The sequence below is a fragment of the Hydra vulgaris genome, chromosome 01, assembly GCF_038396675.1.
Source record: "Hydra vulgaris chromosome 01, alternate assembly HydraT2T_AEP".
Classification (NCBI taxonomy): Eukaryota; Metazoa; Cnidaria; class Hydrozoa; order Anthoathecata; family Hydridae; genus Hydra; species Hydra vulgaris.
The window spans coordinates 66,716,061-66,788,149 of NC_088920.1; the positions used below are offsets into that span (position 1 = coordinate 66,716,061).

Consider the following 72,089-nt stretch of genomic DNA (forward strand, 5'->3'; position numbering starts at 1 on the left):
TTAATAAAAGTTTACTTTCATAACTTATGCTATAAAACCTTGACCAATAAAGTTTAGACTTTTTACTTATAACACTCTTGAAAATTAAGAAATTTTGCAGGTGGTTTGCTTGAGTACGCAACATATACACGTCTTCTCTGTAAACTGTTGACGTTTTGTTTATTTGTGTTGAGACATGTACAACAGCATTTAAATTCATTTGGTGCAAAGTTAGTTTTAAATCCTCAAATGTGATTTTAAGCTAATATATCTCCCAAATAAATAACCAATTTTAAAAATAATTTTACACAACCAATAGTTGAATTAAAAGTAACACCATTATTCGAGAGATTACAGGAAGAAATAAAATCGTCTAAGTACTGAAAATAAGCCCCTTTTTTATTAGACTTGGATATTTTTACAGGCGCAACAGCAAGTGGAAGAACTGATAATAATGTAGAGGGCATATATGATTGCAAAAAATTTGATTTGAACAAAGAAAATGTTTAGTTTATGAACTTTTTTTGTGTTTCCCAATTGGGTTAGCTAATTCTAAATTATCACAATATAAGCTGAGAGAAAATTAGAATGGCTTTTGGGGTAGAGAAATCTGTACAAAAATCTGATTAGGCAACTTTCCTACTTAAAAGCTGTACAAGCTCGTCAATTTGCAAAAGGAAATTAAAAATGTCAATTAATAAAAAATCTTTTCCACCAGCAAATAAAACTTTATTTATTTTCAAAATATTAAACAAATAATTTAAAATTTTTTCTCTTTAATATTTATCACTAAAGTTATCCACTTGTGAAAAATGCTTGTTAAAAGTATGAAAAACATCTTCTTTTACTGACTTCTGATTATCAAGTAACATATTTACTGAAATACTAAATATTATATTGACAGTTGGTGAAGACACTCTCCACATAGATTAATTGCTAATGTTGTCTTGTTGTCAATCCTTAGCTTCTGAAAAGGTACAACTGCATTTTCATTTTATTTGCAAATGTGCCTTAACATTCCCTTTTGATGATTTAAAAGAGCCACTACAAACAATTTTTCAAAGTAAACTCATACCTAAATCTCTATCCATATGTGCATTATTTACTGACTTAAAAGATAAAACCACAGCAACATACCTATACTCCAATTTAGAGAGAGAGTGGCGTCTGAACAGGAGCTTGAATATCCGTACTTTATGGATGAAAAAAAAAGAAGATTATGGTGAAGAATTATTTGTGCAAGGAGCATCCCTTGAATTTTCTTGGCTATCAACTAGAATTGAATTTAACATTTCCATAAATGTAGTTTCGTGTGCTTTGCTTTGCACTTTACTTTAGAATGGAAAAAAAAAATAAAAGTAAAAAAATTGAAAAACAAACGAAGAAAACACCGTTTATGGAATGATGAATTGACGATATCAGCAATTAAATCTGTTAAAAATGGAGTTTCACAGCAAGCAGCATGTAAAGGTTTTGACATTTTAAAATGTTTGTTACAAGTTTGACTTTCTGGAGTAACGGAAATGGGAGCCAAACCTTGACATCCAACTATTTTAGACAAAGAGCAAGAAAAGAAATTGATTTTGCATATAATTGTGCAGCTTTAGGAATCAGATTGCAATTTCTAAAATAAGTTTAAAATTTTGATTTAAAACATAAAAAGCATTCAAGAATTGAACTCCTGCCGAAAAATGGTGGTTTGGGATCTGCAAAAGGCACAAAGATTTAACTTGACGTCAACCAGAGGGTACAGCAGCTATAAGACATCAGTGTATAAATGTTTGTAAAGTGTCTAAATATTTTTCCATTCTTTAAAATGTATAATGGAAAACAACCTACTTCAAAAACCGCAAACCATATCGATGAGACTGGGATGCAGTTTCATTATCGTTCTGGAAAAATAGTTGCTATAAAAAGAGTTAAGTATCGACAATGTCGTCAATCATGTAACTGGGAATTAATCAGAGTAATAGCTTGTGTCAATGCAATGGTTAACTCTTTTCCACCATATTTCATATTTAAAGGAAAAGCTACTAAGTCTCTCTCGAGTTTTTAATTTAAAAATGTCCAATAAGACAGTAAATGGAGTGTTTTAGATAGTGGTTGAACAAAGCAAGGCATTGCATTTCTATTTTTTACAAAAACATTTCTTTCCGGAAAATTTTGATTCTTATAAATCTATATGAATTTGCTTACTCTTACAAAATAAAAAAGCTCTTGTTCTTTAAGTAAAGTTTATTTTTTGGTTTTTACAGAAATTTCATTCCTTTTGAGCCAGTTGCCCCATATGGGGCAAACGAGCACTGTAATTCTTATATAAATATTGGCTTTTTTTAAATGTGTACAAACTTGTTTACTCTGACAATATGAAAAAACGCTTTTTTTTTAATTAAAGTTAATTTTTATTATTTTACAGAACCTTTATTGTTCCCGGCGCAATCACCTCAATTCGGGGAATTCGACCTGAACTTTTTACATATTTTTTTAGGCGTTAATGGGCCCATAAATAGGCGTTATTGAGCCCAACATAAGTTGTCATAACTCGGAGCTCGGGAACAAGTTATCTAAATTTAAAAAACGAACTCAATCTGAAAACCTCTTTATTATCCGTGTACTCTGGTATTAATTATAATCAGAGATAATGATAATAGTAAAATCGTGTGAAGTGCTTAGTATGATACATAGCCTTTTGAGCAACTGAATCTGTCACTTACGATCAATAGAAGAATCACAGAAAGTAATGACACACTCATGTAGTTTGATAGTCAGGTCCGATGTACTGATAATGCGCAAGAAGGCGCTTTCTTTTGGCTCACTGTTATAAAAAATAAAACAAACCATTTGTGCGTAAACCAAATTTGATTTTCTCATATTACGAGACATTGATTGTCTGAATGAACTATGCTCGACGTTAAGTGCTTTGGCTTCATTCAATGACGGTTCACCCTCTGCAACTAGTTATGCCCAACGGAGACGTTTAGCTGCTCGATTGAGTTCAGTGAAGTTGTAAAACTTCTTAACATAAGATTTATGCCACCTGGCCTTGTTTGAAACCAAAGTGCTTTTATAGCCACTGCCATTATCTAATTTCTGTATAGGCACTTCTCACGATTTTTCTATTATCTTTATCTCTCACTATAATTAATACCAAAGCACGCGGATAATAAAGGCGTTTTCAGAATGAGTATGGATTTTAAATTTGGATAATTGATTCCTATGTTATGACAATTTATGTTGGGCTCAATAATGCCTATTTTGGGTCAAGATTTGTTAAGGATTTAAGTTAAGGATTTAACTTTAGGATTTCTGGCACCAAATTTTGATAATAAATTTATTTTTCAAATGCCATCACTGAGAAGGAGTTTTATTGAAGTTCTTATGCTAAATAATTTTTATTGTTTTCTTTTTTACAAAAAGATTAAAGCATTCACTTCAACAAATTGTTATTTTCATATTAGAGGTCCCGAAATAAAGATCCCACTGCTCGTTTGCCCCATTTGGGGCAATTGGATCAAAAGCTATAAGAGCTTTCTTAAAACCGTAAAAATTAGCTTAAGATAAAGAGATAGTTTCAAACTGTCACAACAAACAAATTCATTTACATTTATAAATATCAAGAAAATACGTAAATATCTTAGGGCTTATTTCCCCTACTTAGGATAATTGGGCCAAGAACAATCAATGCTCTTTAAAAACAATAAAAATTAATTTTAGTTAAGAATCATTTTTTGTAAGAATCAGGCAGTCAATGGAAGTGACCTCCTCCAAATTGCTTGAATTTTTTATATATTGATCAGAATATAGAAAAAACCTGTTGGGGAAAAAAAAAATTTTCAAAAATGTTTCGTTCACTCGGAATCTGGGCTTAAATTTTTGAGATTTTTTTAAAAATTTTTAGAAATTTAGTTTTTGCCACCTTTGAACCCATTTTTTTGGCAAGGCAAAAAGTTGCACATAGCTTTTGTAGTTAATATCAGACGTAACCCAAAAGCTCTCTCCAAAAAATATAAAAAAGTTGCGTGACACTGTGCGGTTGGCTAATTATCATAGTTCAAAAGTACAAAATCAATCACTTTTGTCAATTTTTAATCGGAGTTAATTCTAGCGGCGAAGTGTTGCACACAATTTTTCTTTTAGGATTTGAAATTATTAAAGGTATTGAGTCTAAAAATGCAAAGAAAGTTATGTGATACCTAAGGCCTATTAATATATTAAGGCTTGAAATTGGAAAAAAATGTTTTAGTATACTTACAAAATGAACCATTACGGCAAAGGCGCTTAGTTTTGTAAAAATGTAAGCATATCCAACTGTCAATACAAAAAGGTCCTAACATAATAATAAAAAAAATTCGTGTGATCTTTAGATATTAAGTTAAAAATAAAGGTACAAATTGTTAAAAATGATTAAGTACGAAGAGATATTTTTTTGGACACACAGATGAGGTTTTCGCTCACAATAAAATTTCTATCATCCAAAATTAGCATTTAGCATTACACAAAACATTGCACGTAATGTTAAGAAAAAATTTAAGCGTTTCTGACTATGATATAGAAATCATAACAATTGAAATAAATAATAATAAAAAACAATACATGATCAGAAGTGAATTATTTAAATTTACGTCATAACCAAATAACTTGTGGTGATCGAATGGAAGAAGAATCGCTGATATCACGATTGTGGAGAAACAAGTTAGTGGGCGGTTGTTTACTTTACCATAAAAATGTCTTAACTTTATTTTAACGATCTTTAAAATTTGCATAAATAGAGTAGATATTTTATCATTGCTATTGAGAAATAGGTACTGCATAAATAGAACTTGTTTTTAGTTGAGTATGAAACAAAACAAATATTTTTATGAAAACTGTTGTTGCTTTTCAAAAGGAAATTGCGGATCATTCAAAAAACATAAAATTATAAACAAAATGTTCTACATTCATCAGCTGGGAGATGTTGATGTTAAGAAACACCTCATCAACTTAAAGGTAATTATGTATTTTAAATTTACGCAGACTGTAATATAATTTTTATAATTACATACTTTATAACTTCTCTGCAATAAGATTTTGAGACAAAGTTCTTTAAACAAAAAAAAATAGCTCTTTTAATTAATTCCTCACTCTTTTAATAAATAATCACTAAATTAATCACACTCTTGCAATATTGTATTTTAATAATAACAACAATGTATTTCAAACTTGTAAACATTTTTCGTGAAGAGTCAGATTATAAACAATGCTTTAAATGACACACTTAATAATTGTTTAAAAAATTGTTTTTAGGTCATGCGATTAAACGATAATAATATTTGGGAAGAAAATGGACTTATTGCAAATAGACTTAAAAGAAATCTTGAAAAGGATGAACAAATATGTGCTTTTCACCGGTACACGTTTGGTATTGCATGGAGTCCTCCAAAAACATGCTTTCATCCTCACCATCTAAATATAAAAGGAAAAAAATCTCCCGCTTTAAGGGCGTCACCAATACATGTCGTCATATCAATGTCAAAGCGATACAATGAAGTATTTTCAGTTGGTGCAATGCTGTGTTTTACCCATTTAAAGCAAGAAACTGCTTTATCTAGAGTCAACGAAAACACCAATTTATGTACAGAAACACAAACACAACAAGAACAAACATATATGACACCTGCTACTCCAGATGAAGAATTTGATCCCGGTGAAATTAATGTTTCACAGGAGATTTTGGACGAATCTCTAAGAAGCCGTGAGAGTGTAACTGAGGTTCTTAATGCAAGTCCAATAAAATTTAGATTAAAAAGGAAGTTCGAATATCTGGAAGATACTACTGAAGATAAGTTAAAACGCAAGTATGTTCGCCTAGAAAACTTATTAAAGAAAAAATTTGCGGAAGCTGTTGCTCCTGGACAAGAGGAAATACTTATAGATTTTCTAAACAGTAAAAATGTTGATGAAATAAATAGCCCTCTCCCAATTGAAATTATTCGTGCTCAGAAAGTATATAAGCAAAGTGATTCCATGGGAAAGTTAGTTATCCTCTCATTATTAGACCATACCAAGTATACCAAAAAGTTTAAAATGAACACATTTGAGTGTACCAAACATCGTATAGAAACAGCAAGAAAATGGCATGCATCTCATAAAGGGTTGGCATTTCCAGAGAAGAAAGTATTCGTCAGATCTAGTCTTGATCAAACAAAGTGTGAACATTTCTTAGACTTTATATTTACAAGCGGTATTTTGCATGATGTTGCTTATGGAATAACCAAATTAAAATACGACAGCGGTGAAGAACAAAAGATAGTGCATGCAATACTGACGACAAAATATAGCCACGCTATCATGTTCTATCGAAAAATTTGTAGTGAAAACAATTATATACCATTATCTGATTCAAGTTTGTGGAAAGTATTGCATGCAATAAAACCTTCAAGTCGAAAAAGCTTAGCTGGATTAGATGATGTTACTGCTTCAGGCATGAATGGTTTTCAAACATTACAAAAATTGGCACAAAGATTTAGTTCTAAATCTCTCGAAGCTGCCCTTGAAAAAGGAAAAAGGTATTTGAAAACAAGTTATCAAACCAATTGTAGTGTCAATGACTCAAACATTTCTTCTCATAGCTCAAAACATGCCTTATCAGATCCATCTGAAAAAAATCTTCAATCCAACACAGAGATATCAGAAGTGGTATGTGCCGATTGCTATGATTTGTGCAAAGCTATCGAGATGATCAAAGAACTAACAATTCAAAATTCTGACGATGCTGATTCTATTTATGATTTGGAAATTGCTGTAAAGGATGTATTCAACTACATAAAACACCTGATGAGAGATTCTCAACAGAAAAAGGCAAAAATCGAAGCTTTTAAGCAATTAAACGATGAAACTGCTTTCTGGCTTAAAGATTTTTGTCAAAAAATTCTTCCGGTTCGATACAGAGAGGGCCAAAGAGAGTATTTTGGCAAGAAAGGAATGAGTTTACATGTGGATATATTCTTCATAAAAATAGCAGGAAAGTTATTCAAACGTGTTTACTTTACTTCAATGTATAGGTGTGATCAGGGAATAGGTGATGTTGTTTCGTTAGCCACTGCAGTTTTAGACCAATTCAGAATTGATCAACCGCATATCAAGAAAATGTTTACCAAATCTGATAATGCCGGCTGCTATCAGGGAAATCTTTCAGCTGAAGCAATCTACAATGTATGCAAAGAGAGAGATATAAAGTTGCTGAGATATGATTATAATGAACCCTGTTGTGGAAAAGATCAATGTGACAGGGAGAGTGCAGTTGTAAAGACAATTTTAAGGAGTTACGTTGACTCTGGTAATAATCTTTTGACTGCTGAAGATATACACAAGGCTATGCATTATAGTTTTGGCGCTAAAGATGCAAAAGTAGCAGTTGCTCAAATTAGCAATGATAAAACTGTAGTTACTGGACCAAAGATTAAGAACATTAGCAACTATCACTCATTTGAGTTTGGTGAGAAAAGTATGAAGATGTGGCGTTATTTCAATATCGGTGAGGGAATTGAACAAGAGTATGGAAATCTTAAAATTCAACCCTCGATTAAGTTGTTGTTGCCATATAGCAAAACAGATAATTCAATTAAGCGTAACAAGTCACTTAAGGAAAAACAGAAAAGAAGTGACAGGCAATTATATTCATTAAGATTTTGCACTGAAATGAATTGTACTTTATCATTTGAAAGCGATGCTGAGTTAGAGGAACACATGCTATCCGGTCTTCATACAGTTCCGAAATCATTAACATCATTGGATAAAGTTCGCAACTCGTTTGTTCATAAGATGAAAATTACTTCACAACTAAATATGCCAATTTCTTCATCCTCTAACAGTGCTTCCGTAAAAGACAAACCACATTGCATGAACATTTTTCTATTGCAAGGTTGGGCATTACCAGTTCGAAGTTCTTTTAGATTTTCAAATCAGCAGAAAGAACTGTTGTATAAATACTTTATTCGTGGAGAAGAATCAGGTAATAAAATGAGCCCTGAGCAGGTTCACATGCAGCTGAGGAGAGAACTTCCGCCTGATCAATATGTAACTAGCCAACAGATAAGATCTTTATTTTCAAGGTAGGCATTGTTGCTATCAAAACTTTTGCAAATTAGATTATGTTTCTGACTGTTAAATAGTTCTTTTACAAATATGAAATTAAAATTTAGGTGAAAGTTATAATTTTGTGTGTTTGTTTACATATGTTTAAAAATATGTACAATTGATATTGTTATAGATTTAGTAACCTGAAAAGAAAAGGTAAGCTGGTAGAACCGACAACAGAAAATAATGAAAATAGTCAGGTTAACGATAACAAAGAAGTTTATGGCGAAAATGATGACTTTAATCTGGCAGGAGACAATGAAGATGATAATAAATATGAGGAAGACATCGCCAATCTTGCAAAAGAAATTTGTCTTGTATGGAAAGTGAATGATTGGGTTGCTGTTGCATATGAAAAACAATGGAATATTGGATATATTGTGGAGGTAATATTATTCAAAGTATATATTAGTTTCAAGTTTTTATTTTGTTTTACAAAACAGTGCTCTAAAATAAAAGGAATATAAATAAAATGTAAAAATAATTTCAGAATGACATTATATAAGACTTTACAAGTTTTATTGAATGTAAGCAAAATTAAACAAATCATAAACTCTTTATTATATTATTTTAAATGTTGCGCTAATACTTTTAGGTATCTATAACTGGGATCAGAGTTAATTGTATGATTAACGGGCAAGAGAAGAATACTTTTCGCTGGCCAGTTACTACCGAGGAGATAAATAACCAAACTGATAAAATTATCTGTTTAGTAAATGCTCCTTTTCTAATCAGTGGTTGTGGCGATTATTCATTATCCGAAGAAGACTATAATACAGTCATATCATTATTCTTAGAGAAACTTACTGCAGCAGAGTAGAAATTATGTGTGATGTGGTGGATAATGTGTGTAAATGACTCTATTAATAAATGAAAAACTAATTTTTAAATGGAAAAACATTTAAATGTTTGATTTATGTTTTATTTAATTAGCAATATAGTTATCTTGATGTTAGATTTTTGTTCAGTTTTTAATTCATGTTATATCATGCGTGTGACAAAATCACACGAATTTTTTTTATTATTATGTTAGGACCTTTTTGTATTGACAGTTGGATATGCTTACATTTTTACAAAACTAAGCGCCTTTGCCGTAATGGTTCATTTTGTAAGTATACTAAAACATTTTTTTCCAATTTCAAGCCTTAATATATTAATAGGCCTTAGGTATCACATAACTTTCTTTGCATTTTTAGACTCAATACCTTTAATAATTTCAAATCCTAAAAGAAAAATTGTGTGCAACACTTCGCCGCTAGAATTAACTCCGATTAAAAATTGACAAAAGTGATTGATTTTGTACTTTTGAACTATGATAATTAGCCAACCGCACAGTGTCACGCAACTTTTTTATATTTTTTGGAGAGAGCTTTTGGGTTACGTCTGATATTAACTACAAAAGCTATGTGCAACTTTTCGCCTTGCCAAAAAAATGGGTTCAAAGGTGGCAAAAACTAAATTTCTAAAAATTTTTAAAAAAATCTCAAAAATTTAAGCCCAGATTCCGAGTGAACGAAACATTTTTGAAAATTTTTTTTTTCCCCAACAGGTTTTTTCTATATTCTGATCAATATATAAAAAATTCAAGCAATTTGGAGGAGGTCACTTCCACAGTTTCAGGAATTTGCCTGATTCTTAGAAAAAACGGCTCTTAAAAAAAAAAGAGCTTTTTCATATTGTCAGAGTAAACAAGTTCATACACATTTATAAAAACCCAATATTTACATAGGAATTCCAGAGCTCGTTTGCCCCATTTGGGGCAACTGGGTCAAAGGGAATGAAATTTCTGTAAAAACCAAAAAAATAAAATTTACTTAATAAACGAAAGCTTTTTTATATTGTAAGAGTAAACAAATTCATATAGATTTATAAGAATCAAAACTTTCCGGAAAGAAATATTTTTGTAAACAATAGAAATGCAATGCCTTACTTTGTCCAACCACTGTCTAAAACACTCCATTTACTTTCTTATTGGGCATTTTTAAATTAAAAACTCGAGAGAGACTTAGTAGCTTTTCCTTTAAATATGAAATATGGTGGAAAAGAGTTAACCATCGCATTGACACAAGCTATTACTCTGATTAATTCCCAGTTACATGATTGACGACATTGTCGATACTTAACTCTTTTTATAGCAACTATTTTTCCAGAACGATAATGAAACTGCATCCCAGTCTCATCGATATGGTTTGCGGTTTTTGAAGTAGGTTGTTTTCCATTATACATTTTAAAGAATGGAAAAATATTTAGACACTTTACAAACATTTATACACTGATGTCTTATAGCTGCTGTACCCTCTGGTTGACGTCAAGTTAAATATACAGTATCGGACAAAACGAGTGCAACCAAATAATGCTAATTTAGTTTCTTTATATAAAAGTGCTGCATTTTTTCAATTTAGAGAAATAACTATGTAACTGTTTAGAGACAAAGTTCTTCAAGTTTTATTAATCATAAAGTTCATTATTTGTACACGAAAATTAATAAATTAATCAAAAGTATTTAAAAAAAGTTGATTTCCTTCTGGACAAAACAAGTGCAACTCGACAAAATATTGATCAAGCTGTATTTCGCATCAATATTTCGTGGCGAATCCTTTGTTGTCGATCACAGCCTTGCATCTTCGAGGCATAGATTCGATCAGGTGATCAATGAAACTTTGTGGAATCGCTGCCCAGGCCTTTTGGATTTGTTCAAACAGTTGATCCTTATTACGAACACCTTCACAATTAATTCTGCGGTTGACGATCTCCCACAGGTTCTCGATAGGGTTGAGATCCGGAGATTGAGGCGGTTAATCCATCACCGATAGGTGGTTGTTTTAAAACCACTGCTTGACTACTTTTGCAGTGTGTTTCGGATTGTTGTCTTGCTGAAAAACCCATTTTATTGGCATATTCCATTCAGCATGAGGTCACATAACATCTTTCAGGATATTTTATGCATGAAACGGTCCATTATTCTATCGTTTCTTTCTTATTTCCAATCCAAGATTGTTGGGAGCCATTTTTGCACTTGAAGTCATAAAAATAATAAAAATAAATAATCACGCTTCTCAATGCTTACCTTGTTACATTTACCTTGTGATGATACAATAAAGCTATGTGTAACACAACGTCTTGATTGGATGTGGACTGCATTGATGTAATGAAACACTTGTTGTATTTCACTTCTTGTATTGATTTTCTTCGATAAAACACTTTGATAAAACTCACTTTGATAAACTGTCTTAATAATACTGACTGATTGACTTCCATATACTGACTGAATTACATGTCGATTTACGTCTCTTATATAGTAAAATGAACCTGTGTGAACCTGTTCTGGAAGATTCCAGATGCTTCTTTTCGGTGCTTCTGGAAGCTTCTGATTGCGTCTGGATGCTTCTGAATGTTTCTGGATATTTCTGGATGCTACTGGATGCTTCCAGATGCTTCTTCTGGAAACTTCTGGAAACTTCCTTTAATTATTAAAAAACTTCCGTGACGTTGACACGGACCAGACTTAAGAAAATGAAACAAACCAAAAAAGTTGCACTTGTTTTGTTTGCTGCAAAATAGCACTTGTCAACGAAATTCTGCCTGTGTGCTGTCACCTGTCAGCTGATTGCTCATGTCATGGCATGCTATGACTCCAGACTCCTGAACTGTTTGCTGTGGTAGTATAGTTCGTCTCGTTTTTAAGACATGTAAAATTAGAAACACTTTTTAGCATTGTTCGATGTTGGTTGCAAATGTTTTGTCCAGTACTGTATATATATATAAACACATAAATGACTAAGAATATAAGTTTACTCTTGAAAGCAAAATCATTGTTGACACAAAGTAATCTTTTTTTTATATATTTCGTCATCTTCATAATAAATTATTTAAAATTTTTTGTAGTTAAGATGTGACGTGAGCAGGTGGGAGAGTAAAGTCTTATCATCCTGCCCCATTGCAGGGTTGCCAGGCTTTTTTTCGGGCGCAAGCCTAAAATTAAACAAAAATAAACCAGAAATAAACTAGACCAAAAAAAAGAAAACCATAATTTTTTGTTTTAAAGCTTTGTTTAAAAATTATTTTTGAAGAAAAGCTTTTTTAATCAAAAATTCATTCTTGTATATTAAAATTTAATTTGTAAGAGAGGGAGAGAGGAGAGAAAGAACGAGTTTGTGAATATTTAATGGGGTGCCAGTCCAGCTTTCAAAGCGGCGAGGGGAAATTAGTTTACTCCCAAACACCTATACTAAATCTGACTCTATCAACATTTAAAATGCATTTATTTTTTTTCGCTTGCCAATGGATATAGATTTCTTTTCCAACGTTTGAGATAATTGACTCAATTATTTTAAAGTCCTGGTAAAGAACTTTTGCCATATTAAATATGATTTGATCCAAATGACAACATGCAAGACTTCGTTTGATATTTTCTTAATCTGATTTTTATGCAAATGACCTGTGAGAAGACTCAACAAAATAGTTAGAAACGGAACACATAGACAGCCATGGCAGTAGGCATCTATGTTGCAGAAGTCTAGATCTCCGGAAACATTTAAATGGTCTCACACAGCAGTTTAGAATTCAGTTGTGTTTTTAAAAATTCATTTTTCTTAAAAGTTTTTAGACTCGCTCTAATGATTCAATGTCAATCAATTTATGATTAACGAAGATTTCTATAATGATTTTCAATTTCTTCACTTTTTGCATCCATAATATTTTAAATGTAAGAATTTTCTAATATTTTTGGCAATCAAGGAATAAATGCAGCATTTTAATGACATTACAAGTAAAAGTTTTTAGTGTTTTAAGATTTTAATATAAGCATTTCTTTCATTTATTTTAACTTTATTGCTCTTCGATAAAATGAAAAAAAAATTTTTTTTGGGTAAATTGGCACCTGTAGCAGGTGCCCAAAACACCAAAATATTGAAAGACCCTGGCCAATGTATCAAAGATGTACATAATTTTGACACAATCTTTTTTTATACTTGTTCTTGAAAGGTTTTTCTGTGATATGAACGGAACAGATTTTTCACAATATTTTTTAATAGGCTAATTATTGGGCCAAAGTGGGAGTAAAAAATTTGACCAAATTTTGTGACTTTGTCGACCTTTTAAAGGACTGGTTTCAACTTTTAAAAAAATCTGTCACGCTTAAATCACAAAAGACAACAAAATGAATTCGTGCTAAAAATTTCAGAAAAACAGTTTTTAAAAATGCTTACATAAAAAATTTCAAAGTAGTGTAGATAAATATCTAAATCATCATATAATAAAAAAAGTTAATTTATACTATGCATTAGTTTTAGATTAGGTTTCCCTCTCCTTCAAGGAATTTGTCATACCCATTCCTCATTTTTCCACAAGTTAATTGTTTGCGTTTTTTTGCGAGTTTTGTATTTTTTTATATATGGCAAATTATAATCGTTTTTGAATAATTTTTCGACTTTAAAAAAAAAATTTATTTTTAGAATTAATAAATGTGAAACCTTTCCAGGTCTCACATTCATTAATTCTAAAACTAAAACACTGGCTTGTCTAACATTGTATGATATATAAAATGATTTATAAAAGCGGAGATAACTCTACTTTATCAATCTATAGGCCTATCTCCATAACGTTAGTTAACAAAATTTTGAATGGGTTTGACAAAAATTAATATACACTTGGAGTATTTATCGATTTGTCAAAGGGGTTCGATACAGTGGATCACGAGATCCTTCTATACAAACTAATATACTTATTAATCATGGTATAAACAATTAAAATAAAAAAATGTGGTTTAGTTGTTATCTAAACAATCAGCTAAGCGATTGGTTGAAGGCCAACAAGCTTTCCTTGAACATTGAAAAAAGTAAATACATTCTTGTCACAAAACCATCAAAGTCAGACACATTACCATTAAAACTTCCTGATATTTTAGTTGACAAAACAAAGTTAAAAAAAGCTTTTTCTGTGAAATATCTAGGAGTCATTCTAGATGAACATATTAGCTGGAAAGAGCATATCAAGTTATTGGAAAATAAAATATCTAAAAGCATTGGGATTATGCATAAAACTAAGTATACTTTAAATATAGTATGTCTAAAAAGTTTATACTTAGCATTTGTTTATTGCTACATTAGCTACTGCAATGTTGCCTGGGCAAATACTTACCAATCAAAACTAGCCTCAGTCTATAAAAAATAAAAGCAAACATATATATGCCGCATATTCACAAATGGATACGTTATTGCTAAAAAAATAATGAAAGAACTAAGATTTCTTAATAATTATGAACAAAACCTTCAGTTTATGTTTAAATTAACAAATAATTTGGCCCCAAAAATATTCCATAGTTACTTCCAACTTATTGATCATAAATACAAAACAAAACATTCTAAGCAGAACTAATATATTTTAAAAATATCTTTGAGACAATCCAAATTCTCAATATCAAGAAGAGGACCACAATTGTGGAACTCATTTCTCACAAATGGGATTAAAATGGTAAACTCTTTCAACATTTTAAATGCGTTGTTAAACAACAGTTACTTGACTTCAACATTACATTTATTTATAAAAATGCATTTAATTGTATTTATTTTTATAAAGATACATATACTTGGCTATTTTAATTATACGAGTTCTTCTATTTATATATATATATATATTTAAATATCTTACAGTTTGTGATTATCTTATATTTATTGATATTGATCGTAAAATAAAATTGAAATTATCGGGGAAAGATTATAAGATCATCGTCTTCTGCGTGCTCCCAGGGTCACACCATAGGCGGGGCCGGCCGGGCCGAGGCCTGAGGCGCCAAAATTGGGAGGACGCAAATTTTAATAAATTAAAAAACAATAATCAGTTTATAAAACAAATTTTCACGGCGTCGCTGCAGTTGATAAGAAAATTAATTAAAATTCCGCCTCTTGACACAAACTCCTAAATATTTAAGTTCATTTACTGAACAAAAGAGCGCCCTTTAACACTAACATACCTTAAATAACTTTTGAACATTATGATTCCATTATGAATCGAACCAAAAAATATCTGGTGCTGAATTTAAGAAGAAAAGAAAACAGCGCCAAGAAAGTGACGAGAAACAAACTACAACTACAAACTACAAAACTGTTTCAACTACAAACTACAAACTACAAAACTGTTTTACGAGAAACAAACTACAACTACAAACTACAAACTACAAAACTGTTTCAAAAAGTGGTTGGTAACAAAATCAATGGAAAAACAAATTTTTTCAGAGTATATTTGTATTGAAGTTAATGACAATTCAACAGTTCCTATATTTGACTTAAGGTCAGATTATCATATGGAATTAATTAAAGAGGAGATTTTCATCAGCCAAAGTCAAGAGGAATTTTGCACAACTGATTCATAACCAACAAGGGTAGATGGAAATGCCCAGTTTTCAGGCCCAGCTAAAATGGACAAGGATGAACTTCATTCAGAAATCTCAGAAATTCCAGTGGCCTCGGAAGAAAATTTTCAACACAGGGATCCAGCAACATGGCCTAAAATAACGGACAAAAGAAGATGCTTTTTGATTGAGCATGGGTCAGAGCGAGACAGAAAAGAACTTTTCCCAAACACGCTTTGTGATTTTGACAACAGAATGCAACACTTCAGCTCAGAATGATATAAAAAAAATTCATCCCAATGGTGAAAAATTTGTTCGCACTTGGCTGCAGTACAGCAACAAAAAAGGTTCTTTATTTTGTTTTTGCTGTTTAACTACAACTACAAAAACCAACAGTTTCTCAGAAAATTCCAAAGGGTTTTGTGACTAGAAAAAACTAAACCCAAGAATTCCTGAGCATGAAAACAACAATGAACACCAAAGATGCTATTCTGATTGGAAAACTTTTGAAAAAAATCTCAAGGAAGGAAAGACCCTGGATTCTGATCTGCAGAGAGTTATCAGTGGAGAAATGAAAAAGTGGAGAGACATTTTGAAATTGATTGTTGATGCAATTTTGTTCTGTGCCAAGAACAATCTTGCCCTTAAGGGGAACAACAGAAGACATCGGTCATCAAAACAGTGGCATTTTTCTGAGCTTAATTGAGTTGATTAGCTATTATTATCCTTAGGTGGTTGAACACATTGCGTCCGTTAAAGCAAAAAAAACCACAATATTCTACTTTTCTCCTCGAATTCAAAATGAGCTAATTGAGTTACTTGGGCAGAAAGTCAGGAACGAAATTTTGTCAAACATTAAATAAGCTAAATAATACTCTGTTCTGTTTAACTGCACTCCAGATGCCTCCCACAAAGAGCAGATGACTCCCACAAAAACAAAGATGACTCAGATCATCAGGTATGTCCACATCAGTGATGAAACCTGCACAATTAAGGAAAGCTTTGTGGACTTGAATCTCACCAAAAAACCGGATAAGGCCTTGCAACAGGGATAACTAAAAAATTGGAGAAGGATGGTCTAATTTTTTTCGATTGCCGGGGCCAAGACTATGACAATGGAACTAATATGTCTAGAAAATACAATTGCGTCAAAGCTCACACCCATTCTCTTAATGAGTCAGCAAGATTTGTTCTATGCGCAGCTCACACTTTAAACTTTGTTGGTGTTCATGCTGTTGAGGTTTCCCCACTCATAATTACGTTTTTTGGAAAGGTTCAAGCTATCTTTAACTTTTTTTCAAGCTCCATTAAAGGGAAACAGTGACACAAGATGGTCTGCCAAAAAAGAAGCAAACACACCATTGCACAGACAAATCAAAGACGTTCTTCAAGTTTTGGAATGCATTATCCACAATCCCATGACAAATGCTGTCACAGTGCAAAATAACTTCTCATTTAAATTGATTTCAGTTTTTTGTGTTTGTTTGATTTCTGGTGTCAAATTCTTTCTCTAATTGACCGGGAAAACAAACTGCTTCAGTCAAAAGCCATTTCAATTGACACTGCCGCAAAAATGAAAGGATTGAAGGCTTTCATTCAGAATCTTCGAGATATTGGGGTGGACAAAATTATCAAAGATGCCACAGAAAAAGCTAACCAGAGCGGAATTGATGGTGGCTTTCCAATCAAGAGGAAGCGCAAAGTGAAGCAGATGGCACTTTATGAAGCTGAAGATGACTCTCACCTCCTCACAGTAGAAATAGAATTCGGATCTCAGTGCAACCTTGTATTTGACAGTATTATTACACAAATTGAGTGGCGGTTTGAGGCTATGTCTGCTGTATCCTCTGATTTTGACTTCCTCAGTAGGCATTCACTGTCCAAAAGTTCAGTGGATGAACTCAAGAAAAAAGCTGCAAATTTATCTTAAATTTACAAGGCAGATTTAGATTCTTCCGATTTCCAGTCAGAAATGGCTAGCTTTAAATATCAAGCTGCCGCAATGATGGACAACTTTGAAAAATCTAGCCCGATCGACAGTTTTGCAGCTCACAGTTGCTACGTGTGAGAAAAGTTTCAGTAAACTTAAGCTCATAAAAAACTATATGTGGTCAACAATGGGCCAAGAACGTTTGTCTAGTTTGGCTATAATTTCAATTGAAAATGAAGTGGCAAACGACATTGATTTTGATGATGTCATTAATGAATTTGCCTCAAGCTAGCCAAAAAAGTGACATTGAACTAAAGTTTTTGCAACCTTAATGACAAAATTTACTTATAACTTGATGTCATAAATTTTGTGATCAATAAACTATTTTTTACGTTTATTTTTCTTCTTTTTTTTTTTTTTTGGAGGGGGCGCAATTTTCTTTTCTTGCCCGAAGCGCATAATTGGCTCGGTACGGCCCTGCGTGCTCCAGTCAATTAGTTACGTTAACTATTTTGTAAAAAATTTTAAATTGACGAAAAAGATTATATATCTATTTATTTAAAAACGAATAACTGCCTTAAAAGTGCCTAATTGAAGTTGCGTAATTTTGAAATAAAGCCTTTTGGTATACACATTGTCATGTTAAAAGATTCATTGTCATTTTGGGTAAGGCCATGAAGACATTTACTTTAAAAAATGTCACTACTTAATTCACCATAAAATGGCTTGTTATGTAAATTCTTCGCACAAACCTAAGAATTAAAACTTTTTTCCAAAATTTTTATATTTTTGAGAGGTTTTCCACCTTAAATAGAAAGCGTTAGATTTTAATTTTTTTTGTTTGTTTTCGAATCCAATACAACTTAAAAAAAAAAATATAAAAAATTTAAAGGTAAGCACGGTCGTTTATATTATTAGGAAAAAGCGCTATGTTTAGGCACGCATGCGCCAGTTAATAGAAAAAAAATTTTGAGCTTTTAAAATGGTTGCGGTTCTTAGCTACGAACTATATTTTAGATAGCAACCATTGCTTTCTATGTTATTTGTAGAACTGATTGATTTTACCATACTTTTGACCTAATTCAATAAATTTATATCTTAATTGTATCATAAAACCAATAAAAAATGGAAAAGAAAGTCTTATTTTTACTTAAATTTATATTTTCATTCAGGCTTAATTGTTGCTAATTAGTGATTTTGTTTATTTATTTGAAATCCAATTTCTCAACTTCTGACTGTAGGATTTCCGTAATTTTTTTTTTTAATTTTAGATATATCTTTTCTGTAACTATGATATTTTTCTGGTTGTTGCTTCAACTTTTTTTAGGTGTAAATTCTAGATACTCATCTAATAACATTTTAACAGAGTTAACTACTCAGAACTCTCTCAAAACGTCATGCACTCGAGTGCATGACGTTTTGAGAGAGTTGGGTGCTTTTTAGACTAAGAAGCACCAAACTCTCTCAAAATGTCATTATGTCAGAATCAAGAATTTATACTAAGAATCTTAGTTTAGTTTTTCTATATTTAGATGTTATTAAAATATAACTAAACAAAAAAATATCGCAAACGAACTAGGCACTTATATATGTACGTAAATGATGTGCATGTATAATATACGAATGATGTATCATTTATATGTAATGTATATGCATAAAGCATTATATGCATATTGTATGTATTAATATATGTGTGTGTTGGTGTTTGTGTGTGTGTGTGTGTGTTATGCATGTGATGTACCATATTTTATTTATTATATAAACTATAATTTAATTCAAGATTTAGTTCAAATGTAGTTTAATTTTATAAAATAAATACAATACATAATATTGTTTACAATAGTTCTCTTAAAAATTTTAAACATACTCTTAAAGTTTAGCCCACATTAAATTTGTTTATATAATAATTATTAATTAGTTTTCTCTCATTGATTCATTACTGTTTTATCTTTAGATGGAACTGCACTACGAAAATTTAAATTACTTGTGCAGGACTTGTGCAAAATGGATTGGAAAAAGACAATATAGTTTGACTAATAATCTTAAAACTATAATAGAGCAAGTGTTTCTTGTTAAATTTGAAGAAATAGAGAACATTTATCCAAAAAATATTTGCCACAAGTGTTATTGCACTATTAATAATGCAAACAAAAGAAGAACAACAACTTCTTTATCTCTGTATACTAACTGGCAACCACATAGCATAAACTGTGCCACATGTCAGATGGCTGAAAATGTGCGGCATGGTACAGTTTTCACACGTTCACTTTGAAAAAAATCTAAACTCATAAAAAAAATATATATATCTTGTAAATACAAAAAATGTTGGACAATTGCAATGTTTAACTCAATAAAAGAAAATATATTACCTATACATAATTTAAACATAGGTATTGATATATCAGAACTACAAAATGAATTGAATCCTTTTTTAGAGCTCTGTTTATGTTGTAAATGTAATAAAATACCACAAATGCCTGTTACATTGAAAAGCTGTGAACATTTATTTTGTTTTTTATGTCTTGTGGAAGAAATGAAAAATAAATATATTGATGAGACTTTCTGCCCAAAGTGCAATAAAAAAATTTATATTGATGATATGGTGACCAGTAAAAAAACTAATTCTCTTCTTCAGATGTTAACTCTTGTATGTAATTTATGCAAGCAAAAATTTAATGCATTAAAAGAGTATGAAATATTCAAAACTCATAAAAGCTTATGTCATAACGAATTACTGTTATCAACATCATTACTGACTTCATCAAGTAATTCAAAAAAAAGTATAAATGATATCTTTGAAATAAATAAAGACAGTGATATTCCCCAAGAGCTAGAAGAAGCAGCCCTTCATATTATTAAGCAAAAAATGGCAAAAAGTGGACAAAAAACAATTGAATTTAAAAGTGGAGGACCTCGAGTAAGTCTTTATAAAGATGTCTTTATAAAGATAAACATTTGAAAATTTATTTTTTATAAATAAATATTTTCGTGTTTTATTTCTACTTTTCAGCCAATGGTTTTTACTCATGCACCAAAAGCTTATGTCAATAGTGCTCAGGCAGCACAATCAACATTAAGATTGCGTAATACAAATAATGCAAAGCATTTTGAGACTTTAGCAGGCAATTTAAACGATGCAGTTGCAAATCAAACAAGTAAATTGCTAAATTCATTATCACAAGACACAAGGCACTCCATACTAGATAATGCAGGACTAAACCACTCTGAAATAAGTGCAAGTGTGATGGTTGCAATGAAAACTGATATGGGAGTACCATGGGAAAAACTTAAAATTATGTCTAGGTAAATATATATATTTTTTCCTTGAACAACTTGTTTCACCATCAGAAGGTTCATCAGGAAAGTAGCTTTCTGATGAACTTACTGATGGTGCAACAAGTTGTTGAAAAAAAAAAAATCAAACTTTTTTTACACTGTGTTTCATCTATTAAGACAATAGATGAAACACAGTGTAATAAGACTTATCTATTAAGACACATCAGAATTCATTTCTGATGTGTCTTAATAGATAAGTCTAATTGATGATACACAGTGTGAAAAAAGTTTGAAAAGTGATTTTCTACTAATTTATATATATATATATATATATATATATACATATATATATATATATATATATATATATATATATATATATATATATATATATATATATATATATTGTTTTTACAGGTGGCTTAAGACTTAATATATGCATCAAATGCGTCACAAAGAGTAGTTGCTGATAATTGGTCAGGCAATGAAGTTGTTGTTGAAAATGCTCCTTTCTTTTTTGAAAAAGATGAGAAAGATAAGTTAGAAATTAAGGAAGTTCCTTGGGGTTATATTTCTGATTTACCCAAACATATATTTAGACATCTAGAAGAGTTAGAGAAGTAAGATATTTTAGAATTACAGAAAGATAATAAATAATCATATTATATATATATATATATATATTATATATATATTATGTATATTATATATATATATATATATATATATATATATATATATATATATATATATATATATATATATATATATATATATATATATATATATATATATATATATATATATATATATAACTTATAGTTTTTCAGTATTACTTAACTTTTCAGTCCATTATAATTTTTTTTTCTAGTTGCAATGATCTTGTGAATCATAATTTTATTCAAAATAAAGAAATTCACATCAAAATTGGAGGAGATTATGGTGGTGGAAGTTTCAAGATGAGCTACCAGATAGTTAATACCATAAATCCAAATAGTTCTGAAAATACTATTGTTTTTAACATATTTGAATCAAAAGACCTCAGAGCTAATATTAAAGTAGCCATGGCAAGATTTGAAAAACAAATAGAAGCGCTACAAATAATGAAATATAAGTATGTTAATAAATTATGTATATATATATATATATATATATACATATATATATATATATATATATATATATATATATATATATATATATATATATATATATATATATATATATATATATGTATATATATATATATATATATATACTGTAAATTTTACATGTTATATATATATATATATATATATATATATATATATATATATATATATATTTAATGTTTGTGTACATACTTATAGGGATAATAGTATCAGAGTATTTATTTTTGGAGATTATGAATTCCTTTGTTCACTGTATGGAATTTCCGGAGCCTCAGGTGAGCAGTTTCATTACTTTTATCTTAATTTTTTTAATTATGTATTTCAGGACAGGGTTTCAAGACAAAATAAACTTAAGTTGGGTAGGTCTTTAGAATTGCCCAGGAGGCTGATAATGTCTGACCACTAAATCCTGCTTTGTTCATTCACCTCACCAAAATAGGATAAGTATTTAATAGTTGGTAGTTTTTTAGGTAAACATTGTTGTTTATTCTGTTACGCAACCACAAATGAAATGAAGGTTTGCAAAAAAGAAAGAACAGGCATAGAATCTCGTACCTTGGAAAATCTGCAAGCTGATTTTGAAAGATTTATGAAAGATGGTGGCATTAAGAAAAAGGCCAAGTTTTATAATAATGTTATAGCAGAGCCTATCCTGAGAATACCTTTAAACCAGGTTAGTTTTTGTTTTACATTTTGTTAATATTTAATCCATAGTTATTTCCCATAGAATCACATTGACTATATTTAAATAATATATTTATTTTGTTCTCTGCATAATTAGGTGTCTTTACCAAGTCTGCATATTGCTCTTGGTGTTTATCTCAAGTTTTTTAACATGTTTGAGGAAGAAGCCCATGAAGTGGACATTATGATGGCAGCATCATTAAAAAATAAAAATTGTCTTTTATCTCAACCGTATCAAGACTATATTTTAAAACAACAAAAAATTTTGAATCTAAAAAGGTGCATTGATAAACTAGATGACCAAATCCAGCTGGTTAATGATACTGTAGCTATAGCCATATTGAATAATGAAGATTGTGTAGAAAATATTCAGTCACTTTACATCCCTCAACTCAATTTGCTAAACGAAACAAAAATGGAAAAAGTAAAAATTGTTATAAAATTTAATAAATATAACTTTGTGAAAATAAGATTGTTTTATGTTATTTTTGACATGCGGATAAAAAACATGTTTTTTTAGGTTAGAGAGTGTAATGGTTTGGAAAACGAACTGATTTTTAAGAAAAGTGAGGGACCATGCATTCAACAGATTGAGTTGATTTTGCAAAAACTCAAGGTACAGCGACAAGCATATCATGGGAAAAGTTTTATAGGAAACCATGTACATAAAATGCTAAAAGTAAATATGTGCTATATGTTTTACATATAATATTTTATATTTTTATATATAATATATATTTAATAATTATTATAATAATAATGATGATGACGGTGATAGTGCTGATGATAAAATAATAGTGATAATTATAAGCTGAAAGTACCAAGTAATGTATCATTTGTGTATTTTCAGAAAAAATCTATATTAGAGCTTTGTAATTCTGTTCCGCTTCTTGTTTATAACAATGGATTGTCTGGAACAACTGTTCATGAAAAATCAGTTGAAATCAGTAGCAAGTATAAACAACTTTTCAATAAGCTTTCCAATTGTTATAGCATACTTTCTTCAAAAAGTACTATGACAATAATTGAATTAACACAACTAGGTATGTTTTATGTAATAGTTTTGTAAATAAAATAGTTACTATTAAATAATTATTTTGTATTTGTTTAACATTGTAGTGCCTCTTTACTGCTTGTTTTATTGTATTGCATTAAATTTTTCTCACATAAACGTAAAAATCTAATTATGTAATAATTAATAGCTATATTTTAAATTTTATGGTATAGTTGACAACTATAAACTAAATTGCAAAAACCTAAACAATAAATTATATAATAAGAATAAAGACATAATATAATGTAATTTTTTTTCTTCTGCTTAACCATTTGATAACTGTGTTTTTGTATACAGAAACATATGTTGATGATTTAATGCAATTTTATCATGCCAAATGGCCTCAGGGTTCAGTGCCACCTAAGTTGCACATGATGGAAGATCATGCGATACCATTCTTACAAAAATGGGGTGCTGGCTTTGAATTCTATGGTGAACAAGGAGGTGAATCAATTCATCATGAGTTCAACAAATTAAAGATTATATATCAATCTATTCCTTCACCAACAATGCGATTAAAAAGCATCCTTAAATCGCACCATCTAAAAACTAATCCTAAAAATAGAGCGCTGAGACCTAAAATTTAAAAAAAAAAAAGGAAATGATATCTGTGTTACATTTTAAAAATTATATGCCAATAAAAAAAAAGTCAAAAAAGAAAATGTAAATAATTTAAAATTGATATTTATTTTTGACTTTATATAAAAAATAAAGTTTTATTTATTTCAGAAAACTTTTTTATTTGAATTATTTTTATGTATATATAGCAAATATAAAAAGTTGAAAAAAGAAAATATAAATAATTTAAAAGAGGTATTTATTTATAACTTTATATAAAGAAAGAATTTTTTACATTGCAGAAAGCTATATTTTTAAGAAATGACACCTGTCATTTCTTATGGGTATTATTCTTGTTTTTATCAACATAAAAAAAAAAATTATATTTTGTTAAAATAGTTACTAATAAGAGGATATAAAGTAATAGGATTAAATGTAAATATGCTACAAATAATTTAAGCAAGGTAGTTATGTTAGTTTTTAAATAAATGTAACAAATTTATAATCATTCAAAATTTCTTAAACTAAAAAGTTGAGTAATATGAGAATATTATGTATCCAAAATAGTAAAAATTTTCAAATAATTATATCCATTGTGTATATTGCTAATAAACACCATAAAAGTATAAGGTAATTCAAAGAACTTACCGATAACAAAAAATTAACTGTATTTTTATCCTCAATTGTCAAATCCAATTGATTGTAATCCAAGAAAGTTAAATACCATATTCTTTATTTTTCATATTTCAAAGAATTTTTTCAAATTTGTGTCAATGAATCAAAAATCAATCAACATCTCAATTGATTTTGTATCTATCAACACAACAAAATGTACATACAACAAACCATGTTACTTCCATCTAAAAGAGAAGAAAAACACACATATATATAAATATATAAATTAGTAAAAACTCTTATTAAATTTTTTTCTTCACAGAAGAAAAAAATTACATAAGCATTTTTGCTAATTTATTATTGCTCTGTTCTTTAATAACATTGAGCACTCTATTTGTAGAATACACTAACATAATTTATATATAAAAATATATATATATATATATTTATGTATATATATATATATATATATATATATATATATATATATATATATATATATATATATATATATATATATATATATATATTTATATGTGTGTGTATATTTATATGTGTGTGTGTATATATATATATATATATATATATATATATATATATATATATATATATATATATATATAATATTATTATTATTATTATTATTATTATTATTATTATTATTGTTATTATTATTATTATTTAGATGGAGATAATTATGGAATAACTCATTAGTCAGATAACAAAGTATACAATATTAATTTTAAGATAAGAAAGAAAAATTAAAAGTAATAATAAAAAATGAAACTTTATTATATTAGGACATAGTCTTATCAGTAAAAGCATACTTTTAAGCCAAAAAAAGCTGAAGCAATAACCAAAAAAATATCATTAATATGGAACATATTTATCTGAAGTTTAAAAAAAAAAAATTTGAATTCCTACAGTCAGATTTTTAAAAAATCGAATTTAAATAAATAAACAAATCTACGTTTTACTCTAAAAAGTATCTAACTAGAGATGAAGTTTAAGCGCGCTAAGACCATTTTATTACTATTTTATTGATGTAATTATGAAATTATATGTATTAATATACTGATATAAGTTAAAAACAAGAGTACAGCATTATATTTCAAAGAAAATGTTAACAAATTAACGGTTGTCATATAAAATATTTTATGTCGTTAAGAGCCGCAGCCATTTTAAAAGTTCAAGAATTTTTTAAAAATTTTAACGCATGCGTGCCAAAACATAGCGCTTGTAAACGACCGTGTAAGTAATGGTGTAAAGGGTAATGTCGCTTTTTAACAATAGGAAAAGTTTAAAAATAAAAGAGAATAAAAAATTAAAAGTAAGATAGTATTTGACGTCATAATCAAGCAACTCTTTAATAAGATAAAGAGTTACTTGATTTAAAAATTTGAATTGAAATCGTAGCTTTATTACTTGGGAGAAAATTAGTAGCAAATTACTTGGGAGAAATGAGTTCCACAAATGTGACCCTCGGTATGTTATAGAAAATTCGGATTGTTTTAACAAAGTTTTTGGTACCTGATAATTAAGCAACGAATGCTTTGTTTGATATTTATAATCTTTAATAAAGAAAAGGTCTTTATTAAAAAATATTAGTCAGCATATGATGTTAATCTAAACATGAATAAAAGAATATTATAAATATTTAATTAGCAAACATTCAGCACTCCAAGTTTTCTTAGCAGTGGATTAACACGGTGTATTTATTAGCACATAGGGTCATTTCGGATAAAGCGAGCCAATAAAACTAAAATCAGTGTGTATTAATAACTATGTGAGATATCTTAATACTTCTTGTACTAGAAAACTCTATAACAGATACCTAAACTATGATATAATGTAAAGTGAGCCACACTAATATAAAGTAAGCCAAGTAAACTATATATGATACATAGGAAAGGCTCGCTTTATATTAACAAATTTATAAAGTGAGCCACCATTATTGGTAAAGTGAGCCAATAGCTTATTTGATTATTCTAAAGTGAGCCATTTAGCTTTTATTTCAGACAAAAATTTACAAAATTGGAAGTATTATTACAAATAATATTTACTATATTAATATTAACTTTATTACTTACGATATAGTAAACTGGTATTAAAAGTTTGCAAACATTAACCTCAAATGCATACAATGCAAAAAATTTAAAGAACAAAAGCAATATAAAAATGTCAGCGACTAGTCTAATAAAAATAATACTGCTAAAGCTGCAGATAAATGATGCAGTACAAAATGCAAAATATCAAGTCTTAACTAGAGTTAATTTACTTAGTTGTTGTTTGAACACAATCAGCACATAGTTGTCCACGCACGGTTATTTCGATACAGCTCTCATGTAACCAATCACGGCACGCGTCACACTCAATCCATTCATCATCAATGAGAGGATCAGTTGCTTCACCATATGCAAACCCACAATATTTGCAAATGTCCTCTTCTTTTTGTTTCTTTTCTTTTTTGGATTCTTTCTTTTTCTTTATAACCTTCTGTTTAACAGTTTTCTTCTGTTTCTTTTCTTTGCTGGTCTCTTTCTCTTTAGCTGCTTTTTTTGTTATTGGTTTGGTTCTTTCTTGAATAAATGCTACATTTTCTTCTGATGTCAATTCATAAGATGGTGGTTTCTTACGTGGCCGACTGCTTTGTGGTCAATCTCTATGCGGCACTGGCATCAAGTTTTCGAAAGACACATCGAGGTCTGCTTGTTCAATTGACACAATTGCATTTTCATCAGTGGTAGGTAAACAAGTACTACCAGCAATATCAGTATTGACATGTTGCTCATGCTGCTTATCTAGGCGAGTATTAGAATTAGATGCATTAATATTATCTTTATTAGCTGTATCAACAAGTTTAGCACTAGAACTATTTGAAATATCTGGCAATTGCATTTCATTCAGATTAATTATGTCAACGGATTCGGTCACAGAAATCAACACCAAATTCATAGCTGCATTAGGTACAGGTGGCTGTTCAATACTCGATCGCAGTGGCAAACAAGAATTTTCAATATTTGACAACATATTGGGCTGAGAATCCAATGGCTCGGTTTACCTGAATGCCCTTGGCTCGGTTTATCTAACAGTTATGCAAAACCGAGCCAGGTTGAAAATTCGATTAAAAAACTTTATCATCGCTCAAATACATATCAACACTATTTTTTGAAATAGTTTCTCATATTACTAATATTACAATCATATTTACTATAAATAGTGTCAAATATGAAATACTCACTTTTCTTAATTGAAGCTAAACAAAATATAAGGTCTTAAAGCGAAAAAACGTTTTGTTACTACTCGAATGATTATAATTATACCACCGCGAAAATAATTGCTTAGCAACTGTTTTTAAAATATTCATTAGACTTTAAAATGAATAACTAATATTAAATAAATTGTTATAAGTCGAAAGCATAATTTGATTTCGTAAAATTGCAATATTTAGGCGACTGGCTCACTTTATCCGATGGCTCGCTTTATCCGAAATGACCCTAGTATAAGGCGGCTCGCTTGTTTTTGTTTTTTTAAGATACACGGTAAGTGAAGCCCAGACAATGTTTAATAACTAACAGAGTTGTTACGACATAATATGTCTGGCAGATCTGTCGACATATTTTCAGACATATTTTTTGCCGACATAAAATATGTCCCACATATTTTCGATTGACATATTTTGACATAATTTTATGTCTGAATTATTTTCTGCCGACATAAAATATGTCAGACATATTTTCCATTGACATATTTTGACATATTTTATGTTTGAATTATTTTCTGCTGACATAAAATATGTCAGACATATTTTCTGTCGACATATTTTGACATAATTTTATGTCTGAATTATTTTCTGCTGACATAAAATATGTCAGACATATTTTCTGTCGACATGTTTTGACATAATTTTATGTCTGAATTATTTTCTGCTGACATAAAATATGTCAGACATATTTTCCATTGACATATTTTGACATATTTTTATGTCTGAATTATTTTCTGCTGACATAAAATATGTCAGACATATTTTCTATCGACATATTTTGACATAATTTTATGTCTGAATTATTTTCTGCTGACATAAAATATGTCAGACATATTTTCCATTGACATATTTTGACATATTTTATGTTTGAATTATTTTCTGCTGACATAAAATATGTCAGACATATTTTCTGTCGACATATTTTGACATAATTTTATGTCTGAATTATTTTCTGCTGACATAAAATATGTCAGACATATTTTCTATCGACATATTTTGACATAACTTTATGTCTGAATTATTTTCTGCTGACATAAAATATGTCAGACATATTTTCCATTGACATATTTTGACATATTTTTATGTCTGAATTATTTTCTGATGACATAAAATATGTCAGACATATTTTCTGTCGACATATTTTGACATAATTTTATGTCTAAATTATTTGCTGTTTGATATTCTTGAAGAAAAAATCAATCTAACAAATTTATTGCGCATTTCAATTTAATTTACAGAGTTAAGTAAAAATAGTTTAACAAATTTGTTGCTTTTTTGCAATCAATTATAATTGAAGGTCAATAAAAAAAAAATTTTTTTTGGTGCCGAGCAAACAATTTGTTTTTTGGGTTGCATTTCACATTTTGATTTCAAATATGCAACTCATTTTTTACCATCACGTCAAGTTGTAAAGATATTTGGGTTCAGATCTTTAATATTTGGGGTAAAGTCCCTAATATTGTCAAAAAAAAAGTTGTTCAAAAGTATGTCAACTTGGGTCTCAAAAAAAGCGTGCTTTAGAAGATAGTATAGAGATTTTAGAAAATATAAAAATTTTTCCTTAAAATTTTTTGGTAAATAAATTATTTGAAAAAATGCTAAAGACTCTTAAAAAAATGTCAACAAAATGTTTTTCAGCAATAATACAAAAAATACTTATTTTTATTACAAACGAATAACATCTTTAAAATCTCTATGAAAATACGCTTCTTTTGAGACTCAGGTTGACATACTTTTGAACAACTTTTTTTTCGACAATATTAGGGACTTTACCCCAAATACCCCTAATTTTAATAGTATTTGATAGTATTTAAATTTGATAGTATGGTAAATAAATTATTTGAAAAAATGCTAAAGACTCTTAAAAAAATGTCAACAAAATGTTTTTCAGCAATAATACAAAAAATACTTATTTTTATTACAAACGAATAACATCTTTAAAATCTCTATGAAAATACGCTTCTTTTGAGACTCAGGTTGACATACTTTTGAACAACTTTTTTTTCGACAATATTAGGGACTTTACCCCAAATACCCCTAATTTTAATAGTATTTGATAGTATTTGATAGTATTAATTAGTATGGATTAGTATTGGCGATTTCCCTTATTAGAATGTAAAAATCATCTCAAGCTGAGTTTTTATTACTGAAAATGGTTTTTATTAATATGACTAAACTTAAAATTATTCTCTTGATTAAAATAATATTTAAAAAAAAACATTTTTAGTTATTTTTAACTAATAGTTGATTCATTCAATAAATTATTCTCCATTTTTGACTTTAAATCGTAAGGAAAACGAAAAAAAAGAATTATTCCAATAAATATTTCACTCAAAACATTTTATGCAAGTTTATGGCAGTTAATTATGCTGTTATAATGCAATTGTCAATTATTTTTTTGTCAAATAAATCATAACTATTATAACTAAAAGTATATTATTCGTAATTAGTTATAAATTATTACCGGTTAGTCTTCTTAATATGAATTTAATGAGCTGAATATATCTTTTGTGAAATATTTCAAATTCTTCAGCTTAAATGAATTTAATTTGGCACGAATTTTTTGAAATTCTGTGAACCGTTTTTTTGAAATCTTTTGAATTCAAGTTTTCATAATGAAATCTATTTCAGGATCAACTAATAATTAAAAATAACTGTAAAAGTTTTTTTTTTTATTATTATTTTAATCAAAGAAATATTTTAAGTTTAGTCATACTAATAAAAACCACTTTCAGTAATAAAAAATCAGCTTAAGATGGTTTTTACATTCTAATAAGGGAAAGCGCCAATACTAATCAATACTATCAAATACTATCAAATGATGCCTCAATACTAGTCAATATTAGTCAATACTATCAATGTCAATATTAGTCATAATCAATAAATAAGTCATAATCAATAAATAAGTCAATAAATGCCAATATTAGTCAATACTATCAAATGATACATTGCTAAAAAGGGCAGAAAAAGACCTTTATAAAACAACTGATGTTTGCTTATAGGGTTTAAAGTAAAAGTTTTATGAAGCATAATTGATTGCAAAAAAGCAACAAATTTGTTAAACTATTTTCACTTAACTCTGTAAATTAAGTTGAAATGCGCAATAAATTTGTTAGATTGATTTTTTCTTCAAGAATATCAAACAGCAAATAATTCAGATATAAAATTATGTCAAAATATGTCCATAGAAAATATGTCTGACATATTTTATGTCAGCAGAAAATAATTCAGACATAAAATTATGTCAAAATATGTCGATAGAAAATATGTGGGACATATTTTATGTCGGCAGAAAATGTCTCAGACATGTTTGACAGATAACAACCCTGATAACTAATATAGATATGAAAAAATGAAAAGTAAACAGATTTTAAAGTAAATTTATCCAACATATATTTAGTTTTATGCATAACTCTAATACTTTTTGAAATTTTATTTTCTATTATATTAATATGTTTATTCTAACTTATTTGCTCATCGATTGAAACACCTCAGAATTTAACACAGAATGTCCGCCGCAATGTCTGCCGCAACTTGGCTTTTACTATTGATCTATCCGAGAGTTTTAAGAGCAACGTGTCAAATTTAAAAGATTTAGAAAAGGGAGTACATTTGCTATTGGTAGGGTTCAGAGAGAGTTTGTTGGCTTTAAACCATTTAATAAGGTTATCGAGTTCACGATTCATAATCGTAAAGATTGTCTTAATCTTAGAGTGAGTATAAAATACTACAAGTGTCGAAAGCAAAAAGATTAAAGTTTAGTTACTAGATGATATGTAAAAATCTTTGATGTAAATAACAAACAATAAAGGCACTAGAATAAATCCCTGTGCAACTCCGCAGGTAATTTTTTCTAATTTAGTGTAGGTTTTGTCATAAGATACACATCGTTTGCGATTTTTAAGATAGGAACAAAACTATTTAAAATTATTATGACTCCATAACTTTTACGTTTGTACAGAAGAATATCATTGTTCACAGTGTCATAGGCCTTTGAAAGGTCAATAAACATTCCAAGAATATACTGGTTGTTTTCACACCCATTTAATATTTCTTTAACTAACTTAGTTACTGCATGTTCTGTCGAGTAACCTTTTCTAAATCCATACTGAATATTATTTAGAATTTCGTGAATTGTGAGGTAGTTGTAAAGCCTATTATGCATTATTCGATCTAGAAGTTTAGAAAAACATGGGAGTATTGAAATAGTCCTATAATTAGATAACTTTGATATATCACCATCTTTACTGAAACCACTCTAGCTAGTTTCAAGAGTTCATGAAAAGCTCCATTTTTAAATGAAAGATTAAAAATAATAAGTAATGGTGTTATTTTGCTTCCTAACTTTTTACCCACGTTTATAAAAAAGTTATTAAAACTGTTCTCAATATAATTTTTCTCATTAGTTATTGCTCTTTCATCCTCAGTATATAAACATTTCGGTAAAGTATTATCACGAGTTTTCTTTTCTTTTCCTATCACTTCCTTTATTATATCCCAAGTTTTTTTGTTATTTCCGATATTATTTTGTAATAAATTTAAGAAATTTTTTTTTCAGCTTTTTTTTCAGGTTTTCAAACAGGTTTTTGTAAATTTTATACTTTTTTTTGTTTTGATAAGTGTTTTTTTAAGTACTTTTCATACAGTTTTTGTTTCTTCCTTGAAGATTTAATAAGTTCTTTCGTAATTTATGGACTATGTAGACTTTTAGGCTTGGTTTTGATTTCATACATAAAAAACGCTTGGTTGTAGGGGAGACCGGGGCTAGTTGGCCGCAGGGGTAAGTTGACGAACTGCGTTTATCTTTAGAGCCTTTCATCAGAAAGTGACAAAAATTACTCAGAAACTTCCTCATTGACCATTTTATCATTCACTGTAGTATTGTCAGGATTTGCGCATGCGCATGGGAGATATTGAGATTAATGCGTTTTTTAGACAAAAACGTAACTTTTAGAACATCGCTTCCTTTTTACTTTACAAAGAAAATATTTAGTCGTATGAAAAAAAAATTATTGTAAAAGTTCCAGTCACAATTGGTTTACTATATCCAGTCGGACTTTTTTTTTCAAAGCTGCCGTTTTTCAGGATCTATAGACTGTTTATTAAAAAAAAAGCTTTCGGGGTAAGTTGACAAATTTTTTACGGGGTAAGTTGGCTCATAGCATTTACTATGGAAAAAAATATTTATTTTTATAAAATTATTTTTTTTTATTTTAAACAATATTGAAAATATTTATTCTTACAAAAAAATTAAAAAAAAATTTTGTTTAGTTTTTTTTTCCACAGATAAAAGGTGGGTTACTGTTTGGCTTTTATACGGACTAATATTTGGTACCAGCTAAAAGTAATATTAAATTTTGGGATAAAATTGTTCCAAAAATTAATTTTAAAAAAATTTCTATTAATTTTGCACTTAATAGTGCATTAATAATCATTTTTATAGTTTGCGCCAACTTACCCCGTGGTGGGGTAAGTTGGCGCAAATTTTTTTTTTTTTTTGAGGGTCCGGAAAGGCCCCAAGAATTTTTTTCTTTAAATGAATGCAAATTGTACTTATAATTGTAAAAAAATGTACTGTTAGGGCTACAGAGCTCATAGAGTAAAAACCGAGCCAACTAGCCCCGGTCTCCCCTACGCATTAAGAACTCGTAAAAAAATTCATACGCTTTATTTGTATCTTTGCAATTATGTAGTTGTTTCCACTTTACTTTGAGTAATTAATTTCTAAATTTTTTGAGATTAAGTTCAGTAATTTGTCTTTTTATTCCTGTTAGTACTTTTCTTCTTTTTTCTTTTTTACAAAAATCAGATATAAAAAAAATTGGAAAATCTTAAACTTATTTACTTTTTATCTATACATAGCTACGTAATGCATGCCAATATAGTATGGGGCCAGGGCCGTGTCTGGGCATTTGGCCGGCTGCGTGCTAGAATGTATGACCGCGTTTCAGTTAACAAATATAAAAAAAAAAATCAAAATTTAATTTTTGATTTATATTCACAAAATTACATATAGCATTAACATTTACATATTAAAATGAAATTAAAAATTAAACCGACGCGATTTCATGGAAGCAAATTGTTCAATCGCTTCATGAGTATTTAAAGAATCAGTAATGTCACTTTCTATTGCAATAGTTGAAACATTACTGAAACGTTCTTCTGTCATGGATGTCCTCAGGTAATTTTTAATTATTTTTAGTTTTGAGAAAAATCACTCTCCTGGAGCAACTTTATCTTTGCTTTCACAACAAAATCCTTAAGAAAAAATAAACTCTTAATAAATAAAGTAAATAAATTAACATATTAACGCTAATTTTTTTAAATAAAAAATCATTTGTAAATGCAAAACCACAATTAGAAATTTACTAAATAATCAAAACAAAGCATTCGATTTCGCTGCAATTAGATATGCTTCTTTTTTTAAAAGCAAATTTATTTCAGTAAAAAAAAAAAAAACAAGCTTTTAATTCTGGTGTATTATACTTTATGTTATATGTTATAAGACAAATTTGTGAGTTGTTTTTAACAATACAGTCGAGTAACAATATTGTAGAGATCTATATAATAAATCTAGAGGAAATTTGTTTTCATCCAAAGGAAGTCATTATCAATGGGCTTTCGCAATTTAAAGAGGCTGAAGTTTTTAAATTAAGAGTCGAATTGTTTACAGAAATATTAGAGCGTTTTGACATGGAGCAGTTCTCGTTGCTAAACATTATTTTAGACGCAGAAGACCCAGTGAAAAAAAATCTTAGAAAGCGGTATAATATTTATGATATTGATAATATTTATGATGATATGATATTATGATGATATTGATGATATGATGTCTTGATGATATTTATCTGATGTCGATTACTTTAGCGGAAAATCAACTTCATAAGGACTTTAATAAATTGCTTTCTATCTCCAAACAAGTTAGTCCACAAATTTTTCAATCATCAGATATAAATATGACATCGATCTTAAAAGAAATTATCGATCGCTTAAAGGCATTACAATCGGAAAATAAAAGAATCATGGCGGATTTGCATTTATTACAGGAAAAATACGACGCATTACAAAAAACAAATGGCGAAATTGTGAAAAATCAATGTGCGTCACAATCTATTAACGCAAATAACTGTAAACCACAAGAAGTTTTAAAATCTATTGTTTCAAATTCAATAAATTATCATTCTGCTAACACAAATAAATACACTGCAAAATGTTCCTGTATGCTCCATTGCAGAGGATTCTAGTTTGAAAGTTGATTGTAGAAGTAAAAGTAGAGATTCCTACGCAACCGTGGTTAAATTGCTAAAGCCTGAACCGCAACAAGAAAACGAATTTATAGCAGACTATCAAGATTTCAAAGTGATAGGAAAAAATAATAGATTTATAAATAGCCAAAAAGATAAGCAGAGGATAAAACCCGTCTTTGGAAATAAAGTCGTTAACAACAGAAGCTCGATTGCAGGGCAACGTATTATTTGAGAGTCTTATATTTGTAATTCCTTATCTGAAGAAGATCTTTCGAACTACATGAATAAAGAAATTGGTATTACGCCTTTAGACATCAAGCTTAACAGAGAAAACATGTACAACCGATCCTTCTAAGTGAAAATTAAAAGTAGCGAAAAAGGAATGGTACGTAAACCCGATGTTTGGGATAAATAACATTATTGTCAAACCGTTTAGAATGCACCGTGAAACTCTAACAATAAAAAAAAACACATCAAAATATTGAAAAACAATTGCCACAATTCTTAAATCACTCTACATCATTCATGCAACAATCAAATTATAAGTCATAATGGGAGAAAAAGAATTAAATTTAACTAATACAATAATAACACTTTGTGCGTTTAACTGTCAAAGTTTTAAATTGAACTAATATTATATCTCTAAATTATTAAAGTATTTTGATATTATTTTGATATTATTTTTATGTCAGAGCACTGGCTGCTAAACATCGAGAGTTTTCTGTTAGATAATGTTGCATTGCTAACACATAATGTTATCTTTCATGCGGCAGAAAAAAATACACACGGTAGACCGTATGGAGGAAACGCATTCTTTATTAAAAAAGATATTTCGTCTTTTCATATAATACATGAGGATAAAAACATTCTTGCAATAAAAGGCACAATAAACAAGTGTCATTTAATTTTTATTGAGGTTTTCTTTTCATGCTGTCGTAACAATAATAAATCGTACAATAAATATTCTCCTCAATTACAAGCAATTACTTCAATCATGAACAACTATGAGGATGAAGCAGAATGTATTATATCTGAAGACTTTCAGTCATTTCCTTATAAATATATGATTTAGAATTTTGTAACAACAAAACACGAAACAATCTTTCAGAACATCTCACAAATTTTATTAAATCAAACGAGTTGGTTTTTGTCTATATAATCAATGGTGCTGGTCCTACCTACATCTATCAACATGAAACTCTTTTAAATTCTTCTTACATTGACCATATAGCATTTTTAAAAGATATAGAATTATGTTTTACAAATTGTCAAGTTATTACCCCTTCACCTACCAGTATCCACGAGTACCAACCTTAGAGGTAGCAGCTTATCTAACGAAATAAATAATATAATGGAAAAGTATGATTCAGTTCCAAAACATGCATGGAAGAATGAAAAGTTCATTGATTTTTATAATCATAATCTATCTATAGCATTTAGCAATTACACATTTATAGATAAAAAAAATAGAAGCAGAAATTAAAATCACATGTTCCAAAATCAAAAATGCTGCTCTCTTGGCAGTTAAACAATGTTTTGGACAACAAGTGACATGTTAGTATTCAAAACCTTGATGGATACCAGATCTTAAAAGATGTAAAGATAACCTATCTTTTCACTATAAGCAATGGCGAAAATCCGATTATAACAAGTCAGTAGAATGCATAGTCTACAAAAGATATATCTATTTCCGAAAAAACTTCCGTAAAGCTGTTAAAGCAGCACATAATAAAAAAATCTACGAAAAAACTAAAAATATCGAATACCTACGCAATACTATTCCTCAAAGGTTTTGGGACAACATTCGCAAAATAAAAAATAAAAATAATACTCGACTCTTTACAATTAATAAATTGCAAAACAAAAACGAAATCGTTGAAGAATTTAGCCATCATTTTCAAAAAATACTTAATACGCCGCAATATACAAATAACGAATTTATTCCTCAACAAATTCCACATATAAGTAAAGAGCCTAATTCAAAATTTATTTCAACAGCTGATATTGAAAAATGTATTTTAAATCTTAAAAATAATAAATCCTACGCTTGTTTTGATATAAGTGCTGAACATCATAAAAACTCTCGCAGTAACAATCTTCTAATGTTACTCGCTTCTTTTTATAACAGCATGTTAACAAATGGAAAGATTCCCCAATGTTTATCAACAGCCACAATTATTCCATTAGTCTTATAAATTATCACTGGAAAATCCAAATAACTACAGAGGAATCAGCATCCTACCTATTTTTACGAAACTTCTCGAATATCTTACTGTACACATATGTCCAGGTATCACAGAGAGTCATTCACATCAATTTGGGATTAAAAAAATAGCTCTACACTTCACGCAGAATTTCTTCTGAGTGAAACAATAAAACACTTTAAACATAACAATTCACCTGCATATATATGCATTTTAGATGCTAACAAAGCTTTTGATTGTTGTAACTGGGAATTACTATTTGAGAAACTATATTATCAGAAAAAAATCTCACTATCGGTAGTTCATACTATCTCATTGTTATATCGGGCAGGTACTGCTAATGTATCATATCTTGGATGCACATTAGAAGAGTTTAGGTTGTCTCAGGGAGTTCGACAGGGATCCATACTTTCACCTCATCTTTACAAGATTTATACTGAAAATCTTTTAGAAAAAATTGTCTCAGAATCCAAAGTAGAAACTTCAATAAATGGAGTATACACTGTTGTCATTGCGTATGCGGATGATATAATTTTGCAAAGTTCAACTATATCTGGTCTTCAAAATCTTATCAACATTGTCCAAAAGTATGGAATATCAAACTAAATGCAGAAAAAACTGAATTTTTAATATCTGGAGTAAGCTCGATCATCAATAACCTGATTTATGTTAACGACGCTCCTATTAAGTTTCAAAGCAATTTAAAACATCTTGGTTTCCTTTGGGATAGTAAGAACAAAAATATGACGGCAACACTCCAAAAAACAAATATAAATGAAGGTATAACGCAATTTTTATCTGTTGCAAAAGCTCTTATTAGAAACGGAATTCGCTTTTGCCAGCCTGCTACGATTATTTATTTATTTAATTCCCTAGCTATTCCAACGCTATTATACGGACTAGAACTAGGTGGTTGCAACAATAAGTTTCTACAGAATATTGATAAAGTTGGACGATCTGTCTTAAAATCATTTTCAGTTATTTCTAAGCATAGTAAAAATCACCTCCATTCTTATTTCAAAGTAGACTCTGTATCGAACATTCTTATTCATAACAAATTAAACTTATTTATCAGGCTACTTAATGACCCCATATGTTACTCCATTATAATGACTCAGTTGCCGTGTATAAATAATAAAAGTTTATTTGTTGGTGAGATATGGATAATATGCAAGCAATTTGGTATGCAATGTATGATCGAGAACAATAAAATTAAAACTGCACGCCCTAAGGAGGTGTTGGATGCCAATATTGTCGCATTTTAAAACAATCTTTCCAATTATGGAATTTAAAGGAACAAAAACTTATATTTAGAACTTTGATGGAAGAGAACATTCCAAGAACAATACAAGAACACACATAGCATTTTCTTTTTTTTGTTTTTTACCTACAACTCATGTAATTATTTGGTGTTTAAAAGAATATATTATTATTATTATTATTTAAATATTCAAAATATTACCGTCTATTAGTTCATTTATAATAATAATATAATAATTGAAATTCTTGTTCTTTATTATCTGCAAGTCAATCAGCTTAAGTCTGGATTTAAACTCTTTGACTGATGTAGACTCCACTACCGATTGCGGTAAATTATTCCATCCAAAGACAACCCTGTTTGTTAAGAAGTGTTGTCTACTTAAATAATTTATGAATATGTATAATTAAATAATTTATGCATATGTCAAAAAAAGAAAGTAAATATGAAGAACTAATTTTCTTAGGTAATGACTCTAAAGGAAATTTCAACTATGTGGCTTTAAAAATTAATGGCATAAATTATTTGAGACCCTAGACCGCTTCTATGTTAGCAAAAAAGCCAGTCAAAATATTAAAACATATTTTGAACCAACTATTTTAACCGATCACTATAACGCTCAAGTAATGATTTTAAATACAACAAAAATTAATATCAGATCAGAAATATGGATTTCAAACAACAAACATTTAGAAAATGAAGAGTATAGAAATCTCATAGAAGCGAGCTGGAACGAATGGACACAGCAAAAAATAAATATGAAAATATTAAAGACTGGTTGGAAGCCGGTAAAAAAAACATAAAAGAAATTTTGAAAATGTTTAGTAAAAAAATAAAACAAAAAAGGAATAAAAAAGAGTTTAAACTTTTAAAAATATTAAAAAATGCATCTAAAAAAAATGCATTTAAATAATAACATGAAAAAATTATATGTAAAAATGAAAATTGAGCACATTGAAAAAGGAAAAGCAGAAGGGGCGGCGATAAGAGCGAGAATTCAATGGAGATTAGAAGGTGAAATATGTTCAAAAAATTTTTTCGGATTAGAAAAACAAAAACTTGCAAAACAATATGTCACAGAAATAAATAGTAGTGACAGGGAGGTGAAAACAGAACAAAAAGAAATTTTGACTGAATTTGAAAAGTTTTATAGAAAGTGATATAAAAAAAACAAAATGACAAACCTTCTCAAGATTTTTTATTTTTAAATGCTAAAGATCAGAAAGTGACTAAAGATGAAAATAAAATTTTAGAGAAAGAAATTTCTGAGTGCGAAATAAAACAAGTCTCCAGGATCGGACGGGCTAACCATTAAATTCGATAAAAAACTTTTTCGAAATAATTAAAAAAGCTTTAACTGATACGTTAAATAATGTCTTGTTTACCGGTGAATTGACAAATTCTCAAAAAGAAGCCATAATCACATATATTTGTAAAAAAGGTAACAAAAATGATATAGGAAATTAGAGACCTACAGTAGCGTGCAAAAGTAACCGGACAAGAGCATAACTTGAGATAACTTTTGAATGAATAGTCCAATTTCTTTCAAATTTTCACTGAAATGTCAAAAAAGTGATTACAAATCTAAAAACAAATGAAGTTTTACTAAATCTAAGCAATCTATTCTTAAAAGTTCATTTAATTAAAATTTCCTCGTGCAAAAGTATCCGGACAGGAAAAAAAAACTTGAATTAGATTTTTTTTTAACATTTTTTAAATTGAAAATACTTTATTTTAAAGTAAGTTGCTTTAGTACTTTGTCGGGAAGCCCTAATCATTAATTACTGCTTGACAGTGACAAGGAATTGAGTCCACCAGCTTCATAATCACAAAAATTTTGATTTTTCGCCATTCTTGTTTTAGAATATTCAATAAATAAAATTTACTTGCTGATTTTCAACCTGAAATTCGTCAATCTGTGTGTTTCCATAGATGTTCATTAGAATTAAGGTCAGGCCAATTCCATTAATTGATTTTTTTTGTTTTTGAAAAAGTCTAAGGGTTGATGTGTCTTTTGAGTCATTATCATCCTGAAATATCCATTCTCGAGCCCTGAAAAATGTTCCAAGCCAAAATGTTGTCTTGGTAAATGCTGAAATTAAAGAACTTTATAATGAAAAATGTGGTGTGAACACAATCAAACGTCTTTTAAGGTCTGCAAATCTACTTGGAAAACGTCCTACAAAGAAACTTTTTGTTTATATAAAGAATCGAAAAGCACGCTTAAGATTTGCTAATGAACATTTGATTTGGGCAAAAGTGATTGAAAGTACTTTTTAGTGATGAATTTAAGTTTGTGTTATTTAAATCTGATAATATTAGATATATCCGTCGATCAAAAGGCCATAAAAACGATCCTAAATACCAGGTACCAACAGTAAAGCACAGAAGTCGAAACGTTATGAACTGGGCTAACATGAATAGTGATTGTATCGGTCCTATCCATTTGATTGATGGCATAATGGAAAAAAATATGAATAAATATATATTTAAGAATGTTATGCTATCACATGCTAAAGACAAAATGCCTCGAGGAAGGATGTTTTAGAAGGACAATGACCCAAAGCACACTTCAACCCTTGTGAAAAACTTTTTCAAACCCAATGAAATTCAATTAATCGAATAGCCTTAGCAAAGTCCTGACCTTAATTCTATTGAATGTCTATGTAAGCTCATTGATCGACAAATTTCAGGTCGAAAACTAACAAGTAAACGTAATTTATTGAATACTCTGAAAAAAAGAATGGGAAAAATCAAAATTATTGTGATTGTGAAGCTTGTGGACTCAATGCCTTGTTACTGTCAAGCAGTAATTAATGCTAAGGGCTTGCGGACAAAGTAGTAAAGCAATACTTTAAAATAAAGCATTTTCAATTTTAAAAATGTTTAAAAAAAAAATCTTATTCAAGTTTTTTTTTTGTCCGGATAATTTTGAACGCGCACATTTTAATTAAATGAACTTTTAAGATTAAATTGCTTAGATTTAGTAAAAATTCATTTGTTTTTAGATTTGTAATCACTTTGACATTTCAGTGAAAATTTAAAAGAAAGAATGGAATTTTTTTATTTAAAAGTTATCTCAAGTTATGCTCTTGTCCGGTTACTTTTGCACGCTACTGTATAATATGTTTGTTTTTATTTTTTATTTTTAACTTTTATTTTGCTGATTAAACAATATTACAATTTTTCATATTAAATAAATAATATCGTAAACATAAAAAACCTTTATAAAAAACGTTTTTAATCTTTTTTATTTATAATATATATATATACTGTTATAATCAGTCAGGGACTCAAAGAAGGTAAGGATGATGCGTTTATCATCACAATCTTTTCATAGAGCCCCTTTAGTCATTAATTGAAATAAAAACAAAAAAACACTTTAATTTTTAAAGAAAAATAAAAAATTTAATAAAGCAAAACTCATTTTGTGTGTGTGTGTGTGTGTGTGTGTGTGTGTGTGTGTGTGTGTGTGTGTGTGTGTGTGTGTGTGTGTGTGTGTGTGTGTGTGTGTGTGTGTGTGTGTGTGTGTGTGTGTGTGTGTGTGTGTGTGTGTGTGTGTGTGTGTGTGTAAAAAATTAAAAACACAAAAAAAAAAAAATTAAAAAAAAATTAAAACACATAAGAAGAAGAAAAAAATTAAAGATAAATAAAAAGAAAAAAAGAAAAAAAAATCTGAAAACAAATACTGTAAACTATAATATATATGTCAGGAATTAAGAAGATGCATTTTAGTTTCTTGTTTAAAAGATGAAATGCTTTTTAGGTCTTTAATATTTTTATTTTGGAAACGATTCCATATTGATGGACCACGGTTTGTAATTAGAAAACTTGACTGCTGTGATTTAATTTTTCCTAGTTGTTAGTCGTTCCTGGTATTTGAACGCATGTACCTTAGGCATTCTTAACCAAATGTTCTTAAAAGGTCTCTAATCAATTTTCCAATCTATATGCATTTTATTTCGAATTAAGCTTTTAAAAAAGCAGGAAAAGAGTATTTTCAATATTAATTTCATAGAACTTGTGAATGTGCTGCATAAGTGTTATTAATCCAAATGCGGTTCTTAAAAATATGGATGTTATTCCACGCAAAAAAACTGTATTTAAACGAGACCCTGTTGTGATGGTTTTCTTTGTCTGATGATCTCTAATGAACTTAACAGACCACAGACCGTCAGACAAAAAGTAGACATCATCAGCTAAAAGAACGCTAGGGCGCTCCAAAAAAAATTTTGTAGTCGCATTTTTTATTTATGGTGCACATTTTATCTTGTTTACAATCGCCCCAACCTATAGTTTGCTGTGCAAGCTTGATTGCCGCATTTAAAGCCTGGCATTGCTATCCTCGACCAAGTCCAACATTGAGCAATAAAAACAATATCTTCTACAAAACACCTTATGAAAACCTATCTAAAACTTATGAAAAACTATCTTACCTTATGAAAACACCTTATCTTATGAAAATTGACTTAAACGGCTCGGTAAAACAACACTTAAAGAACGCGGTTAAAGATCAGACCTTAACGCCGTTAAAGATCAGACCAAAATTGACATGAGATTTAAAATCACATGTCGTTGAGTTGACATGCGATTTAATATTTTTAGGAGTGATACTTGACTAAAACATAAGATCGCTGGAAGATAAAATTTCAAAAAATATTGGCATTCTATACAAAGCTAAGCAATTATTAAACCAAAACTGTTTAAAAATCTTTCTGTTTAAAAATCTTATACTGTTTTAAATCTTATATTTCTCTCTCATACATTGTTATATAAACTATGCAAATATTGCATAGAGCAGCAAATATTGCTAGAACAGCTAATGTAAGTAAAGTTAAAAAGTTGCTTAGTATACATAAACACGCTGTCAGAATTTTTTCAGGTGAAGGTCGTTTTACACATTCTAAAGAACTATTTAAAAATCATCACATACCTAATGTTTTTCAGTTGAACCTTTAGCAAATTCTTATATTTATGTACAAATTTCGTAATAAAGTAACTCCTATAATATTTTACTTTTAATACTTATAATACTTTTCAATAAAATTAACCACGAGTACTCTACAAGATTTTCAAATTACAATTATGAGTAACCTAAAATGCACTATTTGGATACTAAATTTTTTATTGTCATCAGAGGTCCTAAATTATGAAACACTTTAATATAACCAGCTAAAAAAATTGCTCTTCTCTATTCAAACAAAAACTAAAACAAAAAATTCTTAACGATGTTAATGAATTAAATTCTTTTTAAGATTCTTTTTTTCGTCTTCTTTTTTTTTATTTCAATTTTTTTTTTCTTTTTTAACAACTATCTTATTAACTGGTCTTTAATTTAAAATTTTCCTTAAATTTTTAATTTTTAGGTGTAATTATTATTATTATCATTTTTTTATCTTTTTTTTTTACGATTTTCATTTGATTATAGATTAGTTACTGATCTTAATATACTTGTAAAATTTGTATTTATTTTTTATATGGTACAAAGTAATTTTATGTTTACATTTTAATGGTTGTAGACGCTTGCTGATGAAAGCACGTCGGGGCGTAGTGATAAGGCAAATATTGTCTTCTTTTAGCCCCGGTCATGTAAATTCTATTTATATAAAACGGCATTGTATTCTTTTTTTTAATAACGAAATAAATAAATAATAAAAATTTAAAACCATATACCAACTCAAAATTGTTTTGTTTTTGACCTGTTGAAATTTCCAAACAAATCAGCAACGTATATTTTGATTGGACATAACCATAAATGAGAATGCCAGCTCGTAAAAAATTGTGAAAAACGTATAACTTCTTTTTAAATATAGTTTTTATCTCATGGAATGCGCTTTCCCAAGTAGCAGTGAACTCTCCATCAATCAATGCTTTCAAAGACAGCATACCATTGTAACTTTTAAAGACACAAATGCTACTTTGTCTGTGTTTTCATTTTTGTCAGCATAGAGGGACCTGATGTAGTACCTCTTCATCAAGTTATAAATAAAAGGAAAAATGTATATACTTTTTTTATGTACAGTGGCAATTTTAGAAATTTTTTTAGAATGCATATAAATTTGAAAATCTTTCCAAAGAAAATGATTTTAAAGTTAAAGCCGGTTTTTTACAAGTTTAGTCGGGTAGTCGGGCATTTGACACAATTCTGTTGGGTGAATTTTAGTTTCAAGGAGCTTTTTATTTTTTTTATGTTATGTATTTGCCAGTTAGTAAAAAAATTTTCAATTTAAAAAATTTTAAGAATTGGTAAGTAAAATAAGAAAATATAAACTAAAAAATATAATTTTATCTGTTTCAATTTACAAATAATTATATTTGAGTTAATTCTTTATGTTGATGTTGTTTTTAGGACCCAGCCACTACTTTTTAAGGATTCACCCCCACTAACTAGCGGCTTTCGACATGTTTTGTTGGTGTTTGTTTTTTCGTGTTGTTTTGTTGTGGTCTCAAAATTGCGTTGGTTCGGATCATGGAAAAAACTTTACTTTTTGGGAATTTAGATTTAGTTATGGTGTCAAAGTTACTTTTTATTCGGACCGTAGAGAAAACTTTACTTTTAGACGGTGTTTTTTCCACCTTCTTACATCATTTTTATATCACGCCTTGTATCATTGTTATATCACTCAAAAATGTTTTTTGATGACCACTCATTTGGCTAAAGTTTGTCTTGTTTCATTGTTTGGTTGGTCTTATTCGCTATTTATCCGCTGATTTTCATTTTGTTGCTATTATTAAGGAGTTTTTATGCTATATTGTTTTATGTTCATTACTCGGCTTTGTTTTAATTTTCGAATGCACAGTTTTTGTCTCACTACATGTTTCATTTTTGCTTCTGACATTTTTAATGGTTATTGTGCGTCATTTTTTTCGTCATCGTAGATTATTTAATTGTTGCTGTGATTCTGGGTTGCGCGGGATACTCATTTTCTTGCACTTTTGATTGATTAACATGGTTAGATCTTTGTATTTACGACAGCGTTAGAGTTTATGGAACACTTTATTGTGTTTTTATGATTTTTTTTTAATTTTTTAATATGGTATACTGATTTCTGATTGTCTCGGATTTATTTATGCTAAAATTACGAATTTGTTTTATAAGTATTAAAAAGAAATTTATAATTACTTTTGTGTTTCTATTAGAATTTTAATTTATTGTGTTTTCATGTTTTCTTCCGGTAGTATGGTAAGTGATTAATTTAGTTATTTTTATTTATATTGTATAGTAGATCCAGTAGTGTACCAAAACCAACATAAACTATCTATAAATGCGCATTTAAAATATAAATATTATGTACATAATATGTAAATATAGGCGGGTAATGATGCTTTTTAGTGAGTTGAACTTGTCTTCGCGGACCTTGGTAATGTGGCCTCTATATAGCAATTAGCCGGAGGAGGATAAACCAAAATACCTATATAATACTTAAATATACTATAATTTAATATACTAATACTAAATATACAATACTAAATGTATAACTGGATAAAAAGTATGTAAAAAAAGAACTAAAAACAAAAAAAAATATTTACTGTTGAAAAGAGAATTTCTTTTAAATTTCGTTTAAAGGAAGTTAAAGTCCCTTTTATAGACAAATCAAAATTAGGCAAAACTATTTTATTCTATTAAAAAGGAACGCGATAGGAAATAAATAGTTGTTCAGCTTTAGTTTGGCAGAAAGGTTCTTGGAGATTTTTTCCATTACAAAGGAATCGGATATAATTGTAAAAAACGAAATTTTTATATACCAAAATGTTTATAATAAAATTTTATTTTCAGTATTGCAACATATGAATATTTAAAGGTTTTATTTTTTAAAATAATGATAAAAAACAAAATTTCTTTTAAAACGAAACTCTTTCGCACCTCAACTTGAGAAACAGTTCGTATCGGAAAAAAATATACGAAACGCGGCATAATAAATATATTTAATTAAGTTTTATAAATCAAATACCTATAATTAACTAACTAATTAAAATACTAATTTTTTATATAATATTGATAAATTTCAGTTTTAAACTTCTATAAAGGAATCAAGACTTTCATAAAATATACTTTTTAGAATGTCATTTAATGAATAAGAATTAAATAACGAAGATAACTTGAACAACGTTAACATACGAATGCAATTGCGAAATCGGTAAACAACTCCTTTGTTGAAATCAAAAAAAGACCAAATTTAAGTAATGAATGCTAAAACTTAATTATATAATAAAATGCCTAAAAATAACTCTTACTTGTTTTCAATTAGTATAATTTTGTTGTTTAGTCAGTTGCAATTAATTTATTTTTGAGGTGCTCTGTTATATGCTCCTTTGCTTTTATTACCTCAATAACAACAAGTAAATTAAAAAAAATTTAAACACATCCTTTTCAATGATTTTTTCTTAAGTTTTATCCTTAATAAATAAAAAAGTAAGGGTGGGAGGGTGGTAAGGACATTTGTTGTCCATTGTACCATTGGCCCTTGAAATCCCAAAGTTATTGGGACTATACGACTGCTGAAAGTTTTAAAGCTTTAGCTGTTTCGGAGAGAAGTAAAAAATCGGTTGCTAGATTTTTGTTGCAAAAAAACGGGTACGTACAATACGACTCTTCTCCAGGTCTTTGCGCCTGGAAAAAACTTTAACATAGAAATTGGGTATTTTAAGCTCATTTTACAATGTTATACACTATGATGATTATCTTTATACAATATTATTGTGTACCATGATATAATTCGCTATTGGACTGCCAATCACAATTATTAGGATTATTTAAAAAAACTTTATTAGACTATTTTTGTCACAGTTTCAGTGTTCCGATCAAGGAGATTTAATAAAGTCTCGTGATACCGTCTCCTGTTTATTGAACCTCCTTGGTTCTGAGAAGAGATGCACAGTGGGCCAGAATGCACTTTTACTGGACAAAATTCATAACTAATTTAATATTAGAGCTATATTCACTAAAATTAGTATGAGTACTAATATGATGTCTGCGCTTTTTATGAAGGTAATATTTTTTTATTTCGTTGCTATGGATACCTTTATTTTGCTTAGCAACAACCTACTTTTGTTATCTGCAGATATTTTATAAGTGCTATATTCACTAAATTTGGCATGAGTACTAATATGAGATCACACTTCTTACAAAAGTGATAATTTTTTAAATTTAGTTGTTATGGATACTTATATTGCTTAGTTACCGGATACTTTCCTTAGTTACAAAGTGGTAAATTGATATTTGAATATCTTATCGGATTTTTGACCCACCTATATTGAATAAAAATTGAGTATTTAGGTAAATAATGTTTTAGGAATAATAAAAGCAAAAAATAGTGCAAGAAAACGTTATCAATTTTAAATTACATCAAAAAATTATAAAACAATAATATCGTTTGAAGATTGTTTAAGTAATTGTAAAACATCTGAAGGAAATGCTTTATGATTTGTTTGGTGTGATGTTGATTTACGCAATGATGAAATAACAGGATCACTGGAAACTAGGAGTCTATTGATAAGATCAGTATTTGTTGCTTTTCTGGATGTTTTTCGGCTGAAATTTTCGCGATAAGATTTAAAGTCTTTATTTCTAGCCTCTTGAGCTTCCTCTGACATAAGTCCGATGGGTAATGTAAGGCTTTTAATTATGTCATGTCCATGTATCAATACTTTATGAACTGATTGAGCCATGTAATACCATGGATAAAGGGACACATATAGTCTAAAAGTGTCAAAACAATAATCCTTGAACTTTAAGCAGTCTATTTCATATCCTGAAGAGAGCGTTACCAAGATAATGTAAAATCTGAATATAAGGTTTTGGTCAATACCCAGAATTTCAGCTGTTTGTTCATATGCTAAAAAGCACGCCTTGAGGTATTGCCATCATTACTTGTTCCAGAACCACCACTTTTAGGGAAATCAACAACAAGTCCCATTTTGTTCATAAAATCAGTCTGAATCTTTTGTTTAGCTACAGATGCCTTTTCTTTGTGTTCTTTAGATCTTGCTTGCCACTTTCTTGTTTCTTTTTTATATGCAATGTGCAATAACATCTCAAAAAATCGAATCCATGCATGAAGACTGGAAAGACCATATTTGAACTCCCTGTTAGTATAATCTATATTAAGGATATCAAGACTATTCATATTTTTTGGAGAGACACCACACACTGAACAGCATTGGTATGAGTTATTTTTTTCAGATAATATTGTTTGAACCTTCCCATCAATCATTGTAAGTTCAATAATACAATTCACTTCAATAGAAGATCCGCAAACCTCTAATAAAATCATACCCAAGCTTTCTATCTCACTTTTAATGTACTGATCTTCTTCAATCACAGATTCCTTGGATTCCATTTTGTATGCAAATCTTATGGGTCTACAATAGGCTGTGGAGGACGACTTTTGATTTCTCCAAATAGGCACCTTTTCGTTGCTGTTGTTAAATCCAGTCAAATCCAATGGGACAAGACAAGTAATAAATAATGATTCTTCACGCTTTAAATCTCTGTTAATGTCGGGTTCTGATAAAACTTGTTTATAAATGCTTTGGCCAGTAGCACCATCAAAACCAGCCTTACACGTTAGTGTCATTGTTTTTATTGCTTTGTCGTTCAATATCAAGTGCCTTAGCACAGGTTCCTGAACTGTACAGATTCTTTGCAAAGTATGAGTCATTAAATCTTTCAAAGGAACTGAAGCTGAATAGTCCTCCACTGTTATGTTTGCAGGATAACATTTCAATTTTGCATCTCTGACATCATTGTAAGCGGGGTAGATGTTATATTCTTTCTCCAAGGCTCCGCTTCTAATCAATTGATAGGAAGCTTTTGTCAGACTTGCATCAATTATTAAAGCCAGTGCTTCGTCTGCTGAATATTTAGTTGCTTTATCTGTATTTGATATATTTAAAACATTCTTGGCAGCAATAACAACAGATTCATCTCTAAATTTTTTATTAGCAGCAAAAAATAACTCATTGGATGAATGAGATTCAATTAAACAAGATACACGCCGTTTTTTAGTTTTATTAGAACTATTATCAAATGCAACTGGTTTTCGACCACGTCTACTTGCAGTTGGTTCATTGTCTTTTTTTCTGACAATTAAATATTCATTAAGCCAGTTCACAAACTTATTTTCAAAAATTTTCACAGTATAGTTTGCAGATTTCCACTTTTTTTTATACAAGTAAACAAATCGTTGAACAGCATGTCTAAAATCAACGTCTTTAAAATCAGCAAATTTTGGCTGAATAAATTTTAATATATCTTCAATAATATTTTGTTTTGAAATACTAAGATTGTTTTTTTGGAGAAAATTATGAATGTCTAAGTTTAACAAAACCATATCTAAATAATTATTGTAACAAGTATTTTGTATTTAAAAGTAAAATGTTATAACATATATGCCGCCTGGACTACTAATACTTGTTAGTAATTAAGTTACTACAAGTGTTAGTAATTAAAATTAAAAGTAATTAAATTACTGTCAGTGTTAGTAATTAAATTACTAACAACTACCGAAAATATGTTGTTGCTATGTTATGCAAAGTAAGGTATCCATAGTAACCAAAAAAAGTTAACCTCATAAGAATTCTGAATCTCATTTTAATACATACCCCCAATATTGTGTATTTAGCGCAAGTAAAATACTGTTAAAACAACGTTAATGTAAAAATGAGTTGTTGCTATGCAAAATTTAGTACCATAGTAACCAAGTTAAAACATACATAAAATCTGAACGGGGATTTAAGGGGACGAGCAATCAATTAAAACTCGATCGAAGCATCATATAGCTCAAATAAATATAAGACAACACATGGCAAATTGTGGTAATTATTAGTTATTGTGCGGCAAAAAATAAGTTTCTTAAGAAATTTTTTTTTTTAATCTGTGATTTTCAAAGTATAACTGAGATAACATGCTATAACAAATTTATTTCACACATTGGTTTTTCTTATCTCTAAATACTCTAGAATAACATGTACTAATTTTTTGTTTCAAAAGCGTAGATGTAATTGAAATATAACACAACGTTGATGTCACCGTTAATTACTTATTTATAATTTTTTTTTTTTTTAATTTTATCTCAATATTCAAATGCTTAGAGTCCTGGTAACTAAGGGATTTAATATAAATAAATTATCAATAGATTTCTCCTAATATATGTAGATACTAAAATTAAATAGGTTTTCAAGATTAGACAACTAAAATTTTTCCCATTTTGTCCACCTACTGGCCCACTGTGAGATGCCACGAATATTCGGCAACTATTCGGTATTCGGTGTGTTCGGCAAAAATTTATTCTATATAGTATTCGGCGGAATATTGCAAACTATTCGGCCGAATCCCGAATACGAAACATGAAAAAAAATCCCATTAGAAATAGATTATATTACTTTATAAATACTATAATAATACAATAAACAGAAAGGTCAAATAATAAATATATTAAATATATAACATTCTGTTAACCACAATACTTTTTATCTCAAATAAGTTTAATATTTGAAATATATCAGTGGTAAATTATGATGAATGAAAACAATTTTTTTCGGCATTTGTTGGTAGCAAACAATTCCGCTTTTCCTCGTAAATTATGCTTATTTCCTAAAATAGCTGTTCACTATATACACATCTACCTGGAGATGTGATTAATGAATCTTAGCATATTCTACTAGGCTTGGATATTGTTTTGCAATAGCTGACCACCACTTGTAAACGTCTGGTTTCCGATCTAGACAAACAGTTTTCATGAATAAATCGATTTCGTTTGCTGTTGAAATTTTCTGTTTGACATCTTCATCTGTGTGCGTTTTTTCTGTATTGACTTCCTCAAAACAATTCCCGCTCGCTTTAGCTCCAATAATTGCTCCAATAAATAGTATGTTAAATTTCAGCGTCTGCTTACGTTTTGTATTAATTGGTGGTTTGGCAGTATAAGTTCTTGACAAATGCATTTTTGTATATCATGTTATATACTTAAGTGGTTAAAATGTGCGACTATTTGTTTTGCAGCAGCTATTATCTGTTTTATTTCTATTTGAGAATTTTGCGATACATTGACAACTAGTTCTAGTAAATGAATAAACCACTTGGCAGAATCATATTCTGCATCCCGTAAACTTTTATCATATTGGCTCCACTATAAGGACAAGAAAATGGATGTTGCTATGTAAAATGCTCAATCTTTCTGCAATAGTATTGAGTTCTTTTGCATTATTGGTAGCAGTATTTGAATTAGAAAACGGCTTAATAATATAAGTAAATAACGTCACTTTCGCTCCCTTGCTGTCGGAGTTTAACTTAGTGTACTTCTCAGGTGTTTTGAAGGTGTTTTTTCAGAAAAGTTGAGCCGGAAGGTTACAAAGAAAAGAGGTTACTTAAAGTTAACTTAAAGTAAGTAAAATACTTACTGTACAAAAAAAAAAAGGAACAATATACAGGCGTAAATAATTAGTTTTGTTAAAACATATTTGTTTAGTTATAACATACGTAATTGTTTTACTTACTTGCTCTCCTTCCTTCTCCGACACGCGAGATCTTGCTTTAACACAGCAAACAAACTGCTAGTTTATTGTCTTTTCTACAAATTTCATAATATTTCCAAATAAGTGATTTTTTATTAAAAGATGGCGTTTTTAAACCTTTTTGCAAACAAAATTTTGAAATAACACAACTTTTATTACTTACGGTAGTTTTTCGCAAGCAAAACGTAATCGAATACGAAGTTCACTAAATTGGCTTTTCGATTTAAATGGTTTTTAAAGGATAAATAACACAGGTCAACAAAAAAAAATTTTTTTTCTGGTGCCGAGCAAACAATTTGTTTTTTGTATAGCATTTCTCATTTTGATTTCAAATATGCAACTCTTTTTTTACCATCAGGTCAAGTTGTAAAGATATTTAGGTTCAAGTTTCAAGTATTTAGGGTAAAGTCCCTAATATTGTCGAAAAAAAAGTTATTCAAAAGTATGTCAACCTGGGTCTCAAAAGAAGCGTATTTTCATAGAGATTTTAAATATGTTATTCATTTGTAATAAAAATAATTATTTTGTGTATTTTTGGTGAATAACATTCTGTTGACTTTTTTTTAAGAGTCTTTAGCATTTTTTCACATAATTTTTTTGTTAATAAATTTTAAGGAAAAATATTTATGTTTTCTAAAATCTCTATGAAAATACGCTTCTTTTGAGACCCAGGTTGACATACTTTTGAATAATTTTTTTTCGACAATATTAGGGACTTTACCCTAAATACTTAAGATTTGAACCTAAATATCTTTACAACTTGACCTGATGGTAAAAAAAGAGTTACATATTTGACATCAAAATGAGAAATGCTATACAAAAAACAAATTGTTTGCTCGGCACCAGAAAAAAAATTTTTTTCTGTTGACCTGTGACCGTATAAATGCATTAACAATTGTAATTGTTAATGCATTTATACGGTTTTTAATGAAAATATTTGAGGTCTGTATTTTAAAATCGAGTTAGTAAATAAATTATCGAGTTAGTAAATAAATGAATTGCATTTAGTAAATTCAATTCATATATTTACAAATTCTAGTGGCAATTTATAATGTAAATACATTAACTAATAATATAAACTGCAAACATCGCAACTACCACTAAATGCTCTAAAGTATAAAATTACACTTTTTGTTTATATATCTTACGTAACAGTTTGTAAGAAATGAGAAACAAATTTCGATGCATCAAATAGTCAACAAATAACATGCCCAAAAACGCAAATAAAACAAATACGTGTAATTACCCCTAGTGTGACCACTGTATTCACTTTACTAATGCAGATTGGAAACTGTCACCGGTGAAATTTATTAAGTGTTACCGAATACTCGGCCTCCGAATATTCGGCTATTAGGTAGAGAGCCAACCCGAATATTCCGTATTTCGGCAAAATCACTATTCGTGGTATCTCTATTTCTGACCTAGTTTTTACAAAAATAGAATTTTTAAAAGCCATGATGGTTGAAAAAATCAACAAATAAGGAATTAATACACATTGATTGTGATTATGTGTTAATATAACTGTTGGTATAATTTTGATATCATCTAAGTCCTGCTTATTTTGTTGTGTTTACGGCTACACAAATCGTTCTGAAAGTTTGTTAAGTAATATTTTCGTATTCCAATTTAAAATTGTAAAATAAACTTAAAATACAATTTGTAAAAGAATATCTATTAAATAATCTAAATAATATTATTGTATACTAATATTCATGCGCGCCCGCAGGATTTTTTGATGTTCCAGATAGGACACTTTCACACATTGTACAATCTCCAAACGTAAGTGTGTTTATACCTACGCCAAATGAGGAGGCCTTGCAAAAACAAGATGGTGGAGGGCTGGGAACAAAAAAGCCCTTTAAAGCTTTTACCCTTCCCCTCCCCCTCTCCCTGCCCAAACGTAAGGGCACTTATGTAGTAAAATTTTCAACTTTACTATCTAAAACTAAATTTAAATTTATTGACAGATTTTTAATTTCGTAAAAAAATATTGTAAATTACAGTTACTAATATTGTAAGTTATGACCATGCAAACTTTACACCATCTTCATTTTGGGGAGTAAGGCGGGAGGTGTCCGAAAATTTGCATGGTCATACCTTTTGTTATTTATCATATTTTTCCACGCAATTTAAAATCTATCGATGAATTTAAATTTAGTTTTAAATAGTAAAGTTGAAAATTTTGCTAAATCAGTGCCCTCACAATTGGGCAGGGGGAGGACAACCTGTTTTAGGGCTATTTTATTCCCAAACCTCCGTCATCCCGAATTTTTCCAAGGCCTCCTCAATTGGCATAGGTATAAACATACTTAAGTTTAAAGTTTGCTAAGTGTGTGAAAGTGTCCTATCTGGAACATTAAAAATTCTTACGGGCGCCCATGCTAATATTGTATTTTATGCCTAACTCAAATATCATCTAGGTCATGTTTTAAAAATCCGTAAAATTGTTTAGATAAATTATCCGGAAAAATCTGGATTATGTTTTCGCTTGTTTTCTCTTCATTTTTCTTTTTACTGAGTTGTTTCCAATTTTTTTTCTAAGCTTTTCTTAGTTTTTTTATGAGTGATGCATCACTTATTTGTTTTTTCAGATTTTCCACTCGTCGATGAATAGCAAGTCAAATATATTACAAAAATAAATACCTAAACTTGTGTGTATGGAAAACGTTTTCAATATCTGGAAAAACCAAAAGTTAAAAAAAAATCTAATTTATGAAAAAGAAAAAGATAATTTCTGCTCACTATATTACTACCTAATGTTGTGTAGTTAGACTTTCAAACATAGTTTCAAGCAATTTTATGCATAAATTATACAAAAATAATATTTTTTGTAGTGTCTTAAAACCAATTTGATTTAATGTTTTCTGATATGGTCTTAGAAAATGAGATGGTATATATATATATATATATATATATATATATATATATATATATATATATATATATATATATATATATATATATATATATATATATGTATATATATATATATATATATATATATATATATATATATATATATATATATATATATATATATATATATATATATATATATATATATATATGTATATATATATATATATATATATATATATGTATATATATATATGATGATGATGATGATGATTTATACTAAGTGTCTCAATGACCAATACAATAAAAAACGCATGCGTGTTAAAAAGCAGCGCGTAAATAATGAAGCGTACATAGTATTGTTTTTGCTCACTAGATAGCATACATTGAAGAAAAAAGTTCAGAGAATGGTATCCCACCCATCTTCAAACTAGCTGATTTAGCTAGACTATACGCTGATCGGTTGTCCCAACTAACTGAACATAGGCCACATACACTAACTCAGCGTATGCATAGCACACGTTTAAAAAATAGCTACTTCAAGCCCATCTTCCTAACACGCATACGCAACAGGACGATTGAGATGTTTTATTTAGATATAAATGCTCTAGTTGATACATCAGTTGATATGGGCTGCCCATTTTAAGATGACACTGAAGAATTTGTGCTATTACATAGGAGGAAAGTTGTGATTTGTACATCAGACGTCTTCCATATTATACATTGGTTTTCAAACTAGATACGGGAAATCGGAAATTTTTTTTGAGCATGAAAATCAGTCATATCCTCCTTCAATCTCTGATTTTGAGACTTTTTAATTTAGAACAAAGTCTGATTTAATTACGTGCTTAGAATAATTCACCTAAAGCAACACTTAACCAAACACTTAACCAAACACTTAACCAAACACTTAACCAAACACTGGTTCTTTTACGCTTTCATTTGATATGATGGCTCTTGATGGTGCTGTAATTGTCAGTTATTGAAGGCTGGTACAGCTAAGACATTTACAACTTGAGCATCAGACGTATTTTTGCCTCATCTAAGTTTATAAATTGCTGCAACACAACAGCTAGACCTTGTCTAAGAAACCTATAAAGCTCAAAGTACGTGTTAGTGTCGTGTCACGTGTACGTGTCACGTGCCTGTCCCACATAAATGACAGGAATTTATGAGAGATGATCATAGAAAAGCAAAACTTTTTCAATTTTTATCTAAAAAAGCAGTTTAAATTCAATTGCCCAAGTTGAAAGTCATAATAGCCACCATCGGAGATCATGTTCGGTCTTCAACCCCTCGTATCTCATGAGCTTGACATGAGCTCTCGTACCTTTAAAAATCTTTGAAAATCAAGCTCTCATATCTGATATAACATGAGCTCTCGTACCTCTGAAAATCTTGAACCATGTTCTCATAAAGAGGCTGATACTCGCCTCATTTTATATGTATATCATGCAGCAAAAGCTGGTTTCAAAAATATTGCAACACGCACAGTAAATACAGATGTTATTATCAAAGCAATATCCTTTTGGCACAAAATTTTATGTTAAGGGGTTGCATTTGGCACTGGAAAGTATTTCATTAACATTGCAGTACATGAAATAGCCAACAGTCTTGGACCATTAAAATCAAAAGCTTTACCGGCTTTCCATGCATTTACTGGTAGCGGTTCAACCACAGCTTTTTGTGTAAAATGTAAAAATGCAGCATGGTCTACTTGGTCTTCTTTCAATTATGTAATTGATGCATTTTTAGCACTTTCTGCATCTCATGATTCAATGACTGACGAAACAATGATTTTTCAATTTGTTATTGGCCAAATTGATGAGCAAACAAGTGTAAATTCTGCGAGGCAGTATTTTTTTACTCAAAAGAACTGGCAGATTGGCAACATTCCACTAACGCGTAAGGCATTAATGCAGCATGTGAAGCATGCAGCACATCAGGCTTATATTTGGAGTCAAGCATGATAGTATAGAAGGAACTGATTGGCATTTAATAAAGATAATGTTTCCTGATTTGATTCAGTGCGGATGCAAGACAGGTTGTATAACGTGTTCTGTCAGTGTAAATGTGTTCGTGTCAGCTTAAAATGTGCTGTTCTTTTCAACTGTCAAGGAGAATGTACCAGAGTTTCAAAAAAAAAAAGAATTATAATTTTTTTTTATTGATTATATTTTGTGCCAAATTAATCAGAAGAGCCATCTTTAAAATTGAATAAATTGGAGAAACCTCGCAATTCACAAAGGGGTTTAACGGACACTATTAATACTTTTGACTAGCCTAATCAGCCTAGAAAGTTCCTCTTCCCAACAAGTACGTTTGAAATTGACCCGAAGCAAAGATTGTTTAACCAATCCTGGTTCGATCGATTCTAATGGCAACACTACAGACAAACCAAAGATGCTTAACTGCACTGCTGCTTTAAGGAAAAGTTTGATATCATCGACAAAAGTTGTCACAACTTTTCTATAAATTAAGTGCCCTTTTTTAAATAATATTAAATTGCAATAATTTTTTATTTCAAAAGTATAAATTATTTTTTGATAAAACTTTTATTTTGTATTTTATATTAAAAAGGAGTGGAAAAATTTGTTATTATTTTCAAAGAAATCTGAAAAATGTGAGATTTTTATTTAACTAATATAGAGTACTTTTAATTTTAATAAAAGTGTATATTTATTTTGAAGATAATCTTTTGTCTCTATATATTTCAAATTTACTAAAAAGGAAAAAAAAAGTTTTTTTTTTAAGTTTAAAGACTTTTTGAAAAAAAAGGCTGCAAGTTATTGTATTTTTTTGGTTTATATATCAGCTAAAAAATGTTCCACCGAGTTCCAAAAAAATATTTATATTTTCTAGTTAATTAACATTACTACTTTTAAAATATAAAGGGATTACTGCGGTCTACTGCGGTATTGGAAGTTATTAAAGAAATACAAATGTTGTTAAACACTTAAAAACCTTGTTTTCCTCCATTTTTGAAAGTATTTTGTTATAATCAAAACAAATGAAAACTTTAATTTTAATTTTTTAGGCAGGAAACTTAAATTTTAATTTTTTACTTGCATTACTTGCTCTAATATAGTTTTTAAATCATATATATTAAATAAAGTTTTAAAAAGCGTGCTTATGTCATTATATACTATTTAAAAGTTTGTTAAAATATTATTGACAATTTTAAAGAACGATTTATTATTCGATAAGTAAAACATGTATGAAAAAGCTTAACTGAACAACATTATTATTTCTTGTAATATAAAGTTAACTTAGTGATATAGTGTATTTGCAGGATGTAACAATGTGAAAATTGTTAAAGCCATAACAAAATAAAATTTTAAATAGTGTAAAAAAATTTTAAAAAAGTAAAAAAAATATATAATGTAATTTAAAATGTTTCTCATATATTAGTTTTATTATATCAATGGTTCTTAAAAACAATAACAATGAAAAGATTAGATCTTATTCCAAATATACGTGAATTAGGAGTTGATAAATTAAGATTATGGAAGGATTTACTTAATGAAATAAAAAATACTGAAGAAATTCGCAAAGAAAACTTAAATAAAGTAAAGGTTGCTTTAGTTATATTTATTTCAAAGGTGAAGAAAAAACTAAAACAAAGTGGACGAAATTATGATTCATTTATTCAAAAAGAAAATCGTTGGCTTCAAAAAAATCTTATGAACAATTAAAATAGCCATTTTGGTTCTGGAAGGCTCCATAAACAATGGAGTGTTCTTGGAGAGCGCAGCAAAAGAAAAAAAATGAAAAATCTAGCCACTGAACATCATAAAGCTATTTTTAGCTTCTGCAAAAACTGCAAATGCTGTTGGAGAAAAAAGAAAAAGCCTCTATTATAAAAAACAATATTTCTAATGTTTTAGAGATAGAAAAAGTCAATGAAACTTTGAATAAAACCTTTCCCATTAATATGAGCGTAGAAGAAGCTCTTGCGTTAAAACTCAGCTCTTGTGCATAAAGTACATATTTACCCTACCTTACACGATATTTTTGAGGAAAAATTGAAACGCTATCCTGAGAATATACACTTTTCTGAAATTTCTGCAAAGTGTACTCTCAAAGCATGTTAGATCACACTGTTAGTAGAATAACTAAAATGATTGATATGCCTAATTGTGGTCAAGATAACGAAATATTTGGAGTTTTATATGGAAAGATTGATTTTGATGAAGCATCAAGCTAAAGTAATTATAAACAGAAATACGAGACAAGCAACACAAGTATAACTTAAAAGTGAAGAAAATCTTTTTAGTACAGCTTTTGTGCCTTTATTGCTCGAAGTAGAAGATGTCGAACTTTAGAAAAATGGAAATCCTTTAAGTTGTCACTTTTGTAGAACTCTTCATCTACAATACAAGAGAGTCCAATTTTATCCAGAGAAGAAGAATCAGATCTAAAAAATCAAATAAATACCTTAAAGACGTTTTGCAAAGTTTTTGATGTTGCAGAAAGAAAGGTGACCTTTAATATCAGCTATAGAGTTGATCTTACAATGTTTGATAGTAAATTAGTTAACACGCTTACAGAGACAAAATCCACTCAATCTTGCAATGTGTGCAATGCTAAACCTAACAAAATGAACAATATTGATTTATTAAAAGCAAAAACTGAGAATGAGTCAGCCTTAGAGCTCGGAATTTCAGCTTTGGATGGCTGGATAAAATGCTTGGAATTTATTCTTCATTTGAGTTATAAAGTTGAAATTAAAAAGTATAAGCCAAAAACAATCGAGGAAAAATTATCTGTAGACTTAAAAAAAAAAGAGATTCATGTACTCTTCAGAGAACGGTTAAGCCTATATGTTGACATGCCTAGAACTGGGTCTGGAAATACCAATGACGGCAATATTGCCAGAAGAGCATGTAAAAATAGTGAAGTTTTTTCTGAAATTACTAAAACTGATTGTTTATAATTGAAATATTGCATAATATTCTCATAACCGTATTTTGTGGATATCCTATTAATACCAATGAATTAAATTTGTACTGCACTGAAACAGCTAAATGTTTAGTGAGTTTGTACGACTGGTATGTTATGCCTCTTACTGTACATAAACTGCTACTGCATAGTTCTTCTATATCACATAAATTACCTTTGCCGATCGGAGTATATTTGGAAGATGCATTGGAGAGTTTAAATAATCAGATAAGAAATTCTAGACTTAAGCACACGGCAAAAATATTAAGATTAAACACAATGATGAATCAGATGCACTACCTTCTAGTAAGATCAGATCCAAAAGTATCAAGCATATCTTTTAGAAAACATAAGAGCTATCAAGGCTTTTATGTTTTCTAAAAGATATGCCTAAAAACCGTTACTAGATGAAGTTATTAAATTAATTGTAATGTAAATAATAAAATAAATGTAACAAAATATAGTTTTTTCTCTCTATGTATCAACATCCTTTAAAACCATTTTTATAAAAATATCAAGTAGAGTAATATATTAAGATAATGTATTTGTCTTGAAGATTCTAAAACTTAAAAAAAAAATTTTTGTACGCGTATAGTCACCTTTAACGTGCACATACGCGCATTATACGCGTTGAAGATGCGCGTAAAACAAAAATTTATCAACAAATTTTAAGTCTTCGACCCAAAAAATATTATTTTGATATATAACATTATTTATTTACAATTTATGTCAAATTTTATTTAATTTTTGCCGTTTTTTGATCGTCCTGAGTCACTGCGCAGCGGCTATAGAAATTGGAAAAAAAGCACTTGAATCTGGCAGAGGGTTTTCAAGGTACGAATGTTGTGAGGCCCATAAAGAAGCAACCGAACGTTTGATTACAACACCTAAAACATGTACAAATATTGGAGAACTTCTTGACACTAATTCGACTAAAAATAAAGAAACTAATCAAAAAGCGATAATAAAAATTTTTTTTTTAAATATTTGGCTCGACAATCTTTGCCACTTAGAGGAAACTAGAGCAATGAAGAAATTGTGAAATCGACTCCAAGTTTTACCAGTTACCTTTACTTTGCAGCGAGTATGACAAAGAACTGACCTCGTGGCTTCAAAATAAAACAAATCGTTTTGTTTCACCAGCAATAGAAAATGAAATACTAGAAATTAAGACACTGCAGACGATGTCATCGGTGATGTCATCAAAAATATTTCAAGTTTTAACGAAACCGTTGGAATAGCGTATGATATTTGCAAACTTATCAAATAGATTACCTAAAAGAAATTCCAAACTTGATGGTTTTTAAAAACTAACGGATAGCTATGCAAAGTGCGGCCGTGGCGCAGTGGTTAGAGCGCTTGCTTTAGAAGCAGGAGATTCAGGTTCGAAGCGAGCTCTGGACGCATTTTTGCCTCACGGTAAGGAAGGAGGCGTGAATTTCCTGGTTAAATGCACTTTCGCGGTGCTCTGTGACAAGATCGTTAGGACTTCTTAGGGCAAAAAAAAAATTCTAACCAGATAAAAAAAAGTCTAACCATAAATTTTGTCGAACGAGGCGAAAAGTTCGTAGCGATCTTCTTGATTTGTTTCTAAAAAACCATTGCGGGCTAATGGAACTTTGGGGATGGTCATTGCAAGAGTTGAATGATGGCAAAATGAAAGCAAGAATTCGGGGAGTAAGTTTATAATGTCAACATTTGACTTTATCTTTTGTTGTTATTTAGGGAAATGCCTCCTGAAACAAATAGACAATCTAAGTAAGAATCTCTAGGGTCAAAGTATTTCGGCAGCGGAAGGACAGAATTTAGCATTTCAAGTTGTTAATGTTCTGGAAAAATCCTGAAGCAGCAAAATTTATGAACTGTTTTAGGAACGTGCTATAAAATGGAAAACCCAGCTTTACGTCGCTGACCCTAAGCTATCGAGAAAAAGGAAAATGCCAAGTTATTTAAAACAACTCTTAACCCACAAAAAACATCATTTCCATGGTTTCATCATTTCTATGATTCACCAAAAGAACAACTGTATAAACAATAACTATTGCCAAATGTATTTTGAAGCTTTCAATCTTATTATTAGTTTCACAAAACAGAGTTTTGATCAACCTGATTAAAAGGTATATATTGATCTTCAGGAAGTTCCTCTCAAGATAATAAAAAGCGAAAGTTGGGAAAATTATCTGCAATCAGTTTATCACTTTTACTGTCAAAATATTAACCAATCTATAGCTAAAGCGCACTTTTTCCTTCCCCCAAGCATTGTAACATCATTAGGTTACAACATCAAAAAAATCTTATTTTGTTTTTCAAGAGTTTGGATCACTCTAAAAGAGCTTTACTTATGAAGTTGTAAAGATTGCCAAGCTAATTCTTGTCATGCCAGCTACTAATGCTCTAAAGATCTTTCTCCGCTTTAAAAAGAGTTAAAACCTACTTTCAATCAACAACAACAGATTACCGCCTAAACAACTTGCTAGTCCTTGATACTAACGTGGAAGCAGTGGACAAAACTGGTTTGCTTGAGATTACAAATGAGTTTATTAATAAATGTCAAACACGAATAAATATATTTGGAAATTTCAATTAGCATTTTTGTAGAGACAAAACGATGTTTGACTCAAGTATTATACTTTTTATTTGTTTCATAGATGTGGAGTTTGATGATCATTAAATTCACATTATAAATGAAAATCAAAACTTTTTGTTTCCCCCTCTCTCCTTTAAAAGAACCATAGACCCCCTAATATCAAAATTGTGGTCACGGTTCTGAGATTATAAATAAAATGTTTGTTATGTGATTATTTTAAAGCTTTTCTAATTTTTTTCATTAACCATAAAGATTTTCTTCAAAAGTTTTTTTTTTTTCTAAAAACATACTTTGCCTTTATTTTTAAATTTATTATTCTCAAACTTTCATCAATTATAAACTTTGAAACAATTAGTTTTTGATCTGCAAGTTTTTTAGTGACTAAGTGACGACTAGGTTACATGGCAAGCACTGCGTGTTTTATCCTATACGGTTTCAGTAGCCTTAAATTCACTACCCAAGAAATATGTTTGTTCTTTTTAGGAAAAATGAAAGGAAAAATAACAACAGCAGTTACAATCACGACACAAACGACATTAATTAACGACATTAAAAGTTGCAACTTTTAAATAAGAAAAATTTTGAAAATTAGTTTTAAAGTTATTTTTTAATTTTCAAAACTTTTAAACACTTTAAAATTTTATTATAAATTTTCATTTTAAAATTAACAACAACATTTGTTCTACTAATCAAATTTTCTCCTTATTCCTAAGACTTATTTTTTTAAGAAATAAAAAACAAGTTGAATATTTTTGTAATACCTGCTCAATTTTCAGCTCATCTCATAAAAGAACATGTAATCAAGATAATAAGTTCATGTTGTTTCATTTATTTAGTTTTCAATCATTTTAATTATTGGATTAAAATCATTTGTTCCAAATTAATTAAACGTAGGGACTGCATTGCATATAAAAAGCAAACGATATACTGCATAAAATTATTTTACAAATAGTTACAAACTACTATCTACTCTGAAATGATTCGAGTTTTTTTTTCTTTTTTTCTGTGTATCATTTATAATTGTAAGTACTTGAAGTTTCAACTTTTTCTGTAAATCTATCTATTTACAAAAGTTTTTACTTTTAGTAATTGTTAATTTTTTTTTCTAACTACCTTAGATTTCTATAAGTTTTTTAAATTTACTTTTAATTTTAGTTGAATGAAGCAGCACCGAACTTTGGTAAACTTCAGGCAACAGATACAAATGAACATGTTAGGGAATCAAAAAAAAGTTTAAAGTATTTTATTATTTTACAAGACACCGTTAGTGTCAACGAGGTTGACACTAAAAAAAAATTTTTTTAAAAAAGGGAAATCGGTTGGGTTCAGATCCACAATCTATTTGCATAGCTGCAACCATCTATTTTCTATGCCAGATTGTTTTAACCACTTATTTTCCATGCTGGATTGAGCAACAATAACATTTTTAGCTAATGTGCAATAAGAATACTTTGACTTTATGTAAAAATAAAACTTTTTACTAATTTTTTTTTTTTTTTTCAATTTAAATAGGTTAAAAGTCCCGAACTCACTTAAAAACAAAATAACTGGTGAGGACAACTTGCGTAATGAACGTACTCTAAAAAAGGTAATGAAGTTAATCTTATTTAGCTCCCCTATTACCCAATAAATAGAAACAAAACATGCGTCATTTAAAATTTACAAAACTTTTTTTTTAATAATATTTGTTGTGATTATGAATCTAAACAAAACAAATAATGTTTACTTGCAACTTATTAGAATAATTGTATTAGCAAAACAACTTTGTTAAAATCTTGCATTATTATTGAAATCAAAAAGAAGCAATGTTTGAAATGAAATGTTCAAACTCATTATTAGAGTTATTAAAGTTAAATAAATCAATTTTATTGGCAAATGTATTAAATTGATCTTCGAAACAGTTACAATAAATTTTGGGTAGATGATAGAATCAAAAACCTATTCCGACGTTTGAAGTTTTGTGTAAATGTACTTAGTTTTTTACGCTACGCAATTATTTAAAACAATGATTTATTATTGGGTCATCAATTTACACAAAACTTCAAACGTCGGTATAGGTTTTTGATTTTACCATCTACCTAAATTTTGGCATAATTTGTTTTGTTCTGTTATTTAAAAATCAGGAAGGTTAAAAAAACATGCAAACAAAATGTCCACTAAGCGTACCTTTGGAGACCTTTAGTTTTTATTTGATAATAATATTATTGGATTAGCGGATTGTGCATTGCCTTTTATGTATTCATATGTTATATGAATGCACAATCCACTAATCCGCTAAGGTAATGGAATTATAAAACAAAACTTTTTATAAACGTTTAATGACGAAATGAATTAATTTAATTAAAGTTAATTTGAATTAAAATACTTTTATAATTTTATTTCAAGCAGATAAACAAATATTGTCGCTTAGTTTAATTTTTTGTCAATTTTTATATTCACGAGTGAGTAAATGGAAACCATCTTAACTAAATCACCTTGGTGATTTAAGTCTATCCGGTTTCTATTTACAATAAGTAATATGTGAGATGAGTCATGTCTCTTTACAGCAGAAGCAATATAAAACTGCTGCAGTTGCTTTTTTGAAAAGTACGATTTCAACCCTCGTTTAATGAATCGAGTGCTCATTTTTTCAGGGAAAATCTAAAATTTAAACTTTTTTCCTTGATACTTAATAATGTTATTATTTGAATACCGTGCATTACCGACATTTTCTGACTCATCTCCCGTTTCTTTTTGAACACAGAATTTATATTAAAATGATTTACTTACCTCTACAGTTAAGTAAATGTTAAAACCTTTATTATGTTGTATTTTTATAATGTTATGTAAAAACGTCTGTAAATATAAATGTCATTTGGTTATAATTTTTTATAAAAAGTTTTGTGTGTGTGCTTATTAAAGTTTTCCAAGAAGTCCTTACGGTCTCTATCACAGAGCACCGCAAAAAAAAGCCCTTACCAAAGTTAATAAAACTCCAAAACTTTAAAAGTCATTGGGGAAAATCTTTCTCATTATGTACTCTTTTATTTTAAGTTAATGCAAACCTCTGCATTTACTGCACTGTAGAGAGCATTTTATACATGCCTCTACAACATCAACTTATTTGAAAATTCATTTTTTCTTATCTGAAAAAATGAATTTTCCACCAAATAGAAATTTGTAAGAATGAATTTTTCACCAAACAGAAAATTTTTGTTGCAAACATTGTCTAATAACATATCTATTGCATATTTGAGTATCAATTTTTTTGTTGTTGTGTTTTTTGGTGCCCAAAGAAGTCCTTACGGTCTTGTCACAGAACACCGCGGAAGTGCATTTAACCAGGAAGTTCACGCCTCCTTCCTTACTGTGAAGCGAAAATTTGTCCAGAGCTCGCTTCGAGCCTGGATATCCTGCTGATAAAGCAGGCGCTCTAACCAATGCGCCACAGCCGCACATGTCTGTTTCGTTGGCAATAACTAATTTACTTCAAAAAGTGTCCAAGTATAGAGTTAGGAGTTGCATCACATGGGCTTTTATTTAATATTTGGAACAGAAGTCATACAATGTATATTGCATATTAACCCTATAATATTACCACGTTTAATGCTAACGCAATGTTTGAAAAATATGTTGAAGTATATTAAAAAATAAGAGTTTATATAAGAAGCTAGTAGTGAACAAATTTAGAAAAAATCAGTAAGTAAATTTTTATACTTTAAAATACTCTTTTTAATAGTTTTTTTAAAGCCATTTAAATTTTCAAAGTCAATAATATTTTGATTGAATAATAAAAACTTATTCCAGATATGAGGTGCACGATAAGTAATTTTAAATTGCTTAAGCTTAGTTTTGCATGAAGGCTCTAAAAGGGTACTATTTTTGCGCAACAGGTATTTATACTCTGGCTTTTGTTTATAAAGACAATAGAAAATTGAAGGAGTTTTTTGCATTTTGCTATTATACATAAGACTTAGAATATTATATATATTTAGTTCAAACAATGTTAGTAAAGACATCTGTTCAAAAAGAGGCTTTGGGTGTTCTTTTTTATTTTTAAAATTAATTACTTGTATAGCATGCTTCTGTTTACGATAGAGAGGTTCTAGTTTGCTTTTATAGGTACTACCCTATGCTGTATTACTGTATTTTAAATAACTTTGAACAAAGCTATAGAAGATTTGTTTGAGTTGCGGCTTTTTCAATAAATGGCTTGATCGGTATATTATTCCGATACTTTTAGATATTTTACTACCTAAATAGGCGATATGTTTATTCCAATTTAGATTTTCGTCAATAAGAACACCTAAAAATTTAGTAGCGTTGTCCTTACTTATTTCTCTATTTTCAATAAACAATTTTGGAAGAGAAGATTCGACTTCTTTTTTTTTTATAAGAAGGATGAAATAAAGAAAACTTCGTTTTACTTGAGTTTACAGAAAGTTTATTTGCCCTAAACCATCTAGAAATTTTTTCTCATTCTTGATTCATTTCTTCGCACAGTTCGTTTATAATTTTTCCGGAGATAAAAAAGTTGCTATCATCAGCAAACATTATAGTTGAAATTCTTTTTGATGCCCGATAGAGATTGTTAACATAGATTTAAAAAAGCAAAGCCCCAAGCATTGAACTCTGAGGAATACCACACTTTAATATAGAAGGATTCGGGAGTTTATTATCTCCATAGTATATAGATTGTACACGTAGCTTTCTCTCCATTTGTTTGTTCTACCCCTTATGCCATACATGTTAAGTTTAGATAATAATATTTTGTGGTCGACTGTATCAAAAGCCTTAGAGAGATCTATTAATACATACCTAATACCATACCTAATGTAACTTCTCCGTTTGTAAAAGAGTTTTTATTTCATCAACCAGGTGAAGGATTGCGTGTTCAGTTGAAGTATTTTTTTGAAAACCGAATTGCTTGGAGTGAATAAAATTATTTTCTTTAAAAAAAGTAAATACTCTATTGTGCATAATTCTCTCAAGTATCTTAGAGAATGTAGAAAGTATTGATATTGGTCTGTAATTGTCTATTTTACTTGTATCTCCTGATTTATAAATAGGTTTTACTTTCGTTGTTTTCAGTTTTTCAGTAAAGATACCTTCCTTTAAGGAGTGTTTAAATATTTTAAATAAGGGAACTTTAAGCTCGTTTTGGCAGTTAATTACTATGTTGCTATTAATATCGTCGATTTCCGTTGCATTGTTTCTTTTTAGGCTTTTAAAAGCATTGTCAAATTCTAACATGGTTAGTTTTACGTTATTCAATTCATTTTTATTACGATCTAAATATTTATCAAAAGATTTATTTACCTTAGGAATTTGGGATGCAAGTTTAGATCCTATATTAACAAAGAAGTTGTTAAACTCATTTGCAATGACGTATAATGTACGTAATTGTTTTGTGGTTGATTTTTATAGTTTTAGCAAAGCACGGTTAATTTTTGGTTTACCAAAAAAACTTCATTTAATAACTAGAATTCCTAGAATTCCTAGAATCTGTTTGACACTTTTCAAGTAATATATGCGTGTGAAATTTTCACATGAGTCAGATGTGTGAAGCAAATGTCAGAGATATAATAATCACTGTTCTTTATGGGAGACTACTTGCGTGGGTCATGTGAGGCATTAGTTCTTATACCGCAAGCTATAAAACAAGCTTTCAAATAGTTTTGCATGAAATCCATGTATAAAAAATTGGAAATGAAAATTAAAAATGTTAAAAGTTTGCTTACTTTGACTGTTATTTTAGAACCTTTTTCCCGCTTTATTTTATTTAGTTATTTTGCAGCAAACACAGTGTATTATATCTGATATTACCAAACTTCAGAAAAAAAGGTCATATTGGATAACAACTTACAAAAAAAAAACAATCACGAATTCACTTACTGACAAAAATTAAAACCTCTTTAAATTGTAAATAAGGCGATGCCATGGAATACTCTAGCTTTTTTGCATGACAATAACAATTTACTACTTTTAAAATTTTAAATGTAGCAAGTTCATTTGTTTATCTGTATTGCCCGATTGCAAGCCATATATTTTTTTTTAAAATACCACATACACTTCTATTTATAAGCGCTTCCGTGTGGGCCGCGTATACAAATATACATATATTTTGTCATATATATATATATATATATATAGTATATATGTTACTGTTACCCGCAGTACATGGAATTAGCAAAATGCTTATGTTTATAACAATATTTAATATTGCAACTCTAAGTTTCATGTGTTACCACATTCATCAGGCAATTAGTAAAAGTTTAATTTTTCTACCTTGAAACTAAGAGTTGCAATATTAAAAAGTATTATAAAAATTAGCATTTAGCTAATTCCTGGTACTGCGGGTAACAGTAGCATATATACTATATAGCTCTAGTTTATCTATTGAGCACTCTTTTAAGTATACAATATTTTATATGATAATATAAAGATATTTTCTTCATTTATATTATACACTTACGTATATATATATAAGTATATATATATATATATATATATATATATATATATATATATATATATTATATATATATATATATATATATATATATATATTTATATATATATATATTAGGTTGACCATTAAAATAACTTTTTTTTAAATGTCTGCTCTCACACTCTAGATATGTTCTATATAATAAAAAAATACTAGAATTAAAAAAATTTTCAAAAAAAAGGGGTAGCTCAATACTCTTAAACATCAGACGGGTCCCTATAATTATCAAAAAAATTGTTCTTCAAAAGCATATCATGTTGGGTCTCAAAAGAATCAAAGTTATATAAAAATTTTAAAAATAATCATCATTTTATAACATATATATTCGAATGTAGTTTTTAAAGTTACTAGTTTTTTTCATAGGAAATTGTTTCACATAAAGACACTCTGAAAAAAAAAGGAATCTACAACACGAATGAAATTAAAAGAAACAAAGACTGCGTATGGTGGCAGTGTTATCATCAATGGCCGTAGTATGTCTAACAATGTAAAATATTTGTAAAAATGTTTAAAAGTTTCTTTTAAATGACAAAGATTTTCAACTTTATGTGTATTAATTTGTGTTTTTCTTTTTTTAAATTACTTATATCGTTGTATTCAACAACAACAATAACAACAACAACAACAACAGCAACAACAACAACAACAACAACAACAAACTATTTATTTTCCGTAAATCATTTTTAAAATAGTTTTGATAATAATAAAAATAACACTAATAATAATAATAATAATAATAATAACAATAATAATTATAATAATAACAATATATTATAATAATAAGATAAAAAAAATTAATACAAATTATAGTAATAATAAGAATGTTTACAATAATTACAGTGAAAAATAATAATAATAACTAATATTATAATGGTAGTTAAGAGTATAAAATTATTTATAATAATAAGTTAATTGTTTATTAGGATGGTGTCACTCATACAGAAATCTGATCAAAGGAGTGATACCAGTTTTAAACTTAATATAAGTAATAATAAGCAAAGACATACATTGATACATATGGACAATAAACACATAGATTAAAGCACATAGAACATACATTAAAACAAACATTTAGAAATCATAATTAGCAGGTTTTAATAATAAAAAAAAGAGAAAAATAAACAAAAAATACTGATGATAATTGTAGTAACGACGAAAAGAAAATTAAAAAAATACTTTAATCGTAAGGATTATGTCTAAAGTTAGAAAAAAATTTTTTCAGAATTTTTTTTAATTGATATTGTTTAAAATGGAGTAAAGGTATTTTAGGATATAGTTTTTTGGACTCATTCAAAATTCATGCAAGGCTCCTGTTCCATTCACAGACGCACTGATTTACCATACTTCTGGGTTTTAAAAGATCGTAAATTTAGTTTTCCATTGTGTATATTTCTAGTAGTATAGGAATGTAATAGTCTACGTTCTGTGAACAAGTTTGTGATAGGAGGTGGTAAGTTTTTGTTTAAGTAGTCAAAAACAAAAAGAAGATTAGCATACTTTACTAGCGTTGAAAATGTTGAAATGAAAAGTTTTTTGAAGGACTTTGATTAATCTGATATAATTGGTTGAAAGTTTAATATTTTAATGGATTGACGCTGAGACGATAGCAACTTGTTAATGCGATAATTTCCAACTTGACCCCAAACCTGACAACAATATCTAAGATGAGATGAGAATAATGCATAGTAAATATTCTTTAGTGTAACCTTATCGACATAATGACGAATTATCGAAAGCATTCATTTAATGTAATTATAAAGTGATCACCAACGTTTCGTAGAATAAATGCATCAATGCATCTATAAATGGACTGATTTAGATGTAGTTGCATTGGAGTATATTGAATTAAATAACATAGGCACTGTGGAGTGTACATAAACCTTTTTGTAAATAAAAAGATTGCAGCTAAAAAGCTTAGATATGTAATAAATTATCGGGGGTATGTATAGAGTAGTTTCAGAGCATGACAAACTGACTTTTGCTACATTTGCTACCACCTATTTTGCCATTTTATTTAACTCCCAGTCTGATTTAAGTTGATACGCTGCAGAATTATTTGATTGTCAAATGTTTGACAATCTTTCAAAAATTTATGGGTTTGTGAGACAATACCCGTTAAAAACTTTGGTTTTTCAGTGAAGTATTTCATTTTTCTGAATTAAATATTTTGTAACATAGTCAACTTGGCTCAGCCACAATTTTAAATATATTTTTGAAGCGCCGTATTTTTATTAGGGTCAAAAAACTTCCGGAAATTTTCAAAAAAATTTTATTGCATTAAACTTATAGTTATTGTATAGTTTTTTAAAATTCATTTTCATTGTTTCAAAAATATGCGTTTTATCTTCGTAGTATTTGGCACGGTCGTTTAGACTTTGGAAATAAGTGGAAAGTTATTATACGCAAGCGCAGTAGAGTTAAAAATAATTCAGAATTTTAATAATGGCTACGGATGCAACGTTTTTAAAAACTTATCATTGACAACGAGTAACTTGTTTAATTTTAGATAATTAAATAGACTTTTAACTATTTTTTTAAATGAAATTATTGTGAAAATAACTTGCAGCTGTACTAAGAAATGTTTTAAATAAAATACAAGACAACTGAATGTGAATAAAATCTACTTTCAGCTAAAGCTACTTTTACTGTTTTTGTTTATAATCTTTAAACCTTTTTTAAAAAAATTTTGAGCGTAGAAATTTTAAAATTTTTATTTATTCAGCAAGATGAACCTTTTATCCTTTTTGCATTTTTTGCTTATATGAGGATTCAATTTTTTTTGCAGGGTTAAAATAAAATCTTAATCGTTAACTTTTTGTAACCTGTTGCTACGGTACTCCTTTCCGATTTATGTATGTATGTATGTATGTATGTATGTATGTATGTATGTATGTATGTATGTATGTATGTATGTATGTATGTATGTATGTATGTATGTATGTATATATATATATATATATATATATATATATAAATAAAGAGAAATAGATCTCGAAAAAAAAATAAATAAATAGGA

At 28.9% G+C, this 72,089-nt stretch overlaps 2 protein-coding genes and 1 long non-coding RNA gene across 3 annotated transcripts; all 3 read left to right on the forward strand.

Moving 5' to 3' along the window:
• The first annotated feature begins 4,278 nt into the window (after positions 1-4,278).
• On the forward strand, positions 4,279-9,049 carry LOC136074950 (uncharacterized). The gene is made up of 4 exons (XM_065787146.1): positions 4,279-4,965; positions 5,263-8,069; positions 8,228-8,480; positions 8,690-9,049. The coding sequence occupies exons 1-4, from the start codon at positions 4,816-4,818 to the stop codon at positions 8,912-8,914; spliced, it is 3,435 nt and encodes a 1,144-aa protein (XP_065643218.1). The 5' UTR covers positions 4,279-4,815; the 3' UTR covers positions 8,915-9,049.
• Positions 9,050-19,468: 10,419 nt separating this feature from the next.
• On the forward strand, positions 19,469-24,176 carry LOC136075538 (uncharacterized). The gene is made up of 8 exons (XM_065788981.1): positions 19,469-20,289; positions 20,383-20,675; positions 21,998-22,074; positions 22,270-22,472; positions 22,581-22,907; positions 23,004-23,162; positions 23,334-23,526; positions 23,835-24,176. Exons 1-8 carry the CDS (start codon positions 19,711-19,713, stop codon positions 24,122-24,124), a joined length of 2,121 nt encoding a protein of 706 aa, XP_065645053.1. The 5' UTR covers positions 19,469-19,710; the 3' UTR covers positions 24,125-24,176.
• A 39,295-nt stretch (positions 24,177-63,471) lies between these two features.
• Positions 63,472-69,630, forward strand: LOC136075540 (uncharacterized). Its single transcript, XR_010636000.1, has 4 exons — positions 63,472-63,605; positions 63,739-63,821; positions 64,096-64,171; positions 69,437-69,630. It is a non-coding gene; the product is annotated as an uncharacterized LOC136075540 (long non-coding RNA).
• Positions 69,631-72,089: the final 2,459 nt, after the last annotated feature.

Coding starts and splice junctions, on each gene's coding strand:
- LOC136074950 (XM_065787146.1), top strand. CDS start 4,816: ATGAAACAAAACAAATATTTTTATGAAAACTGTTGTTGCTTTTCAAAA. Junction 8,070..8,227: donor ATAAGATCTTTATTTTCAAG/GTAGGCATTGTT, acceptor ATATTGTTATAG/ATTTAGTAACCTGAAAAGAA. Junction 8,481..8,689: donor ATATTGGATATATTGTGGAG/GTAATATTATTC, acceptor TAATACTTTTAG/GTATCTATAACTGGGATCAG.
- LOC136075538 (XM_065788981.1), top strand. CDS start 19,711: ATGTTTAACTCAATAAAAGAAAATATATTACCTATACATAATTTAAAC. Junction 22,075..22,269: donor TGGAATTTCCGGAGCCTCAG/GTGAGCAGTTTC, acceptor GTAGTTTTTTAG/GTAAACATTGTTGTTTATTC. Junction 22,473..22,580: donor TGAGAATACCTTTAAACCAG/GTTAGTTTTTGT, acceptor CTGCATAATTAG/GTGTCTTTACCAAGTCTGCA.